Genomic DNA, 72,089 nt, shown 5'->3' with positions numbered 1-72,089 from the left:
AAAAAAATTACCTATATCTAACTAAAAACCGTACTCGACTTAAATACATTTTTCCATGTCCAAAATTAAACACTTCCTTTGCACAAAATTACTATACTTATCAAGGAAGGATCTTTTTCAATCAACTCCCTGAGGAAATCAGAATCATAAACGACCAAAGCCAGGCTTAGAGCATTTTGAAAAAATATTTTAAAGATAAATCATCAAAAAATGAATAATAAATATTCTATTTTCGAAGGAAGCAAATACTTTGGGGTGTGACATATTGAATGAAAAAAACATACACTTAGTAAGACACCACTTTATTTTTGAATTAATAACAATAGCCAACCGGGTTTCGCTTGTCCCAAGCTTCATCAGGACTAAATATCAGAGTTGATATTTAGTCCTGATGAAGCTTGGGACAAGCGAAACCCGGTTGGCTATTGTTATTAATTCAAAAATAAAGTGGTGTCTTACTAAGTGTATGTTTTTTTCATTCAATAAATATTCTATTTAAGAATCAACTTCTTCTCCAAATATAGTATACATTTTAATACAAATAATAATAATAATGGTCTTTATTCCAGAAACTAATTACATCATATAGCTACTAGTAGTACATTTTTACTTAAAATGTTTTTTTTCCTACTTCTCTTGATTCCAAAGATATTAGAAGAACGAGATGTGCTATGAGCAGTTCGTACTGAGTGGAATTGTTTTGCCGAGTGTCGCCGGTTTTGTTCACCAATACTACTGCACACCTTCGCTTACGCTAAGGTATCCGCACTAATACATAGAACAGATTTCTGTGCGTACACGTCCCGATACCGTTCAAAGTGCCCTAATTAGGTAGTACTCCGGCTACGGTCCGGCGGCCAACATAGCATATCTCGTTCTTCTAATATCTTTGCTTGATTCTATATGTATATCTACAATAATATAATGTACACTCCTCTTCCAACCACAAGCTAATGCTTCTCTGGAAGAGTAGTATTAAATATAAACCTTGTTTCTTATATGTACTTTTTAATTTAATAAATAAAAAAATATACATATATAGATACATAATGTACTGATTTACATTATTAAACAGATGTTTAAAAAAAGAAGAAAAATAACGTCGTATGTATAGAAAAAACTAATAAGTAATGGCAAAATACCAACGCTGTAATTAATATCGAATTTAAATAATAGTACTTTAAATGGAAAAATAAATCAAAGCATAATATAAATTTCAAGTATGACCGTACATGTATTGTATATTATATTATTGTAGCCCTTTACAGTAAAATGCACCCTTTACGACCGCATGCTAAGGTCAACTACTCATACTAAAAAACAGTTTTCGTACCATGTAATAACTAATTAATATCTACCTTTTAAACGCGCTGTCGTTTACATTTCGGTAATTATGATTATACTGTACTACTTTACTTAGCAAACTACTGATCAAGTTTCAACGCAAAACCCAACAGATCAGCAAACAATTCTGCAAAGTGTTGGTAACACAACATTACGTTCCGCGTTGAGGGTTTGCGTCGAAATAGATTTTCTAGAAAGGTTTTCTGGGAACCATTAGTAACAACTATATGAGTGGACTAATGGTTTGTGTCATGGCAATAAAATAAAATTAAGTATTACATTTATTAATGTGTTCGATTACTTTTTACTCTTCACGGCAAATAACAAAGTCAACGAAATGGACGTTTAAATTTGTTATTTGCGAATCATAATGGGAACATATGTTTAAATATGATGTATATATATCTGACAAGGTATATACATATGGTGCAATAAGCACTTAGCGTTTTTTGGGCGTGGCCAGTATCACGTTGCCTAGATGATATTTGAAAAGTGATCTGACCTCCAATCCTGCTTACGGAGCTGCCGTGGTTTTGGACTCCAAACTTATCTTAGAGAAACTAGACTCCAGGCTAAACTGAGAACATGCAAATTTTCCAATAACGCTATGGACGGGTTGTTTCATAGAATTTGAACAATTCATCAAATTTCAATGCTAATTTTCAAGTTCTGTTATTATTTCAATTCTATGAAGCAACTGACCCATGATGATATAGTAACAGTATTTGAATAAAACTTTCACAGAACTTGAAAATTAGTTTTGAAATTTGATAAATTGTTCGAATTCTGTGAAACAACCCATCCTAAGACTTCTCTGTAATCCACATGTTCGTCCACATCTGGAATTCTGTTCACGGGTTTGGAATCCGCGCTACATTGTTTATGTTAACAGGTTGGAAAGATTTCAGGACTGACTTATCAAATTCTTCAATTTTAAATCATTTAACGTATACAACTCTTACGATGAAATCGGGAAACATTTTCGAATCACGAAACTACTCAATAGGAGGCTTGTCCTGTACGAAATTATTAACTCAAAATTTGATTGCCCGGAGTTGGTAAACAAAATAAATTTCCATTCACCGCTTGAAGTGACGGACAGAAAACCATGTTCTACATTGACAGATGCAACACCAACTACAATCAAATTAAATTTATGAATTGGACCGGTAACTGGTACAACAACAAAATTGTACAAATATAGGCATATAGGCTGACATATTCACTGCTATACAGAAGTTCATTGTATCACATTCTAGGTGCGAATAACACAAATTAGATACGATTTAATTAATTTAACATGTTATTTTTATTTCACATCCGGGGCAACATCCTTCTCCTACCCTAACCCATCCCACTCTATCCGGTAAACACGTAGATTGTTGTATAATGCATTACATAATTTATAAAGGCTTGTTGCATTTATTGTACTTCCATTTTTACATATGCATTTTTAATGTGTATTTGTTACTTGGTTCTGCTTTTTCACATTTGTTACCTGGTTCTGCTCTTTATGTTTTAGCTTACATTCTCCAAGAACTTAGTTTAATTGGTCTGTTATCTTTTCATCCCCTTCTGCATATTATATTAATATTACAAACTGTTTATTTTGCTTAATAAATAAATATATATTTCTTTAAATATATTACGTGCTTTCTCACTCCCCCATACTACGCATTGAATACATACGAGCTTGAACAGTAAGTATGGTAAAATGTTGTAATATGTATATTTCGTAATTTGGTGAAATAGTAAAAATTGGTACAATATTGTAAAACATGGTGTGGGAAAAATACGCTGAATATGATAGATAATTTGCGGAAATTTGTGGATGGTTGTGGATCTTTGCGGAAATTTGTGGATAGTTATGGATATTTGAGGAAATTGTGGATGTTTTTGGATATGTATGTGGATATTTGTGTATATTTACTTCTATTTTTTGGCATTTGTAAACATTAGTGTATATCTCTCTGGTTTCAATCCTGGGATTGGTTTGCAGCAATTTCGTCTAATCTCCTCTTCCATTCTTCCCTGTCTTGTGCGGTTCTTTTGACTTCTACATATGATGAGCAGCGCACATCCACCAGCAGGTCCTCCAGGTACTCTCGGCGTGGGCGTCCCCTAGAGTTGGTAAAATATAAAATATTTGGGAATATGTGTGGATATTTGTTTATGTTTTTGGAATTTTTTTAATATTTGAAGACACCTGAAGATATTTAAATAAATTTTCGGATTCGTTAGGCGAATCTAGTATGGACTTACCTCAACGGAAGAATATTATTATTAGTCCAGATTAGTTCCCGCGGGAGAATGGGCGCTCAGTGGTCAGAGGAAATCTATAACTTTATAATGCAAAATACTAAACTTCCCTGATATCCATGTTCTTGTTTGCTTTGAGAATTTGATTGAATATTATTAGTACAACATCAGACCTCTCGGGAAGCGTTTGGTTTTGTACCTAACGTTTAATGCTATACAGAAGTCTGCCCTGCCCTTACCCTTACATATTTAAATTAAGTTTTAATTTCAAATGCCCATCCGCATTTCTGAAGAAATTATAAAATATCATCAAAAATACTAATTTCAGTGACGTGCGTGAAGTGAAAATATACTCCGGCGTATCGAACTCAAATTAGCTTCGAAATTTTCAAAATTATCTTTTACCAATGATTGTGTAAATTCAGACAAGCGATAAAGACGGCTATATGTAGGTAATCAGAAAATATTTTATTTTCATTTAATGAATAATTTCAAATTTGTCAATAATCTTTCAAGTATCGATGTTGATTCGGAAGGTAAATTTCTGAAGCATCTCTAATTTGTCGACAAAAAGATAATTGTATCACGAAGAAAATAATGTTTGTTTTTAAATGGTAAGGTGATCCCGAAGAAAAATATATAAATACAGCTTCACTAGTCTACAATTATAATATCCCGTGATTTTGCATGGTACCGCGCTAATTATAAATAATTAGATACGCTTTTACTCCATATAGTGATTAAACACTTGTGGGTTTTTCAATGTTGAATGTCTGAAATATAATCATGTTAAGTCACTGCAAATGCTCTATATATAAATAAATCTCCATTTTTGTGAATTCTAATTTTTGGTGGATATCCATCGGAATTAATTAATAAAATAAATATTATTGAAAAATTTATGTAAAATGAAGTGGAATAAAGTTTAAAGTTGTTTTTATCATATTCATATCATAATACAAAATAGATAAACAAAAATTATTCAAGTATTATCATTATAGTTACATACTATTTATTTAGTTTGAAAAGTAAATTGATAAGCAAACGCCGTATTGAGAGGATTACTGTTAACGTAAGATGCTTTTGAGTCATATATAAATTTAGTATAACTGGCATTATCAAGAGAAATTAATAAAATTTCAATGAATTATTAAATTAATTTACGGTACCTAATGTTTTATTAATGAAATTTACATTGTGGAGTATATATAAATGATTTTATGGAAGGTTCTTCATTTTATATTTTGTTGGGTTTTTTTGTAAGTGGGATATTATTGTTCCGCTATAAATTTAATTTGGCCAGTCTTTCCACGAGTAAGTAAATCAAGGTTATATTTTTATATACATGATAGAAAGGGCCGTCTCTATTTGCTGATACGTATTCGTAATGAGAATGAGGTTCTACTTAAAATCACTTAGGTATTTTGTAATTTTATCCCATGTTGAGAGGATCGTGTTCCTAACGTTTGGATAATTGACTCGTGTGCGGAAGTTCAAATTTTAGTACGTTTGTAATGCCTTCAATGTCACGTGTTGTTGATTAAAACGTGCTTCTAATTATTATGATGTTAGCTTTTAGCTATTGTCAAATATTATTCATATGATAAAATGATACTACACAGGTGTCTTGGTTTCGCAAAACTGCGAATCCATTGCATAGGTTTATGTTAGAAAGTGCTGCTGGGATAAGCCCTATGCAACTCACTCGAAAGTTCAATCCCAAAACTATGTCAACTTCAACTATGTTATTTGGGACAATTCCTCAATGTTTTAAATCTGGGCTTCTGGATTACAAGAAGAGCCCAGATTAGAATGTGGCGAAAAAGGGACTCACCCGTCATAGTTGGGGCCATAAAGACCAGTTTCTGGAAGCTGCACTAGTAATATGAATTTTAAAACATAAAATTCTGCCTGAGGTATGAATTTACACTGAGCTGTACTGAGCATATTGCCACTTTGAAAGGAAGGTTTAACATCTTCTTCTTCTTGCAACAATTATTCCGGTCATTATGACATTTTAGTATGAGTGCACTGGGTAGGTAGGACAATTGCAGGATTTGATATTGAGGTTTAGTATGAGTACACTAGGTAGGTAGGACAACTGCAGGATTTGATATTGAGGTTTAGTATGAGTGCACTGGGTAGGTAGGACAAATGCAGGATTTGATATTGAGGTTTAGTATGAGTACACTGGGTAGATAGGACAAATGCAGGATTTGATATTGAGGTTTAGTATGAGTGCACTGGGTAGGTAGGACAAATGCAGGATTTGATATTGAGGTTTAGTATGAGTACACTGGGTAGATAGGACAAATGCAGGATTTGATATTGAGGTTTAGTATGAGTATACTGGGTAGATATCGCAATTGAGAATTTGATATTGAGGTTTCCTATTCATCAAATCTTTTCGAATACATACCTACCTACCTACTCCCATATATACTGCGCTTACATTCTCCCGGCCTTAGAGGCATCTTCCGAAACTGTAAGTTCTTTCAATGACAAATAAAAAATTGAGGTGCAAAACCAATTGATGTGAACTGTATATTAATCTTATAAATACGCAGTTTTTAGTAGTTTAAAAAAAATACACGAAGACAAAGAAAAATTTAATTTTGTTGTGTAGACAGACGACACGATTTCACGAGCGGTCGTTTATGGTTCCCGGAATGAGCGCTTACGAGTGCCACACGAACTACTCCGTCTTTACCTGGTAACACCTGATCATATTTTATACTTGAAAAATGTTCCGAAAATTGCAATGATGAGAGACCAGAATTCCGAATCGAAACGATGGTTGAAATTGCTTTAACTGTGTTTATTTATCTGAATTGAATGCTACTTACAAATATTCCTCCTCTCCTCCCAAACTGCATTTATTGTCTCATAATTTCCCCAATGGGCTTGTCATATTAACACCTTCTTTTACGAATATATTATAATATGCAAGGAATACGTTTTCTATAAATGGAATTTTTTAGATATTTTTGTTCCATTCTTCATTATTCGTTCCATTCTGCTTTCATGTGAGTTTATGCAGGGTGTGTATGGTATGTAGGGAATGTAGGGAATGTAGGACGTGTAGACATTATCACTTCCAGTGACACCTCTCCCTTATGGAGCAGGCAAAGTGTTTTTGGTGATGAAAAAAGGATAAAATACTTTTTTATATTCATATTTTGAGTGACGCGAAGAAAATACCTTCCATCTGAAATTTCTCCTGCGAATATCTCAAGATGTAAATAAAAATGCATAAATATTTTAAGCCCATCTCTGCAAGACATACTTTTACCCTTAAAATATTTCAGAAAAAAGGGATGAACTTTGAATTTTTAGGTCAAGCGTTTATGGGGCGCAGACACGAAAAAATACAAAACATGAAAAAGAGATAAAACTTCCAACGAGGGTCTCGAACTTTAATATTTATTATTTGATTTTTGCGTTTTTGAGGGTCCTTTTTTGTTTCAGAAACAATTCTATTTCGCTAAGTGATTTTTCAGGTTCAAGGCGTTTTTCTTTCCGATTGAAATGTTTTTACAAATTTCTGGCTTTTTTACATTTATAATAGAATTTTATTCAGTTTTCATTGCGTTGGTTTGCTTGTCTTCCTTTAAACTCAAATTGGTTTAATTTACTTTAAACGAAATTGGAAGACAGGCAAATACTGAATATAAAAAAAATATGTTTACCAAATAAATATTAACACTTCTTCAACAAATTGTTTCAAAAACGTAATGCTTTTATAAGTCAAATTTTTAAGTAATTTAGACGGATATAAAATCAATTTTGAATGGATTCTGCTACATCTTAAAGGTGTGACTTTTTATTGAAACGTGAATTAAGTTAGTATTAATCATTCCAAGGTTTTAAATATAATTAATCTATTAAAATTCAAACCTTCCAAATATACAGGGTGTCCGGGGAAGTGCACTAACTTCAGGAGGTGATTCTCGATTTTAGTAGAAAAAAATTACTTTTTTTAACTATTTTTTTCACAAACTGAAATATTTTACCATATAAGAATATTTATTTTCCCATACAAACAATTTTTTTTCCCAAAAAACTACATTAAAACTTTGAAATTTATAAAAAAATTAAGTGTCTTTTCTACTTCTAAAATAACGTTGAATCACCCCTTTAAGTTTGTGCACTTTACCCCCGGACTATATTTTTAATAACATTATATTTACGTTATTTGTGCACGGGACAAAAGCTTGTCGTCAGAAATGTGTAACTTTTTACTTACAATTAAAGGTAATCTAATTAATACTTGTAAACATCATTGCATATTATTGTGTTGTAAGTAGGTAATTACACGCTGCGTATATAATCTGTTTTAGTATATCCAGATATTCTTGGATAAGAATTGTTTTACTACCTCCCTGACTGAAAAGAAATGTGTTTTATTTTTCAATGTTGTAGATACCGTTTTTTATATATTATTGAGAAACGATGCGTATTTTTAAATGAATTTAACTGTGTTTAGTAACCTGAACACCGAATTACCGCTTATCATAGACATCACTATTTACTTCCCTTCGTCATCACATTTTTTAATGGGGTTGTCAAAGTCCCATTGGCTTCTGTTTAGGGAGTTAGAACACACGTTCGGATTTTATCTTTTTTAAACATATAATTTATAAATGTGTTTACGCCCTAGGGGCCTTTACATAATACAAATTGTACATAAGAGTTTTGAATAAAAAAGAGAGGAACAGAATAAAGTAAAACAACAAATTTAAAAAAAGGAAAATAAATACTTGTATCTTCATTGCGTAGCAATAAATAACAAATTACTTGAAGAGAATCGGTAAAACACAACATAAAAAGTGAGTTGCAAGTTGTAGGTATATTGGTGAAACAAATATTTCTGAAATGTCCTGTAAGCTTAATGTTTTGTAAGTTTTATACTTATGGTTAGAAGAAAACGTAATTTATTAGTATTGTGGCATTTGTGGCGATTAAAGTCCCGCTTTTTTATTTTATTTCATACCGAATCCGTGGGCGGAGAGAGGCTTAGATAAAATGTTCACAATACATGGATAGCGGTGACAAATCAGAAAGATGCAAGTATTATTTTATTTTCTCTTTTTTTTTGTAAATTTCCATTTCCATAAAATAATTTATTTTTTTTAAGTTGGCTGAGACGGCCTAAATATTAAATCTCTTAGGAGGCAATCTCAAGGGTGAAAACGTTTTAATAAAACATCGACAAAATATGACACAATTTGTAAAAAAAAATATATATAAGAGTAAGTACAAAGGTTAACACGGACTTGTTGTCAGTGTCAACCGCTTTTCAAAAAGAATTCTATACCTGAGAATCATCTTGACTTTAAGGTGGCACAATACTCTGATTTGTCCCGGCCGCTCACATTTTAATTATTTCTGATGAACGTATTATTAAAATCTCAAAGGTTTCTAGAAGGATTCCTATGGATGCAAGTTATTTATATTTAAGATTAACAAAAACATGATTTACCATTAAAGTATCTTATGTAAAATGGTTTTTAAATGTTATAAACATTTGACCACCTTAAGATAAGCGTGAAGCACCAGATTTTATTTTTCTAGAAGATGAATTAGTAACTTTCCGAAGAATCCCTCTAGAAATAACAGAGATTTCATTAATGAATTAATAAGAATTTATTGAAATATACCACTCGAAAAGATCCAATTTCTTACCCGCTACGTTACTTCAATTAACATATTCACACATATCCGCGTGCGGGTTGCAAGGACTTAGACATACACATAGGACCGTATTGTTTAATCGCCGCACAAGTTTCGGCCGGTAAGGTTGTGTGTTTCGCGGTCCGACGCTTCAGTGAATACTTTTACGTATTTTTTTATTTACTTTTAAATATATTAGTGAAATTTTCTGCTTTTAAAAATTTTACATATTCCACAAGTAAAAAAAGTTTTTTTTTATGTTTCATCATTATAAAAGAATGCACTATTTTTAGAAATAATTTGTATTTTAAATGTGGAGAGTGGTCAAGTTTCAGTAAAATTTGGACACAAAATAAATATGAAAACAGTTTTTTTTTTAATTCATAAGATTCTTTTTTTTAATAGTTAAATATTACCGTAAATATTTTTTTCAGTAAAAACATCAGCTATTAATTTTGTTATGGGTGATTGTTATTTGGAATTGTCACGCGTGAAAATAATTATAAAGTACATGTATATACCTAATGTAATATTTTAACAAAAAAATTCTTTACTTTAAATTGCATAATTGGAACTTATTTTTCAATAATTCACACCGGTCTGCGCTAGTATTATAAAACAAAGTAAAATTACAAAAAGTGACAGGTGTAAAATTTCAGTAAATCTTTTTCCATAAAAAAAAATATTTATTTGGAGGGTTGATATTATTGAAATCTTAATGATTACTTGTTTATCAATTTTCGGGCCACAAGGGAAAATCTAAAAATTTTAGTCTTTCTCAATATATAATATATTTACGTAGTCTATTTACTATTTGGTCATCTACATATATTAAATTGAAAGGTTGGACTGGTTTCATGCAACATGTACACTGAGGGAAACCGCGCTCCGCATACGGAATTCGGGGGATTGATGAACAAGCAAACCAAATATGCGAATACCTTAAGCCCAATCCTTAGCTCTGGATACTAGCATTGTAAAAAACGCAGGGAAACGATAAACAATGTTAACAATAAGGTATGTTAAAAATTCTCTAGAAAATGAGTAAAATTTTCCTGTAACACAGCACAAGGTGATGTCGAATCAGGGTCTTCAAGAATAGAAAAAAAAATTCTCCTAAAATTGGAAAAGTAGTTCACAAAGTTCAGTAGATAACTGCCACCATACCGAGGGAAGCAACAGTCAGCATATTATATGTGTGGATATAATGAATATCATAAAGATTGCGCTCTGAATTATATTGTCGTGGAAACTGAATGATATTTTAGAAAATTATTACGAGCAATAATTATTCATTGACTTGAAATACCGATCATCAACATCATCACTTTTGGCTCTACAACCCCTGGTGGGTCTTGGCCTCCTCAAGAGTCTTCCTCCACTCATCTCGGTCCCGCGCCAGCTCTCTACAGTTTCGAAGCTCCAAGGCAGATAAATCTTTGAGGACGTTGTCGCTCCATCTTAACCTTGGCCTTCCCAGGCTCCTTCTGCCTATCGGTCTTGAGCTCAGCAGGGACTTTGGTTCTTGATGCTCGGTCATTCTCTCCACATGACCTAGCCACCGAAGTCTTCCCAGTTTTATGAATTTTGTGACGTTTAGCTCCTTAAACAGAGTATAGAGCTCATTGTTATAACGTCTTTGTAGACTTCAAGGCCGCGTATGACAGTATTAATAGGAACGCATTTTATAATGCAATGAGTGAGTTTGGAATACCGCGTAAGCTGATCAATCTGGTGAAACTGACATTGTCCCCAGTAACGTGTAGAGTCAGGGTTGGCAGTGATCTGTCCGAACCATTTGAAGTACTCTACGGGGTGAGACAAGGAGATGGATTGGCCTGCCTCTTATTTAACATAGCCTTAGAAAAAGTTATTCGTGACTCAGGCATTGAGAAAAGAGGAACGATATTTGACAACTTTGTGCAACTATTGGCTTACGCTGATGATATCGACATAATTGCGAAAAATTCCGATGATTTACAAGACGCCTTCATAAATCTTGAAAGTTCTGCCAAAAATATGGGTCTTGTAGTAAACCAGCAGAAGACCAAATACATGGCCGTAGGATGTACCCAACAAACCCCATCTCTCGTATGTGGAAGCCAAAATTTTGAAACGGCACCAAGATTCACATACCTGGGCTCCCGGATAACAAACAATAACAACACTACAGAGGAGATCCAGAAGCGCATCGTGAATGCAAACCGCTGCTATTTCTGCCTACAAAAACAAATAAAATCAAGACTGCTTTCCAGAACCACCAAGGTATTAGTGTACAAAACACTAATTAGACCAGTGCTTACGTACGCAGCCGAGACGTGGGTTCTAACTAAGAAGAATGAGCGAGCACTGGATTTTTTTGAAAGGAAAATTTTGAGGCGCATCTTCGGACCGGTTCTAGAAAATGGATTTTGGCGCCGACGTTATAACAAAGACGTTTATGAAATACCGATACAAATTGAAAATATTTCCCGTTTGAAAGTAAATGCCGCCAACTGGCCAAAAGTAATTCATTTAATTTTAGTAATAATTTAAATTTTATTAAAACAATTGATAATTTTGAAATAGCCTTGTGCTAAACACTATAATGGCATCCAATAACTTTTTATATTTTCTAAATCCTCTTACGTTTTTTAATCTTTGGTTAGGGTATATATACATACAACACAGAATTTGGTGTAAGAATGACAGGGGTAGGTATATATAGCAGTACAAAATATACATGTTCTTACGTTTACAAGGGTTAGGGCTGTATTTTTCCATCTTCTCTCATATTTCATATGTTCGTATCATAACATCTATCGTGTTTCGTATAATGTCAGAATTATTACGCTTTATGATAAATATTTGGTTTGAATGTGCGTGATAAATAACAACGGCGAGTATTACAGATGTACAACTTATCTGATATAAGCAATATAAATATTTCTCAGGTCTAGTGTTATTGTGTTATTACATGCACATATGCCATTTGCCTTTCTTTCACAAGGATCATCAAATTGTGCCGGTTGTCTTCATTTTGCACTTGAGCTACCTGAAATATAGACACATTGGTTCAAATATAATACATAAATGCCGGTAATGCATGCAATCTTATAAACCAAAGCATATACTTTATGAGTTAGGTCAATTTATCTTATATAGTAGCGATATCAAACCACCAATAATCTAGTAATAATGGACGATGAATAATTGGAAAAGGTTAACAAGATAAGCACTTGAAAATAATACTGGACTCAAAGATGTCTCTTGAAGAAAATAGCAATTTTATTGTGAAACGTGTCTCTCCTTGGAACAATTAACTAGTTTTCTTATTTATTATTTATTTAACAAAAAATCGCTGCATCGCACGTAGACTACAGAACTAGTATCTTTATCTTTGTAATATAGGCACTTTAAAAAAACTAGAGTAACGAAACAGATTTTGAAAAATAATAAATGTTAATCCATACATGCTTAGCGATTTTTATTTTATTTTTATATCATATGTATATATATTACATTTGATTTCGATAATGAAGAATTATATCACTAGGTGTGAAACGCCTGTGTTGGGGTTTCAATTTACATAGTGGTTCTTAGCTAGGTTTTTGTTCACATAAAAATTCATTTTTTAAATAATTTAATTCAAGAACGAATGTAGAAGATGAAGACGAAGCGAGAATAATTTTAGATAATTAAGTAATTAAATTTCAATTTGACAAAAAGGCACAGTGATAAATGATGAGAAAAAAGCATGTGAGACTTTATTCAAATATACATACATGTAGTACATATATATACACAGAAGCACAAATATAAATATGTATATGTTTATTGGAGGTAATCAAAGATTTTAATTTTAAAGGAAATTATGGTTTGCATGCTTCTAACGTCAGTAGGTAGAGAATTGAATAGCAGCATTGTATTTTAAACTTCTTTGATAAGAGGTTTAAACTGGGATGGTAAAAGATGTTACATGTGACTGTCTTAAGAAACTAGTGCTCATTCGTTCTTAAAAAATATGTGTATTTTTAAATTGATCAAACAGTATATTTTTTAGTTCAATTTTTTTATGTTAGGAACATTTATTTTTAATCTTAATAATCCTTGCTCCAGATATGTGTGACCCCCAAATGATAATACCATATTCAAGGGATGATTATACAAGAGCACAGTAAACTTGTTTCAGATGTTTTCTATTTAAAATATCGCTAATATTTTTAAAAAAGTATACGAGTTTTCTCAGTTTTGTCGTTAAGTTTTTAACACGTACATTCCATTTAAGAAGATCGTCTATTTGAATACCAAGATGTTTTATACGATCAACTCTACTTATAGAAGGACAAGAACATAGGCTTTAATAGGGGTTACAGCTGCTATGCAGTTTGAGGTTTTTTTGTGAGAGTAAGAGCATATTTGATATTCGAAAAAAAAAAACTTTTTTTTATTCAGGGTGAATATGTAAGCATCAGGCCAATTTTTGACAGTACGAAAGAGTTGTAAAGACTCCATCCCGAGACAAAAAATAGCAAGACCGCATCATCAGTAAAAGTTGTGGTTTATCCACAAATTTGAGGGTTGCATGGATCATTAATATAAATTAAGAATAAAAAGGGTCCTAAGATGCCATCTTGTGGAACGCCACAAACCGTTTTCTGAGGACGACTACATGTACTGTTTAATTTGCTACATTGCGATTTGTTATAAAGATCTGTTTGTGGTATGCCTTTTCTCTTAAGTTTATCTTAAAGTATTTATGGTTTACAGGGTCAAAAGCTTTTGAAATATCAAGGAAAAATGCTTATTATGAAGTGTGTACAGTGAGGTTAATAAGTTTTTGCGAAAACCAACTGGTTTGCTGATAATTTAAGGGGAGAGGCTATATGAGAATTTAGTGCTTATAATAGTTTACTTTATATGTTGTCATGTCCAGATAACGTCCTCTCTTTCAGAGATTCTATTTCTTTGATGATATTCTCAATTAATACCTCTTTTAGAGAGAATTTTGTGTAAATTTCGATGGTGGAGATAATATTTTCATTTATTTTCCTGGCCACTTTTGATACAATGTTTTAAAAAGGGTATTTGCATCATCGGCAATAGTCTTCGGGTCGGATTCAATATTAACATTCTGACTATAAATTATAAGTTCTTCAATTTGACCTATAAAATTGCTTTGCATGTGTTCTTTTTAAGAATTTTCCAATGCTTTCTGTGGTCATTATTGCATTATATAATTTTTCTAGAGAAGTATTTATTCTTTGCATGCAAACATTTCTTCTTTTAACATATATAAAGTAAGTAATAATAATAAATAATACCTGGATGACTTTTATAGCGCCGTTTTTGTGCAAAAACACCTCAAGGGCGCTATTAGGATTGTTCCTAATTTCTTTGTGTATGTCTCTTTTCCTAATACATTATAAGGTAGGCGACACATTACGCTATACGCATCATGGCTTGGCCTATTTCAGCATATCGCTCGCCATACATTACCGATGGGAATGTATGGGGAGCGATATTCTGAAATAGGCCAAGCCACGTAAATATAGCGCGCTTATAGCGTGGTCTGTCACAGGCATAATAGTCCCATGGTTTTGTGATTGTATTTTTTTCATTTGGTACCTCTTTGTGGTTCGTGTGTATATTTATTTGGTTTTTAATAAAAATAGTGAAATAATTCCATAGAGTATCATTATCAGTAATTGATTACACATTTTTCCATTTTTCGTTTCATAAGTTGTGTACGATTGTATTCCAGTCGATTTTATTTTTCATAATAGGTATATTAGCGGTAACACCTTTTTTAATTTTAATTTCCAACTTCTAATATTGCAGAGTAGTGGTCTGTTACTGTGGATTCATAAATTGTAGTATGGATAGGTTTTTTGTTCTACCTATTATATGGTCGATGCAAGAAAGAGTTTCTTCAGTGACTCCAGTAGGTTTTTTTAAGTAACTAACAAGACCGTTGTAGTTTATGGTCTTTATGTAATAATCTCTTTGAGTAATTAGATGAAATGCATGTTTAACAACTTCTTTAGAGCTAAACGACGGCCGGCATAGTCCAGTGGTAACGCATTGGACTGCCATTCCGAAGGTCGCGGGTTCGAACCCGGCGTGCGCAAATAAATTTTATTTGATTAATTTGTGTTATTTCACAATTTATTAATTAAAATAATATATAGTATATTTGCGGCACGTTCCAGAGTGGAAGATACTACCAGTATCGCCCTGGTGTAAGACCACCATTCAGAATTGAAACGTTGCTCCAAATGGCTTTAGCCGTGTTTAGTGACTAGATCTGAATAGCCAGGTACTTCCCCACCTTCCTCTTTCCCTTCCCCACTTACCTTCAGCCTCATAACATCCCCCAAGTGGGGATGCCATAGTCTCACTGGCTCCAGACGGGAGCAGTTGGGACTCTTGTGAGGTATTCACTATAAAAAAAAAAAAAAAATCACTATAAAATGAATTATGATAAAGACTTCCATACACACAATACAAGACGAAAAGAAAATATTTCTAACACTAAAAAGAATTAACTCCTCCACACAAGAGACCCTGAAGAAAATATTCTCTCAGGGCCTCTGTAATCTTTGGTGATTCTGTGTGGAGGGTCTTCATATAAAAAGGGAGGAGAAGAAGTTCTGGGAAAGAAAAAATGCGTAGGAATCTGGAGGTCAATGAGTTCAGGAATGATGGACGTATAAATCGAAAGGTTTTCTTTATTTATTGTTATTAAGTTTAATTTGTAGAACTCCATTTTAAATTTATTTTTTATATATTCAATAATATTGTTATTGGGTTTATAAAAACAGTTTATTTTTAAACAAGTTCTGCTGTGTAATTATTATTACGCGTGACAGCTGTTTCGCCCTCTGAAGGCATTTGATAATGTTTGACAGTTTGATAAACAGTTTGATAATGCCTTCAGAGGGCGAAACAGCTGTCACGCGTAATAATAATTACACAGCAGAACTTGTTTAAAAATAAACTGTTTTTATAAACCCAATAACAATATTATTGAATATATAAAAAATAAAAATTAAAAAAAAAAAAAAAAAAAAAAAAAACGAAAGGTTTTCGTCAACCAGTCTCTCCCGATCCGATCCGCCACGCAGTAGGAGGGCAAACGCATCCGCCGCCAAGACCTAGACAAACCTCACCTCATGAAGCTGGGCAGTGGGCACCCCTGCAATGCCACCAAACGGAGAAAACCACTTGGGGTGACCTATGGTAGGGCTGTTGGGGCAGCGATACCCATACCCGCCTCCCAAATTGAAAATGAATGAATTAATGTTTATTGTACAATTGTAATATATTGATTAGTTTCTAGCAAAATAAAAATTAACCTTGATTGAGCATCTTTAAAGAAAGATTTGTGATAAATATTAGAAATAAGCAGTGTGTAAATTGAAATTTAAGTATGTATTTATATTAGACCACATGATGATGTGGAACTACTTTCAGTTTTATAAATCTACTTGTGGATCTCCCGCAATGCTTCGCTATTGCTAATGTCTTTCTCGGGGGCCTCCGACTTCTTTCACCATTTACTACTGTATACCACAATATTACTGTTAAATAAAACAACATTACATCGAACTTAATTCGACTCCGTATCTCAGAGATATTGCTTTAAGTATTCCTCGGGCGTCCCTGACTTTTTCTACCATTTAAACATCTCTAAACACTCCTGGTACTAATGACCGCTTTTCGAGTTTTGCGAGCAGATATACAGGCTGAATTTTTATGTGTTTTGATTTTATGGGTTTGAAATCAGTTAGAATTTAACTCAACTATTGGGAATGCATTTTATAATATTGGACGTTGTCCTGCCACAGGCCGCCTTCTATGTAGAGAAGTTAAAATTTTGCAGTTGTATGTATTTTTGGATGAGAAATCTGAAAAAAAAAGTGGTTTAAATTTTTTTTCTTAGATCTTGAAACAGCGCCACCTATTGAGTATTTTATATTTTAAGCTGGAACGAACCATAAACATTCACAAAATTTTCTTAACTCATCAATTTCATTGACCTGCCCAGTGCAGAGGAACATTATAAGGTCTGATGTAAGATTGGTAACATTTTTTATTTTTGTGGTTTGAACCTTAATACACGAGTTAGTAAAGAATATATTTGACAATTACAGTGCTTAATTGCGTAAACGTGAACACGCCCTTTTATTCAAATCTATACAGCCTTAATGATAAATTAATTGGAACCTATGAACAACCGATCTAATCATGCTAAATAGATTTAAAATCGATGTTTTAATAAATTTTCATCGCTTTGTGCAAATGGTTTTTAAATGACAAGAAGAATCTTCTGGTAGAAAACCCGTTGCAATGGAACTTGAATGACACCACTTCCACTTTTTAAAATATCGTGTACCAAAATTTTAATGCCGGAAGTAAATTAATGATGAAAAATTTTTAGTATTCTTCTACGTAATTCATATTGTATATGAATAGAAAATTTAAATTTAACCTTCCCAGAAACCACAATAATTCTATACAAAAGTCCAATTAGTTTGTTAATTGGAATCTAAACTGTAGTAGGCAAAATATATAATTTATTGTTATTTATCTCAAGCCCTTAATCTTCGGGGATAAGGCGTACACCGAAGGTTTGGTGTCTTAAATACACCAAGTAGGAATTAAAAAACTTTTCATCCGAATTGAGCCAGACTGGTTTATTATTTCAAGGAATATATATTATCTTAAATTTATTTAATTCAAAATAAACAATATTTCATATTATAACAGTATGCAAAATAAATATATTTTTACTATTACCTGTCCGGTCTAGAAAATTTTCTAAAACCGGACAGTAGAATGACCTTTTTTTTAAATACGCGCAATATATACCTCACGAGATAATTTACAGAGCTAAATCCGTAAGCGATTCTGGAAGGTGGGTAGCAAGACTTGCTCAAATCTGTTGAAAATGGTACAATATGTGTGGAGTGTTCCCGTCTCTAGTGCCTTCGTAGAAATAGTTTTTAGTGTTAAGGGTAATGTATGGACTGAAGAAAGAAATCGACTAGGTGTGAATACCTTAAAAAGCGAATTATGCGTTTTCTTCAATTTAAATGTCAATTGCACTGAATTTAAAGATAAAATTTAAGGCAATAAACTATATTTTAAAGCAGTTGCATATAATGCCAAATATGTTAAAAAGTATTTTTTTTCTTACCAATAGTAATAATAAATAGAAGTTTTAATTTTTTCGTAGGAAGCAATCACTTTGTGGTTAGACATATTATATTAAATCAAATAAAACACTTTGTTTATTAACCACGACTTTATTATTATTACATCTACCGGTTTCGCTACGGTCGAGCTTCATCAGGATGTGAAATATAACTAGTTACTAGTTATATTTCACATCCTGATGAAGCTCGACCGTAGCGAAACCGGTAGATGTAATAATAATAAAGTCGTGGTTAATAAACAAAGTGTTTTATTTGATTTAATATAAGAAGTTTTAATGTTTACTAAGTGTTTCATTGTGTTCACCCACATAAATTTTCTGTAATTTTATGTTTGTTTTGGTCAAAATCAAAGGGGTTTATGATTATCAAAGGACCCTTTGATTTTCAACAAATTGTACCAAAAAATCAACGGGGGGACCTTTTCATAAAAATGCTTGTTTTATTTAGCTGGACCATCCGGGAACCCTAAAGGTGACCTCCAGAAGTTTGTATTTATGGGAGGAGTAAGTATATACAAAAAGAAAATAATGCTTAAAAGGCAATGCGTAAACAATATATATTGCCAACAAGATCAACTATATCTAAATATTTCAAAATGCCATCAACGTTGTCTTTTCGAGAAATAAAAATAAAATATTATTTAATTATTCTTTAAGCAACAACAACATTGCAACAGTCTCAGAGATATTCGTGATCTTGGAATAACCCTTGATAGTAAACTACAATATAACCTTCATATACATCAAATCACAAATAAAGCTGCTAAAATGTTAGGCTTTATCATAAGAAACACAAAACTTTTTAGTAGCATCGATATCATTAAGCAAGTTTACTTTACCTACTGACGAAGTCACCTGGAGTTCCTTCAGTTGTTTGGTCTCCAATTTACAAAATCCACATAAACAAAATCGTAGCAATACAAAAAAAAATCCTAAAATATCTTTTTTGAAGTCATTTATAAGATTTAATAATTATCAGAGGCAGCTTCACACTTTAAAATTGATTCAATGACTGTACAGAGGAATTATAAGGATGCACTAATCCTGTATAAAGTAGTTAACCATAATATTCAATGCCCAGAGTTGCCAAATAAGATTTAATTCAATGTACCTGCGCGTTCAACGTGCTCTTCTGTCCTGTTCAGGGTGGATCAATGCAAAACAAACTCTAAGCAGAAATCTTGGCTGAACAGACTATGCAATAATTACAAAAGCGTATTATCCAAGGTGGATAATTTCAATTACGAACTAACCAAATATAAGAGGTCCATAAAATCATATTTTTCTGATGGTTTGTGAATAATATTATGTGTATATTGTTTATATTTCTATTATGATTTGATGTATATCTACAACCTCTCTCCATGGCTATCAATGTTTTGTTTTATAATTTTCCGTTTTATATAATTTTTTTACATAAATGAAAGAATATCTTTGTTTTAAACCACTTTATTAATATTAATTAATAAAGTGGTTTAAAACAAAGATATTCTTTCATTTGTGTAATAATGTCAAGCCACAAATTGTTTGCTTCCTTCGATAATTTATAATCTTTTTTTGTACAAATTTTTGAATTCAAATTCCTTTCTTATAATTTTTATTTACTTATTCCTTATTTTGCTGTCTCAGCAGATGTAAATTCACAATGAGGAAATCCATAATTGGTTTTATTTTGGCTATATAATACTTATGTACAAACTGAAATAAATGTAGTCTATCGATTTCCCGAAAATTAATAAATAAATATTATAAGTCTTATTAAATAACTAACTACATGTAATGTACGTAATTCAACATACAAACAAACATAACTCAATATTCAAATTAAAGACAAACATAATTCAATATACACAATTTAGAGAATTAGTATTTTAACAATATCAATTAGTTTTATATTCACCTATACTGCGGTGTGCAATGAACACCGACAAGTTAAAATCTAACCTACTTTTTTTAGTTTATGTACGTCAATTTAAAGGTTCCCAACCTTTTTGAGGTTAGAAGCTACTTTTTACCTTCATTTTTATGAGGATCGACTTCTAACAAGAATCACAAGGATTAACGTTGTTCTTTTTTTAATTCTTCATAACTTTGAGCATTAAAACGTTTCAAAAATAGATAAGCACGAATCTACTAAAACCAACATTTATCCTGCGACCAGGCTATTTTTTATCCGTGGTTGTAAATTTTACTCAAACATTTTTACTCCAAATTCACAATCATAATGATTGACCGTTTGGGAAAACGTAAATGGGGCAGACCGCATTAGAGGGAGACAGCGGCATCTTTGAGGATACTATATCGTCGCATTAATTCGTAGAATGCGTAACTCCCAAATGTAAAATTTTACAGGAGGCACAAAAAACCTCGTAGTGAAAAAAAATGAATGACGGCTTATTCTTTTTATTTATGTTTCGAACGTATAATACATTTGGAAAATTTATTTTCAATCATTAAACTTTTGTAAGTTAAGGCTTTCTATTTCAAATCGGAGTTAGGAAGTTTACGTAAAAACCGAGAATGGAGATACGCATTTTACAAAAGATACATACTTTTCTGCGAACAGTTTTATGAACAACCTAGCGGAAAATTTGGGAGATAGGAATTTTACATTTACAAAATAAAACACAACAATGTATGTGTATGTCGAGGCAGTCTATTTAGATGCATTTTAATGATGCGGAAGGTTATCGTTAAAGAAGTGGTAATCCTTTTCTAATGTCTGTTTTAAGTCTTGTAAATGCTGGTACTTTTCCTTCCTTAAGGGATTAAATCTGACTCAAGTGAAATCTTCAAACTCTGGAGATCATTACAGATTCGGCGACGGTTTTGTGCTGGGTGAGATCTACACTGACCGGGAGTAGTCGTGTCAGAGATGATCGTTAAGTGACGCTTGGAGTTGATGAAGGAGATTGTAGAAGAATTTGATCTGACATTGTCGATCACCCTTGTTGTCCTGTAGAAATAAAACTGATGTACTTACTAGAGTTTGCAAGACCCGGGCAAGGAGTAGCCATGACAGGAAAAGTTGTGAAAGAGAGTCCTCAGAGTGTGAAGATAGGTGGGAGAGACTTGAAAGTGGAACTGGTGAGCAAACAAGCGTAGAAACTCTTCATGCTCAGCATCACTTTGGAGTAAAGTGAACGCTTCATCTTGCCCGGCTGGTCGATCCCGAGGCGAGAAGAAAGGACGTCGATAGATGCGTGCGTTCCTGCATACAATGCAGGACAATTGACCCTCCACCATCATCCCATGAAGCGGGTAATCTTAATGTTGTGACAACCTGGAGTCGCTTGGCAGTTGATGTTACTCATTTCGGTAGGAAATGTTTACTCACATTTATCGATTGCCGTCCAAGTAGATTTGCCGTGTGGCGGGAAATTGAGTCAGATAATGCAGTTTCGATTATCAGACATTTGGGAGAAGTGTTTCGGGAAAGAGGCCCGCCCAAAGTAGTTCTCATGGACCATGGTACTGCATTTTGTTCCTACAGTGTTACAGATAAGTGTAAGAGATGGAATGTTCGTCAAAAATTTTGCGCGGCATACCGACCAGCTGGAAACGGTATAGTTGAACGACATCATCAAACAATAAAGAGAACTGCAGCCAGAAGTGGAAGCGATCCCCTGCAGGCAGTGTTTCGGTACAATCTTTGGCTGCAAAAAGTCAGGATGATCGAGGTATTGCGCTGTCTAGTATAGTTCACACTTCACACTCGTGGAGACACCCTTCTGCGCAAGTGAATATAGAAGAGGAAGTATTGACTGAGCTCTAAGTGGGCGATCTTCTTGCGGTTAAACCAGTAGATGGGAGATGCACATCGTGCATGGAAGGGTGACAGGACTTACTTCAGTCAACAACATCGAAGTAGATGGCATACCAAGACATGTGCTTGACCCGCGGAAGATGCCTGACAGAGAACGGACTGTGTCTTAGGAGAGACGAGATGGAATTGCCGCTCGTTCCACCGTAAATATTGTGGGTTTGTTTGAAGAGGACAGTGAAGAACCGGATCCGGATATGCATCAGGAGGAGATCCACTTGCAAAGAGATGGTGACCTTGAAGAAGAGATAATCACAGAACAAGGACCTATTAGGTATTTACGAAACCGCAGAGGCACATAAAACAAGAGAGCTACGGCAGAGCGTCACACGGTGCAGAAGACGTCAGTTTAGACTACAGATACAAAACACTATTCGTGACTTCACAATTAAAATTAAGGTTATAAAATGTTCAAAATTGATTAATCAACTTATCTCAGTTAATTTCACGGTAAAACTATTACACCGTAAATAAATTTCCTCAGCCAAAAACACAACAAGCGTGCACGGCTCACTGGCCAATACTGAATTAAGGAGTTACGAAGTATTCGCGAGTAAAAGTGGCACCATAATTTTACGCAGTTTTCTAATTTGTGTTTATCTAAAAGGTTAATTTTTTTTTAAATTTTCGAGTTTTACTAGTCGATGCGGATCTAATTTTAACACCAGATGGCATTAAAAACGTATTTTCGAAAAATTTGGAGTTACGCAGTCTACGAATTAATGCGACGATATGGAGGGATGTTTAAGGAAAGGAATAAGTTAATCAGGGTGTTAAAGAGGAATTTATATTTATTTAGACGCCATTAGGCTTTTACAAAAAGTATATAAAAAATATAGAGAGTATAAGTACATAATATCCTTATTCTTAAAGCATTTGATCAGACAGAGGCTGAGTGGGGATCGCGTTTGAGTACCACCCAGGTGTCGTGTGTTCAATTCCTTGACCGGCTAAGTCCTCCATCACAGCAAAAAAACATTAGTCGGGTTAGTTGTAACCCGGGAATGTAAAAAAACAAATAAAAATAACAGTAACATAATAACAAACTGATGTAAGAAAGGATTATTGCATGTCTGCATGTGATTTTTCATCTTGAAAGAAGTAATGTTGTTTAATTCTGTACATTTATAATATCGACAGAGAAACTCTTATTCCCACACGATGCAATACCAAGAATTGTAGAAGAAATTTGTGCGAGAAGGAACTATATGAATAAAAATTAATTTAGAAATTATTGAAAAATTACTCGTATATCAGATTCCAAACAAAAAAACAGAAAAAATAAAATAGGAGAAACAATTTCTTTTTTGGGAAGATCTCGTCAAAAAATTTCCAGAAAAACTACAATCACCATACACAATTCATTATTGCTCCACATTTAAACTAGTGCTCAGTGATTTTTTTCTTACGTAATAACATAAAACAAAATCAGTTGCGAATTCTCCGAAATAGAGCTAGGAGAATAAAACTTACGCAAAATACATTTTCAAAAGTAACAAAAATGTTAAAGGAACTAAATTAGCTAAGAGTGAAACACAATGATATTTGTATATCAAATAATAAAAAAAACCTATAAACAAAATACTTTTCAAACAAAATGATATACAACAAGGTCAATCATAGACATACACAAGAACATTCAATGATATTAGGTAACCAAAAAAAGACAAAGCCAATACACAAAACAGTTTTCTATAAAAAGGAATGCAATATTATAATGCGCTACCGGAATCTATAAAGTCTGCACTGATCAAAGCTGGATTATAGGAGCCACATTTATCAAAAGAAAATGAAATCATTAGTAAAAATGTGATAATGAATGTATGTAAGTTTTTGACATTTGTAAAATAGCATGTACATTCTTTGCCAAATTAAAGCCTGTGATCCTGATACAAGATTGAAATGCCCCACATCAATGACAGAGTATAATATCACAATATATTGTTCTCACCACCAGTAGCTTTGGTTATCTTGGTGTGTTTAAATAGAGCCCGCACTCTGATAATTTGAAGATAGGTCACAAGGCATATTAAAACACTTATCATGACAATACAAACACACAGGTGATCGACACTTGCGATCATTATGTTCCTCCATAGCGTTTACGTCCGGACTAGTAGTTATTGATACAGAGCAACCAAAATGTCAATTTAACGTGTAACAGTGATACATCGTTATAAATTCAGAAGTACTAAGACTTCCGCAGGCGGCGATTCGAACAATCACAGCGCAGAGCCAGGTTTAAATCATGGCACTGCGATTTGTGGGTACAGAACAAAGCTACTGTGGATCAATATCGTTACGAAACATTATTATTATTATTTTTATAAAAAACAAGACAAGAATAAAAACGATTTACACCTCTGAATGGATATAGTTACTTACTAACAAACCACCACGCCGTTTCCCCGCAGTGGTAGGCAGATAGGGTAGACCGCCACGTCCTCGCACGTACTCTGCTTCATTCACATTTATGTGTTGTCTCTTATATTTTCTTCCGTATCCATGCACTAAAAATGTACCCCATTTTAAATTATACATATACCCTATTGTTCATTAGAGTCATATTTAAATGATAAAATTATGAATAATATAATGAAAATTGAAAATTCTTTACCTACCCGGGCTTTTAAAAATGAATTTGACATTCACCTCCGCAAGTTTAGTATTTTCTACGGTTCCCAAAAGACTAATGAGAAAAAAGTGTTGGTATCAATTCAAACTTCGCCAAAATAAAGTAAATTTGTAAATAAATCACAAAACCTCCTATCGAGCGAAAGTGTGACTGGAGAGTGTCTCTTTTGTAAATAATGTAAAAAATGTGTAGCGTCTACCAGCACTTAAAAAAACATATCTTTTAAATTAATTAATTATTTCAGTGCTAAAACCCGATTGGTGGAGTAATTACTACGATAGTGAAGTGACAAGTCTCTTTCGGAGCTCGAAGAGTATTTTGTATTTCTCAAAAGTCTGTTTTTGATAAAAACCTATACAAATCGCGTCGGAGGCTCCCACTAACGACGTTTTTAAAGGTAGAGGTGGTAAGTTCATCACTTTCTACAAAGTGCCTACCACTTTCACTCCAATTTAACGGTTTCTTCTTCCGAGACAGGTATTGATATGCTTTTAACCACGTTTCCAAATACACCGCACGATTAAAAGAAAAACCAGTAAAATAAACCAATTTAAAAAAATAGTAAAATCAAATGCTCCACGACTTTTGTGGATTGCGTTTTAGATCTGAACCTTTTTCGGCATTTTGCTTTCTCGGTGTATTTTTTACGGATTAGGTAGAAATTTAAGGAGTGAAGCATTGAAATGAACAGATAAGGGGTCGAATCATCTCGATTTGAAATACGTTTTTGTTTAGTTGTATGGCACTCAACCAAAAAGAGAAGCGTCATCCTAGTTAATTTAATTCCCGCCTTGTGTGATGCTATACTTTTTAGGGTGGGAAAAAGTAACTGTATTTTTTTTTAAAGAAGAAGACCAGAAAAGGTTGAAGGGATAAGTAGGATTGGCACTTCACGGTCGATGATAAACGAGATCGGTATAGGTACATTATTTCGATTGAGGTTAGGCAAAAAGTTAATACACCGACGAGAAAAAGATCGGATTGAACTGAAATAATTATTTAAAACGTTTGTAAAGAAACCATTTTGCAATTATCTCGTTATCAATGATCACGTCATTATTTTACAAAAATAGTCGCCACCGGACGCCTGGCAGATGTGGAACACCAAAATTGATATACATTGAAGGAAGTGAAAATGAAGGCTTTATACTCTCAATAATAATTTTATTTTTATCATTAAAAATATATGCATTGAGAAGGGTTTTCACGAAGAGAAATATCCCCAATTGGACTAAAACAAATCTTCTTCGCTATGTACTACGTCTATGCATATGTACTACGTATGTGTGGGTGTCTACAAATTCGCTAATTCGGATTTTCAAAAAACAATTCATTTCCTTGCGTCATGTTTCACAGATGATACATTTTCAATAAAACAACTAGGTGGTAAATTATTTCAAAGATCCATTATTATCTTATTTCCATGTATGTGAATAGAAAAAAAACTTTATTCCTGATTCTCTATCAAAAATACTGCCACGGTAATATTTATAATTTTTTTGATGGGATTTTGGTGGGTGTTATGTTGAATTTTTTTTATATAATGACACTTTTTTACATATGAATTGAGTTTTTCAATTATTTATTTAGTCTAGCAGTTAGTTGAAATTGCATTTAAAGATTATCGTATAACATTAAACCCAAGTAATTTTTCTGTTAAAATTGTCTCACGAAAAATAATGTGAAAACGCTCCCCATTTATACAATGTGGTTAATTTGTATAATCAGTTATATCGTAAACGAATCACTTTTCAATAATAAAATATCATAGGATAACACGAAAAAATATTTATGATTTTAGTAAAAATACTGATATTGAAGAAAGCTTTACTGAAAAAACAACAAATTTAACTTTGGAATGAAGAAAATATTTGGGATAAGATCCAGGACGGCAAATATCCCAACAAGTATATCTTCTTTGATGTGCCTTCCTGGCATAGAGTTTTGGCGGCCAGGCTGAAAGAGCCGACGAGTCACAAGGCTGGCCAAATGGAAATGTTGAAATCGCGTTTGGGTCCCACCCAGGCGTCGTTTGTTTAATTCCTCAACTCTCCTAAACCACAACACAGACAACATTTTCCGCTTTCTATGGTGGTAGCAGAAGATTTTCAAATATTGTCGAGTCGGAATGATTTTTTTCGTATAAAAAAAAAATTAAATGTCCAAGTAACCGCATTGGAAAACTTTTTCACGATAATTGATAATATTTTTGAAACTAGTCTTATAATTACATCGTTACGAAAGAAAAAGTTTGTTGAAACAGAAAAATGTCGAGAAAGAGATATCCTCATACAAAGGATTCTTGGGATTGATTATCTTTGCAAAAATTCTTTACATTCTACATGTAACACTCTTTGTATATCCTCCCGCACTTCGCATGCCATTTTCACATCTTACTTTGGAAGTAATTCCTTGGAACGTAAATTAGGAATGTTCTTGCGAACGCTCCTATAAATATTATCTTGCTAATGTGCATCGAAGCAGGGTAGAAGGATTTACGTAAGATCTTAAATGTAGGGAATGTTGAACATTTGCGTTATCCGATGGACATTTTACCGTCAAATAACGAACAAGTGGATGTTCTTATAAAAAAATGCGGTTTTCTTCGTTAGGTATAACCTGCAGCAATAACAATTCCGTATTATAAAAAATGTCTTGGATTGGTCACTTACCTCTAGCGGGAAACAAATAAATGTTCATGTGTCATGTGTAATATGTATGTTAGTTCGTATTTAGTAGTTTTAGTGCAAATTTCTTACTTTGAGAATAGGAGTGTTGTTTTTTATGTTCGGGTTTAACTTTTGAGTTATGGTTAGTTTGTTCGTTAAATTCGAGTCTATGTTTTCAAATAAATTATTTGTATAGTTTGCTAGTATATGTATTTTGTAGAGCAAGAGTATACGGTTAGCGGTGTTGATTTCTTTCAATATGTTTGTTTTATTTTGGTTAGTGTAGGTGATTTCTTTAATTATTTGCCAAATACGTTTTAGGTTATTATTGGATTCATCTATTTAAACTCTAATATAACTATATTAGAGCAGATGTTTCAATTGCTTTGTAGATTAGTTTGAGGAAAATAAGGATAAAAAATATGAATTAAAATCCTCGTCATAAATTTTATTACGAGGAATTTATTCAACAATATTTAAGGATTAATAAATCAGGTTCTTTATTTAATTCATTTATCAGCACAATAAAATCTCAAAAATGTTTGTTAATACTTCGAATGTTTTGATGAATTATATTTAGGGTTGATAATTCGTCCTAGAATGTATGGTTTAACATATTGGTATTTGTGGTGATTATTGGTTCAGATTTCAGTTTGTCAAGGGTTTTTGTTGTGAAAGAGGCCATAATAAGAAAAATATAGAGTAAAATATATGTTTATAGGTTTTTTCAAATTATCTTAATAGGTATATCGTTCAAATGTAGGGAAAGTGGTCACCATTCGTACGCGGGGCACATTCGTACAGTTAGTATAACAGAAAAACTAAACGGCACACAAACACTTGCTTTGCTTGTGTGCATAGACATACCGGCCGCCATGTTGCTAGCGGAGTGTCGCGTCGCGTCAGTCGCACTACGGTGTATCAGCTGACAAGACGTAATGTGTTTTTGCGCGCGGTGAGTACATTTTTTACCTAAGCTTAGTTCGTAATTGTAAGTAGAATTGTTATGTTTTTGACAAAATGGTGATGATTGGAATGGTGATGTTAACATTGTTTATTTTGAGCTTCAATTGTTATATTTCTCAAACTAAATTAGAATTTGTATAAAGTTGTATTTTAATTTTGTGCAAAGGCATGGGGTGCATTCGGACACCCAGAAAGCGGGCACATTCGTACGCGTACGAATGCTCCCCTTTACATTTTATTAACCACCAGTATATCGAAATTCAATCTTTATGAAATAAAATATAGTACCTATTACCTTTTAAAATTATTGTGCAGACAGCACCATAACATATTTTTCCTTTTATGACGTATTCTACTTCTAACAAAATGAAATATTTTTATTAAGTCAACCTTATAATTAATATTTTATTGCAGAATCATGGTGCGAAAATATAAAAAAAGGTACGCATACTCAAGAAGTGGATGAAGAGTCCATGAATTTAGCAATTAATGATGTAATACAAGGACGGTTGTCGTATAGGAAAGCTGCGTTAAACAAAACTTCCATATTTCGAACCTTTTACTGCAAAAAATATTACAAGTGTATTTGAAAAGCCAGGTATATGGCCGTCCAATGAAATGGCCTTCAGCAATGAAGATTTCGCTCCCATTGACGTGTACGCTTCAAATAATTCGGTAAATGTGTCACATAATCCTTAAACAATTACTGTCGCTCTAGAACTACAACCTTCCACCAGCGCGTCATCGACTGATATGAATGAGTCAAATATTTGTGAGCAGTTGCCTTCTTTGCTCCAAAATCCTCAAGACATTGTTACCGGAACTGGCGAACCTTCCACCTCTCCGGCTGAGGCACAATCTGAACCGAGTTCTTATCTTCCCATAACACCAGAAGTCATAAGACCTTATCCTACAGCTGTTAGAAATAGAAAACCAATAAAGGAAAAAAACCGGGTAAATCCCATATATATACAGACACACCTTAAACAACTGAACTAAAAGACAGACATAGACGGAAAGAATTGAAAAATAGAACAGGAAAGGAAAGCCAGAGCCAAAGCAGTGAAATGTAGTTTGAAGGAACTTAATTCAATACAAAATAAAATAGAAAGTGATGAAGATTCAGAGAAATCTGAAGGATCACAATTTAGCTTGCGGGAGAGTTCAACATCTCATTTATTTATTTATTTATTTATTTGGAAAAGTTGACAGCAAATCTTTAATTATATAATGATACAATAATAATATTATTAATTATGCCAATTATGAACTTTCCACTGATGAATAGTTAATGGTGTTACAATGGTGTACAATGGCATAGAGATGTTCTCTTAAATTAATTTCTTGTTTAGTTAGGAAATATTAAAAATATTAAAATAAAGGAGGGTGGGGGGGAGGAGGGGGAAATATAGGATAAGGATTAAGAGGCAAAGGACGGGAATATATAGGAATTGAACTTCTAGTTTGAGTTTTGTTGATTATTGAGTTTTTGTTTTATGTCGCGTAAAGTCGAGTTAAATATGTCAATATGGTTATAATTTAAGTTAAAAAAAGTGTGTGGATCTGTAGATTAATGAGTTTTGTTTGGAATTTGTCTTACAATGGGGGAGATTAAAAGTAAGCGACTGTCTGCTGTTGCGATTGGGAACATGGAATAATAGGCGTTGAAGAAGATCAGGACTATCGATTAAATTGTGTGTAATTTTGAATAACATTACCGAATCTGCTGCATTTCTTCGGAAAGTTAACGTCTGTATATTGAAGAACTTTGCAGAGTCTTCATTACTGATATGAGATCGAAAAGAGCGGAAATTAAGGTACCTTAAAAATCTATTTTGAACACTTTCAATTCTATTTTTATGTATTGCATATCATCTCAACAGTTGATTTAGAAATGGACGAAGAGACTGATCGTGGTATCAATAATAATTTAAATGTAACATCAGCGAAAATCAAAGATAATTGTAATGTTTTGGTAAAGTTTAAAAAAAGACCTCTGTTGTTTATTACGTCGAAAAAGTTCTGTCATTATTCGGGTACAGAGATGAAAATATCTTATCTTCGGAAGCAACCGGGATCATCATGGTCATTTTTTTTCCCTGATATAGAAGACATACACACTCTGTATATCAGCGATGTCGCCATGATCCTCCCTGATCCTCAACCACGAACGGGCTATAAAATTAGAATGGCTAGACTTTTTACTTTTGCAGTTAATTTAAATAATTATAATGTGCAATAAGTTACAAAGTAACAACCAAATGTATAATTACCTACTTTAAGTTTAAATTGTCAAAGACTCTACAACGATGTCATACAAAATGATTGTAAACATCTCATTTAGACTGATTGTAAAGCTTAGAATTATCAATAAGTAAACTAAGAATGAACGAATTTATTTTTTGTTATTTTTCTAAAGAAAGATTTATCGTCTATGAGTCAATTCACATATTATTAAATTAGTTTTTTGATAAATAAATATTTCTATAATAATTAATAAAAATTTAACGACTTTAATTGGCTTTTTAATTACCCTGTATGAATCTACCCCATGGCGTACGATAGTACCCCACCTACTGTACGAATGTACCCCGTACGTGGGGTACGTTCGTACGAATATCTTATCGTAGAAAAATGGCTATAACCCTTTAACCTTTTGACATAATAGTTTCAGACTTTTTTGTAACAAACTACAATATGTTTGTTACACTTGGGTACATAAATTAGATAAATTCGACAATTAATCACAAAGTAAAAAAATAAAATCTAAAAAGTGTACGGAGGGTGACCACTTTCCCCTAGTATTTCAATAATCTTTGAATCTTTTGACCCAAACATATTTATATTCTTTTTCTTGGGATCTTTTTGGGTATTCCAGTGCAGATTTTTGTATTGCGTTAATGCCACATTAACCTTGATTTTTTTATCAGATCAATATGTTTAGCAGCTAATATGGTGTGTATTTTTTTATGTGTACAAAATAATAGTGTTTTTTAATTGTTTGGTTTTGAAGTTGTAATTTTGAATGTGTCCTCTGGTGACATGATAACGCCTGCAAACTTAGCAATCCGCGTTACAGTACGGACTGGGGGTATGTTGTCGTGCAATTTTAGACCGCTTATTTCAATAATGTTTAATAGACCTGATTGTTCAATTTCTTCCAAGAGAACTTCTACCGTAGCCAGTCTTTTTTCTTTTACATCCAGTTTCTCCTTGAGTTTCTTTTTATTTTTCCATGATTTGTGAAAGTTTATGAATGATGTCGTCGTATTTATCGTTCAAGAAGTTTTTGAAGGTTTTTATTTCTTAATTCTCAGATAAAATTTTGTTAAACATAACTGTTTTGATTTCCTTGAATTTTGAAATTATTAATTCGAAGATGGGGTCAAATTTGAGATTTTTATTAGACCTTGTTTCCATTATCTTAGTAGGCTTGGACTTTGGATTTGTTTAAGTATAAATAAATTATTATTGTCTCGATTTTAAGTTGGCACTCATGTATTGCTAATTCACAGTGTAGTTAAATGAATAATTTTTTTGTTTATTATAAATTTCACAGAGATTGATTTAATGCACTAAATTATGTATTTTATAAGGTTGTTTTGAAATGTTCTGTTTGGCAATAGCACCAGGTAAATTTTAAAAGTTTCAGAATATTTTCATGAGAAAACCATAGAATTTGCTTGATTGTTTATTATTAATTTCACTGAGACTCCTGATTTAATGCAGTAAATAATGTTAATTTGTTAGAGATATTTAAGTTATTTTGAAAAGTGATTGTTCCAGATTCAGGTTAACTTCTTTTAGGTTTTTAAAACTTCATAATAACTTCAATTATCTCAATAATAACACAGAGACACAACAATGGTTTTATTATTAATTTAATAACAGTTTTGTCTGGAAATACGTAGATTTCACAGTATTTTATTCCCAACTGAAGATTTCATTGTGCAGTATTAGATGTATGCGTAGGTTGATGATAATAATGTTAAGAAATTTATGTTTTTATTAAAATTATGACAAGCCACAAAGTTTATTTGTGGCTTGTCATAATTTTTATAAAATGCTAAAATTTGCTTGTAATTATTTTTTAGAACACGCAAATTTATTTTTCCTATCATAAATAAAATGCTTACAGTTTTTATTTAATTATTGAACACAATATAAGCGGTTCTTTAATGAAAATTTGAAACAGAAAAATCAGAGAAACATATGATCGCATCTAGGACTTGAACCCAGAACCCTCGCTTTGCATATATAGCTGCCAATAAATATAAAAAATTAAATAAGTAAAGATAGAAAGAGCACAATAAGATAGCAGCCAATAAAAATGTGCGGTGAGAAAATGAAGATAATGTTGGTAGTTCTTATTCGAAGTATGGATACAGTTAAATATTACCTAAGTAGATAGGATTCCAATAGCTCAGTTGGTAGAGTGGCGCCCCAAGGCGAGGGGTCTGGGTTCAAGCAAAACCTCCTAGATCACAAAGCCGGGACACTCATTCAAAGCAGCCTCCTAACTTATTTGGGATTTGAAAAAACAATTCGTTTTATTTATTTTTAAATTTATTTCTTTATTAAAACATCTTAAAATGTTTTAGTACATTTAAAAAATTTAATAAAAATACATTTTTTAGGGTACCCATACAAGTAAGGAGGCTGATTTGATTCAGTGTCCCGGCCTTGTGATCTAGGAGATTTCAAGTCTTAGAAACGACCGTATCTTTTTAAATTTTTGTTTTAAGAATTGCTAATATTGTCTTCAATAATTAAATATTACAATTTGAGATTTTACTCACTAAGTTATTCCAAAAATAAATGTTTTTTATTTCATTGTGATCTTCATGTTCGAAAAATAAATATTTACTTTCACTTAGCACCCTCTCATCAAATATTTCCGTGTTTTTTTTATTTGCTATCAACTATAGTGTTTCCATATAACTAAATAAATTTCGTTTCAGAATGATAAACCACATTATAAATAGTTTTCGGCACAAACCCCGGTAAACCTATTCCCACGTGAAACTTATTGACTACATAACCTTATAACGGTTTTCGTTGATCAGAAATAGAAACATATTCAAGAATTTTTATCTCACGTTAATGCCAACTAATTCCAGCCAATCCCACGTTTTAGAAGGATCTCCATCTGAATTTCGTTACTGAAGGTATTTTAATTATTCACAAAGGGAACTTCATCCTAGCAGTTTGTAAAACAAAGTTATATTGGTTAACGTAATTGTAAAAGTTCCACAAGCACTATAATATGCTGAAAGCGAGCGTGCTTTGGGTGCAAATAGGACCTATATGGGTCCGGCTGAGCTCTGTGTTTTTTTCAGGAAAAGTGAAAAAACGAAAGTCTGTAGGCTAGCCAACGTATTCCTTATATTAAATAGACTAGATGGATCACTTAATTGGATTGAAAGAACATCTCTAAAGAGGTAACATCCATAGATTTCTTTAGATTTTTATGAACACGTACAGAATGCATTCACAGTAGTTTGAATATAGAAAGACTAGTTAACAGAAAGGTTAACATCGTGAAAAAAGTAATATTTTTTTGTTAGCACTGTTTTATATCACCTTGTGTTTTTTTGTATTTTCATTAGATATAACTTTGTATTTTTTAACTGTTCCAATGTATTATAAACTTTCAGTAAGTAATGGTTCAAGTACTAGCTTCAATAAATAAATCGAACATACCGATTATTATAAAGGATTTTCCAATAAGAGGTGTTATTTTGATATTCAATCGTAAAAGATCAATGTTTTCGTTGTTTGTGTGGCACGTAACGCCGTTTTGTTAAAAGTAAACGTTGTCCAGATCAATATCATCGAATTCCGGCCATAAAAAATCATAAATCATCTCATTTAATTGTACAATCTAATTTAATTGTACAATCTATATTACAATATGGTATTATTGGCTGGGGAGGAACTTATCACAATATATTAAATCCACTTAAAATAGTTCAAAGATTGATAATTAAAGTAATATTGAAAAAACCATCCAAATTTTCTACTGAGATTCTCTTTTCAATATTCAATGTACCCACAATAGACAATATATATAAAAAATATTCAACTCTACAAATTTATAAAGAAGTACAGTTAAATAACTTACAATTCAATTCATCAGCAAGATATCAAAAAACTATCAAAATCACAAAACTTAATACAAAGCACACACAAAATACCTATCTCTTTCTAGGTATAACATATTTTAACATCCTTCCATTATATCTAAAAAATATTGAAGATATTCAGGAATTTAAAATAAAATTAAAAAATTACCTTAAACTACTATAAAAGTCCATATCTTACTCTTAGTATTATTTCCTTCAAATCTTGAAATCTTGTTTGTGTGGCACGTAACGCCGTTTTGTTAAAAGTAAACGTTGTCCAGATCAATATCATCGAATTCCGGCCATAAAAAATCATAAATCATCTCATTTAATTGTACAATCTAATTTAATTGTACAATCTATATTACAATATGGTATTATTGGCTGGGGAGGAACTTATCACAATATATTAAATCCACTTAAAATAGTTCAAAGATTGATAATTAAAGTAATATTGAAAAAACCATCCAAATTTTCTACTGAGATTCTCTTTTCAATATTCAATGTACCCACAATAGACAATATATATAAAAAATATTCAACTCTACAAATTTATAAAGAAGTACAGTTAAATAACTTACAATTCATAATAATATAATAATAATATAATATACAATTCATCAGCAAGATATCAAAAAACTATCAAAATCACAAAACTTAATACAAAGCACACACAAAATACCTATCTCTTTCTAGGTATAACATATTTTAACATCCTTCCATTATATCTAAAAAATATTGAAGATATTCAGGAATTTAAAATAAAATTAAAAAATTACCTTAAACTACTATAAAAGTCCATATCTTACTCTTAGTATTATTTCCTTCAAATCTTGAAACTGTATTATTGATAAATCTTGCCTATTTCTTACTTATCCCTTTGGTTTTGAAAATATATTATTTACTTACTTACATAATTCCATATAATTGAGCTAGGATTCACTCACCAAACACAAGAGCCTCGTCTCTTTATGGTGAGGAAAAGTTATTATTATTTACCTTTATAACACTGTATAATATGTATAAATTGTATATTTATTGTAAAAAAAAATATATACATATAAAAAAAAAAATTTTTAAAAAATCTCTCAATAGCTATCCATTCACCGTAACTGTTGCTCCAGCCTCATTTTCGAAAAAGTAAGGACCGATGACTCCGCCGGACCATAAACCGCACCAAAAAAGTCACACGTGGAGAATAAAAAGGCTTTTCAATAATAATTCTTGGGTTTTCCGATCCCCAGATGCGACAATTTTGCTTTTTGACGAAGCCACCGAGGTGGAAATGGGCCTCATCACTCAAAATGATTTGCATTTGATTCACTCAAGTGAATTTTAATAATTTCAACGCGTTGTTTAAGCGTGTATTGTTCAATTTTTATAAATGGCGTAGTTTTTACTTGTCAAATGTCAAATAATGACAGCTTCAAAAGTAACATCTACCGAAATAGCGGGCTTTTCAAAATAACATGTCTTATTGGAAAACTGTATTTTATTTATTTTTGGGATAATTAACGGAAAACTTTAAAATTAACACACTCGTACATAATACTTATTCATTACAAATATTGAATTAAGAAAATTACAAACTTTCAACTGCCAAAGGTAAATAAATTAATACCCGTGTCAAAAATTCGTCACTTGGGTGTAATATTCGTTGAAAACTTGATTCGTTGAAGACATTCCTTGCACACATCAACTATATAACTAATAAAGTTTTAAAGATGCTTGAATTATTTTGCAGAACTTGATCTGATTTTATGACTTTAGATTGTATAAGAACCCTAGTTATTTCATTACGAATATAATTCACCTCTTTGGTCCCCTTTATATAAAGATTACTCTAACAATACAGAAAGAGTTCAGCACAAATTTCTTAGGTATGTAAATTTTAAGCTCGGAATTCCAATTGAGTACATTAATTATTTCAATTTGATTAATCAATTACTTCTAATAACACTTTCTGATAGGAGAATTTTATTTTTTTCTATTATTTTATAGATTTTTAAATATTACAATTATCAATTACTATACTAGGCTAATGCCCGGGTAAACTAGGGTAATGACCTGGTTGTTTTAAATGGAGTCATTTACAACTTAATTGACAGTCCTGCCATCGTTGCCACTGTAAAATTCCAATAGCCGACTAAGAAAACAAGACATTTGCAATACATACACAACCAACTATCAGACACACTTACCGACCAATAGGATGATTGATCTGGGTAAAGGGTATGGGGGTATAATTGATATATTTATTGACTCAATTTATAGAATCAAGCGTAATCTATACCAGGACTTTGTTGAATCCTATAAATCAGAGTTGCGTTCGTAATGTAGTTTAAGTGATTTATCTTATTGTTGTAGTCTCTATAATATTTTAGGTTACTGTTACACGTTTTACTATTATTATTTTATATTCATTAGCTTTATTTTTTTTAATAATTTTCGATACCTTGCTGATATATTCACTGAGTCAGAACAAGGATAAACCTTCAAGAATTTTGTGCCTATGGCCATTATTTGAAAATAAATAAATAATTTGCAGAATAATGTCACTGAATAACATTTTCTTTCCCTCCAGTCCAATGGCATTTTATTCCACTGACAGGAAGATAAAATGATCCTTACTGACCCCGTCTCAAATAGCCATCTGGAACGTAAAGACTCGCTCTCCACAATAGCTCGATTGGCGAGACAGCCCACAGCACCGTGAGGAATTGGGTGAAGGCATAACCCCTCCCGTCCATGTTGCAAGGGGTGAAATAAGAGCACGTTAAAAGGAAATCGGAAGGGTTCATAGATATGAGATATGAAATCAAAATATGTGAAAAAGAACATCTGTGAAAGGCAAATCGACGGTTAGTGCATCTTCTTCCCCTATTCGTCAAATGGAAGATATAAATATTTCATCCACTACATTCTAAAATTTTAGAGAATAATTTTACATACAATATTGAAGTAAATATATTTATGGATACCTTGTATAGTAATTGGAATCCAAGGTATAGGTAATAATAATTTTTGTAATGAAGACATCCATGTTGATACCTATAAAGCCAATGTTTCTGAAAATTGTTAATCTATTGATCCAGTAGGTATGTGAGATTGATAAAACACAAAATCAATAAATTTAATAACATTCGTTCTCAATTCATAAAAGGGGCTTAAATAAAGTAAAAATGATAATCGCTGAACCATATTAAAGATGAAACAGACAAATCATTTTAAGGAGTGGGCGTTTGAATGTGTACACCGGAGAAAGAATCGATAGTTAATTAATTAATTTTCTGATTAAAGTAATGATTCTTTATTATGAATATTTAATTAATATAATAAAATAATACATAACAATCCTAATTAACTAATTACAATTCCCGGTTAGTGGAGAATTATTCTCGAGTCTAACTGGGTAGTTAGTCAATTTAATAATTTATTTATTTTTTTATTATTATAATTTTGTTTATGTTCTCCCATAATAGGCTTGTGTCTTTGGGATGATGTATTATTTGTTTAATTTTTTAGATTTATTATTTTTTTATTTAATTATTGTTATTATTTTTTTCTTTTTAGTTAAGGTTTTCAGTGTATTTTTTATTTGTTGTTTTATTTCCTTATAATTATTGGTGGGAAGGGCGGGTTATTTTACATAAATCTAAAGCACATTAAAGCAAATTAATTTATTTATTCATTTAAAGCCATGAAATGGTTTTTACAATAGAATACGTCGGACATATAGTGTTACACAGGAGAATACTAGTAATAAATTACAAAACAAGTAATGTGTACACAAAAATATTATTTCAAGTGATACAGTTGTTAATAGATGTGCAGTGAGACAATATATAATTAAAAGAAATATCTACTAGTTTAATAATAGTCGAATAAATACTAGGTTTGTACAAGACCTGACATAAATCAAGGTTTGAGGTGTTTATGATAAAAGATATTAATTAGAATAAAATAAATTCTATTAAGGTAAAGAATTTTATAATAACAGAGAATATTTTATTTGAACAGAATATTAATTTATATAAAAAAAGTGACTTTTTAACATGTATAATCTAGCAAAATATTATAATAGATTAATTAGTGAGTTTATTGCTACCTTCAAAATTAATTCTACTTGGAATAGATGGGCAGATTTCAATTCGGCTTTAATAATTCAGGGCTGTCAGCGATTTAATGATACTTTTGGATAAAAAATAATCATTTTTAACAAAATAATACAAATTAATGCTAACACTATAAGATATCTGGAGTAAATAGTTAAGTTGTATTAATACACTTTTCGGAAACAGAAACCCTTAAAAGTACTTATTTTACAATGCTAACCAAAAATAATTACATTATATTAGTTGGCTTCGATTAGATTTTAATACACAATCATAGAACAAATATTACGTGGTATATACAATATACACAATACACTAAAAAACAACACACAAATAATTTGTTTTTCCTTTACCTTTCTACATTTTTTTTTATTCAGAAATGCTGAGACCAAAAGCCACAACTCAAAAATGAAATGCTTTCAGAGAGAAGATCAAGTTTAAAAAAGATGGGTCTTTTAAAGAAGAAATATGTGAACACTGGGAACAAAGACATCAAAAAGAGGGACCTAAATAAAGCAGTTACACGTACACAGTTACAAATACACAGTTACACGTACACAGTTACACGTATACAGTTACACCTACACAGTTATAGTTACACCGTCACAGTTACACCTTCACACATTTGCAGCATTTCTTCTGAATTTTTAACATTTCAAATTTTTAAAGGAAATTGTCATTTTTCACTTCGAAAACACGTGTGTACAAAATGGCATGAATAAACCAAAAAAAATCTACTCTGATACTGTCTGTTTTGCATATAAGCAAGGAAAATGTTTTCTAGGAACGTGATTTGGCAACAGGCAACGGCGAAACGAGAACCAAAAGCCTTTAATTTTAGTATTTTCAGTCTTCTGAAAAAGAATTCTTGGTATCAGTGGTTTCATTGCCAAATTTGTTTTTTTATAAAATGCAAAGAAAATACTGACATCCAAGAGGTATTTTTATTTTGAAAAAGAGCAAATTTTTTGCCTAGGAGGAATGGTTTTACAATAAATTTGATTTTATAAGGGTAATATTATTTACTACAAATCAGAAAAATCAATTTGAATTTGATTTCTGGTTATCTAGGTAAATTCAACAAATTTAGAGTAGCAACTTTCTGTCATTCTGAACCAAAATTAATACTAAATTTATATCATTTAAATCAATTCCTCTCATTGATGTTGAAAAATAATTACAAAACTCAACTTTTGGTTTCAGAAACTCAAGTTTTAAATTTTACTTTGAATTGTTCAGTACCCAGGTCTATTAAAAAAATATTTATGATAATAGGTATATCAGTAAAATATATTTATATATCTAAAAATAGCATTGACAATCACTTAAGAAATGACTAAGCAAACGCAAATTAGAGCTATGAGTATGGGAGCGGATATTGTACTTAATAGTACAAATGTTTTGTTATGATTTTCTTTTTAGTTGTAAGCGACATAGGTTCAAAAAACTGTCAACTTCTTTCATCCAATTTTGACAAAGCACTCCACAAAAATAATCAGTCCCATTTATCAAATGTTCCCCAATTATTGGAGCAAATTTCCTGATTTTCGGAACACGCGCCCCTCGTACTGTGTTATCGGAGGGCAGAAACGCCCGGAGCGTATGTTTAAAGATTTTATCAATAAATTGCTTTGGTGAATTTAGAAATTTCTATAGCTTTTTTAGACGAATACACAATACAACTCAAAATAAACTGAGGTCGAATACAATATACAAATATAATATTCTTATGTGGAATTGATGTTTGCATATTTTGTTTTTCGGTCTCTCACAACCTATAGCTATTTTGTATTAATACTACAGTAGTATGCTTTTCATTCGTAATTTAACTTTTAACTTTACTGCAAAATATGTCAAAAAACTAATCAAAAAGGATTAATATTAAGAGTATTTAGATAGATGTTTTTTTTTAATTTAAGAGAATATTAGCGACTCAGCGAAAGTGAAAATTTGAAACAGAAAAATTATAAAATCTAGGAAATCCAGGTCTCGTCTAGGAAATGAATTTACGATTTTGACTGCGGTTTTATAGATGCGACTGAATTTTTTTATGACTGTTATTTTTAAATCTTTAATGATGTTCTCAATAAAAACTCAAATACTCCAATATTTATTTATTTTACGCCTATTAAGGCTTTAACATATTTATATATATAAAAATATTTATAAAATTAAACTTGTAAATAATGCAATCATTTATATAAATAAAAATATTGTTGAATTTGATCCACCCAGTATGTAGGTACAAAGTATAAAAATAAAAAAAATCCAAAATATTTTTTTTCTTTCAGCCGACAAAATAATGTTAATGTAAACTACTTGATGAAAAAAACTTCAAAAGGGTACGCCTATATATTAAAGTTGATGTACTTAATATATCAACAACATCGGAGTATTTGTTTCCTAGCTGTTGAATGCGTCACATAGGAGTGTAATATGAGTTTTTACTCGTAATTTATTCCAAAAATAAAAAATAAATATACGAGACGTATTCATTTCCATCAAGGATATCATATTTAAAAAAAACGGATGTAGTTGTTCATAAGATTATAAAATGGAAACACGACGAAGAACGCCATTTACAGAAATTGATTTGCGACGATTGAGTTGATTTATTTACTGTGTCTAGAATGAAATATCAATGTCCAACTCAACTCACACGCCCCTCTTCTTGTACTGTTTTCTTCGATGTTGACTAGATCAATACTTTACAAACTTAAGAAGAAAGAAAACCAAAAGCTTTAAAAAAATCACAGCAACCCAAAAACTATATCCTTAAGACCATGGTTCCTAAACGTAGCATTGATGCACCGGGCACCACTTTTTGAACAGTGATAATCACATTGTATTATGAATTAAAATATGTTTGTGAACTTTGTTGCTATCAGGTGTCAATCTATTTGAGTAATTTAACTGATTGGAATATACACAAACCAACCCAACCAACTCAACGTGAAGTAAAAAAATATATCTGAAATACATTTGACTTTTTTATAAAAAAATGTGAAATGCCGCACAAGTTTCTTTACGTGGGTCATTATTTAATGACAACATAAATTTTCCACATATCACAGAATTGAAATGAACCCTGAACACAATCTAAGAGAAAATGGATTATTTGCAAGTCATGCATTCAGCAGTAGGTTGGCCATGGGAAAATAAACCCATCTGACGGAATTTCAAAAATCATGACCGAATAAGGCAGCCCGAAGAAGTGGTAAAAAGACTCTGAAAGAAGATTGGATCAGAATGAGAATACCTGAAGAATGACGACATACGAAATAGGAGCCAATCGAGAATATAGTTTGTAGATGAGTCCAAATCCCAACCCGATATTTCTTTTAAAAAAGCTTATTTTTTATATACCTTTTCAATGTTTTAGACCCTCACTTACAAGAACGTGAGGGTCCTGCAGACTGTTTTTCGTAGTTTTAGAACAACCGCATGGCTAGCATTTTTGTAAAATGTGAAAAACCTCTAATAACATCTGGTAGTGAGACGATGAAAGATAGTGAGAGTTGTGTAAGAGCGTTTATTTTGAGTGTCAGTAGAGTTGCGCAGTTGGGAGACGACTCCGGACCGATGACGATGAGACCATGTGTAGGTGGCGATGACGGCGGTGGAATGGTTGAGTTGACACCGCGTTGGTAGAGACCGGACTCGTGGATGTGTTCAGCACTTGTAAAGACTTGGAGCCTTCCGAGTACTCCAATGTGAACAAGGTAGCCATCGGTAGCCGAGGCGCAAATTGGCGAAGGTTTCGCTGGGTCAAAACACGTGAGGAGCGCTGGCCAGGGATGATAGTTGGGGCCAGGGCGCTGATGTGATCCTGAGGAGTCCATTATAATTCATAGTCCGTGCAGAGTCGGGTGTAGGTAGATAAGATCCTGTAGCGGCGCGGTGAAGTAACAGCGGGGCGCGACGCGGGGGACCGGCCATGGCGGCTGGCTCCTCAATAGGCAGCAAGCGGTTGCAGAGCTCGCAGGTTGGTCACTCGTAAAACTGCTAATTAATGACTGAGTACATCTCGATGCGCCTCATTTTATAGTTTCCCGGTGAATCTAGAACATTCCGACTTGTGGGTAGAAACTCCGAATGCTCGCATTGCATCTAGAGTGTTCTCGCTACAATGCGTTTTGCATTGGCGATCATTCCAGAATATTCCAGCAGCATCGCTACAATATATTTTTCCTCGAAGGGCATAACAGTAATAATGAGAATATTTTACTTACTTCATTTTTTACATATTACAAATTTAGATTCAATGCATATAATATTAAAATAAAAATTTCAAGTGGTGAAGATCGCGTTGATCCTATTGATTCAAGAATCATTTGGATTTTCCTTTTTAATCTCTCCTGGCTGAAGCAAAATATATAAATTTATTTCAAGAATAATATTCTCCTCCCGACCCAGAAAACCATTGGCAGGTTGCTTCTACAGACAGGAAAAATAATCCACGATGACTTTTTTGCCTAAGATAGTTATCAGGAACATAGAGACTCATGCGCTTTAGGTTTTCGATATAGCTTCTCTGTATTTTGAATAATTGAATAACGGCATATCCATCTAGAGCATGCCTCGAAAAAGGTTAGTCGGATAAAACCAGGGATATTGGATCCTAGTAGTAGCTTAAGCGATTTAAAAAATTAATTTATTAGAACGCTTCAGCTTAATTATAAGAAATAAAGCAGCAAAATTAAAGAGAATATTCAGTTTTTTCCATTCTAGATGAAATACAAAAAGTTAATTTCTCTATTTAAAAAGCATGTAATCTTGATAAATTCTTTACAAAACAAGTAATTTTTTTTAATTTTAAACTGCACTTAGAACATGTGTGCGCTAGGCTATCACTATATTTATAAAAAAAACACAATCATCTAAAATAACCACTGGACTTTATTTAACCAATTTGTAAATGCCCGCGAGCTCACGCTAGCTAAATGTGAGCAATTTGAAGAGATATTTAAAAACATTTATTGTAATTATTTCATTAGCTCCAGCACGCTGACATCTTTGACTAAGCATAAAGTTAACTTAGTAATTTCACAGTGTAATGAAAGATGTCTCGCACCACTTGTTACTATTGACATTCCATGAACCGAAATAAAAGAAAAATTATTTCTTATAAATCATCAATCACGTGTTTACATATTAAAAAATGCACACAATAAAAGTTTAATCTTTAGCAGTTCTTAACAACTAAACCATAGATAACACACATAAGTCATAATACTTAATATTGCGCGAAATAGATGCTACAAACGCCAATTTTAAAGTAAATAATAAGTAGAATTCATGCTTTATAAATTTTAAGATTGGTCAATATTTTTTTCAAGAATCCTAAAAATATACAACTAACAAAAAAAAATTAGGTGCATTCAATGGTTTTCTATCATTATAAGCGGTCTATATGTCTACATATTAAAATTCGGAGATAAAATTTTTTGAAGAAGAGCGGGAAATTTCCAAACCAAACACTTCCGAGTTTTTGGTTTGGAAATTGATTTAATGGCAGAATGCTTCAGTGGGTGGGATATCATCTGACGAGTTATCTACTCATTACATTTTTACCACCTAACAAGATTTTGGGTTCGATTTCCGCACAATATAAACATAAACAGTCATTTTTTATTAAAAAATACAACTTAAATAATGTTATATTTTCAGACGCAGATAGTAAAACGAATAATCTAGTGTTCGTTTAGTAAATATCTCTTAACTATTTTCGTTATAGTTGTATAGTATATTAATGTTACCGACACAATAACAACGATAATTAGATGTGACACCATCACGATACCGCACTGCGAGCCGCAATTAGTTTGGTGAATAATCGTTATTACATTACCAATGATCAGTTTAAAGTCCAATTAATTCGACGGTTAAATTGGTAAAGGGTTAATTATTGGTAATGTGCAATTATTTATGAGCTCGAAATCGAAACTAAATTTTGATACATTATAATGTTTTCTATCATTCACACGCTATACATATGTAATATATTAGTGAGGAAAATCCATTGTTTATCACAATCGAGTCATAAAAATAAACACTTTAATAAATCAGAATTAAACTTCGAAATTTTTTTCACAATATCAATCGAATTGTCAAATATTCAAGCACCTTAAAAATATACCTACGATATTTGATAATTTTAAATCTTGCTAAAATTAAAATATTGATAAATACTCGTAAACCAAACCTTCACTTTTAACTCCGTAATTGTAATTATAACACCTTCAAGTAGTTAGATAATCAAAATATCATGGTAATATTTGATACCAAGATAAATAAAGAAAAAATAAGTATTGGGAAAACAACTTGTAATTTCGATATCAGAGTTAGGAATCATCGAAAGGTATCTTAATAATATTTGTTTTAGATTTCGCTAACCACATCATTGCAAATAATCATTGTTTTTAAAAATGCAGGGAATTTATCCTTATATTTCTTCAAAACTTCTTCATATTGATAATATCTAAAGGAAAAAGGTTGTATAATTTAAAAGCCTTAGAAATAAAGAAATCCCTTAATACCTTAATTAGTCCATTGTCAATAAACAATAAAATATTATCTTATAGTTACATCTTATACATGTTTCACCATCTGTTCTATATCCACCCCTACTCTTCAATAATCTTTTGTAAGGCCTCCACCTCACTTCAACACATAATACTATACATTTTTTTTTATTATTTAATAAATGTTTACATGTTACATTTTTAGACATTTTTTTAACTACCATACTAGGCTAATGCCCGTGTTGTGGTAGTTATACATAAATAATAATAACAATGACATAAAATAACTATAAAATACTATTTTATAGAAACATAAGTATGTAAGTATGAATCATACATAAAGTAATAAAAAAAATAACTTAGAAGAACTAAAAAATACTATTTTATAGAAACATAAGAAAGAAGTAAAGAAAAAAAAACAAATTCAATTATAAATAAAACTAAAAACAAATGTATTAAAATTAATAGTAAACTGAAAAATAAATAAAAAATATATGTATATTTAAAAAGATACAAATAAAAATTAAAAATATTAAACATTAAGATTAAAATATAAACATAATTAATATATATTATATTGTTTAATGCATATAATTGTTTGTGTGCAAGTTTATTTATCGTGGGTATTATCTATAGGACAATATGTTTTTGTTCAACACTTAATTTTAATTTTCGTGATATGAGACAAGTTGGAAAGAAGTTTTTTTTTTTTTTTGTGTTAGGAACTCATATAATCTTTAAAGAAAGGTCGTCACCTTTCAAATGTCCATTGATGTACACGGGCAGTAAATATGGATATAGAATTACTTGACTTTAAGTCGGTACTCAATGCATTGTATATTTTAGGCGCGATGAACCAGAATTGCCGTTGAGCGAATGAGGTTTTAGTTTGAGGAACCACGCAACCCAGGTTTGATGAAAAGCGGGTGTGAGCTTGGTGTTGTGGAGCTACCAGTAGGTTATTTTTTCGTATGTAACAAATGCTTACCTCCGGTCAGCAACGTAAGCAGATATACACGATAAAATAACGATAGCAGTCAAGTACAATAAGCGTGTTTACACGTCAACGCGTGTGTTTCCACAAAAATCGTCATAACTCCGTTATTCTTCTAGTGACATCCCTAAAACAAAAAGTAGAATATTTGTATTGAATGAAGCTTCACATCTCTATTCAAAGTTATCCATAGAAACCCGTAAAAAGACCTACTCAGTGGAAGCAAATTTTACCCGCCAAATCGTAAAACGACGCCAAGAAAGCCGTTTGACGTGCCGACCCGCCTCCCACATATCCCAGTTTTAACGTGAAATTTTATCGAAAATGGCCCGGTAAGTATTTGTTTATTATAGTAATATATATTTGCTATGCTTTTGTGATATTGTTTCTTTGTTTAAAGTGTTTTTTCTTGTATAATTAGATGCATTTATATTGCGAGTCATGTCCACCGAATTCTTTGTCATTTCAAAGAGATGTTTGGTACTAAAATGTCGGTTATTGGGGCACATTATGGTGAAAATTCATGAAAGCGTATATTCTTACGCAATATTTAGCAAAAACATCTAGCAATTTCATGACAAAATCGTGATTTTTCAACATTTTTACAACTTCCTCTCATTTAGAAGCATTTTTCAAGTTTCTGACAGCTCAGAAATGGTAGGGATGGGGTCGACCATCTTCCAAAATTCGAAACAAAAATTCATAATCGACTTTCGCTATTGAAATGATCATGTACTGTTTCATAGTGATTTCACACAAACGAAGTATTGAATTCCGTATGTTTAAAATTTTTAGGGCGCACAGTTCACACCCGCACTGTGCAAGCTGTTACAATTCAGTTATTTCGAGAATTCTTATAGTTGAAAATCGAAAATATTTTGTTGTGAAGTGATGTATATTTGAGTAAACCTTGATTATTGTTCTACTTTTTAGAAAAGAGGATTTAAACACCGACCAAATTTGGGGGGTCCTCCAAGAACACCATATTTTGGATTCCGAGCCGAGCTCGGACACTGATTCCGACGGTAGCTGCTTTAACAGCAGTCCCGCAGACACCACCAACGAGTCCGACTCCGAAGACACACCGGAGACGTTTCATGAGGTAAAGCCCATTTTTTGTAATTTAAATCAATATTTTGGTTAACATTTATTTCGTATGCCATCAATAAAATAAAATGGCTATCAATTTATTTTCAGGCTTCTTCGTTTGTTACGAGCGGAGAAGTCCTCATGAACTCTGCGGAGTCGGATCCGGTGGTTGCTGTTGCTACCGAAGGAGTCAGCGGAGAGACGTCATCAGGAGGATCCCCCAAAACAAGCGGCAGAGCCGTAGAAGGTATAGATAAACCTACATTATAATATATACGTATGTAAGTTTATTTATATTTTGCAGCCTTTTTCATAATATTATGTTGTTATTTTCGTCATATTGTAAAAGTAGGTAAGCGTTATGAAATATTTATTTTTTTCCATTATAATTATTTCAAATCTTATATTTTCAGAATCGATGGACTACAGTGCCGGTGAAATGGAGAGTGCCAGTGCTGAAGAAGTTGGCCTAGCAAGCTTCAGTCACATAGAAGGTATATACATTATAATATATGTATGTGCACATCTTTATGTATATATAAATTTTTAACTATATTTTGCAGCCTTTTCATCACATTATGTAGTTATTTTCATCATTTTATATATAACACAGTATTTGCCTTCAATTACAAAGTTTTTACCTACATGATGTAGATATAACATATAATGTACTGTAGATTCAATTTTTTTCACAGTCCTCCTCACTAGGGTTTCCTATTCTTAAATTTTAATATGTTTTTATTTGTAACATTTTCAGATTTCCAGTTTCTGCAGCCGCTACCCATTTCACCGGCCGTACGCGGGAGCAGACGCCGCGGAGGGCGACGTGGAGGGCGCATCGGGGAGAGGGGACGCCGTGCTGTCGGAGTGGGAGAGGCCTGGACTTCGGGACAGGACTTGGTAGTGGCGTTCGGCTCCGATGACCAGCTCCCTCCCCAGTTTCTGGCTTCTCGGTCACAAGCCGCCCGTGTGGCTCGCGGTGGACATTCGTGCCGAGCGCGGGCTACAGCGCGAGCCACACGGCCGTTGGGGCGCTCTGATCATCAGTTGGCAAATGAGACTGCTGATGACGAAATGGACGGATCCTTTTCTTCTGATGAAGAAATGGAGACCGTCCATTCTTCACCTAATGTGGCCTATTTGTTCCCTAGTGATCCGAGCGCAGCCAATTTCTCTTGGACTGACATTTCTTCATTTGCCGGTCAAAGAGAACAGTTTGTGCCCGAGAAGGCGGGACCAACTGCAGAGTTTCTGACACCGTATGATGCTTTTCGTGCCATATGGACAGATGAGATTTTAGATATTATTGTTGAACAGACAAATAAGTTTTCGAGGGACTCTCGTCGTGATATTCACCAAAGCAGTTCATGGAGGGAGACAAATCGCCATGAGATTTTAATGTTATTTGCATTTTACATGATGCTAGGTATTATCCGCATTCCGAGCATAAGCTCATGTTTTTCAACCACTTGGATTATGAAGACTTCTGTGTTTAGGAAACTACTTTCCCTCACTCGTTTTCGTGAGTTGACGAAATATTTGCATTTCGACAACAATGATCTGAACCACACTGACCCTGAAAACAAGAAACTTGCAAAGATATTGCCAATAGTTAATCAATTGAATGCTAAATTTAAAGAAATTTATATTCCTAGCCAGAACATTGCAATTGATGAGTCACTGACATTGTGGAAAGGTAATTTGGGTTTCAAGCAATACATAAGAACAAAGGCTGCTAGATTCGGAATTAAAACTTTTGAGTTGTGCGAATCTGCGACTGGAGATTTGTGGTCATTTTATATTTATACAGGGAAAGATACATCACTTATTGGTTCGTTAACGCAAAAAGTGTTGAAATCGACACTTACGGTGGTGAATCTAATTAGACCACTTTTGAATAAGGGTTATTCTCTGTGGATGGACAATTGGTTCAACTCTCCACTACTGGCTCGGTTCCTCAAGCGGAACAAGACTGATTGCGTCGGGACATTGCGCACTAACAGAGCCGATGTTCCGACAGCATTCAGTCGTGTCAACTTAAAGGAAGGACAAATTTTTGGTCGCCACGCTGGTGATGTTGCCATACTGACGTGGCAAGACAAGAAAAAGGTGACGACAATATCGACATTTCATGGCGCGGAAACTGAAATTGGACGTTCTAGGGGAAGAGAGAATGTGTATAAACCGAAAGTTGTCAGAGACTACAACAAGAACATGGGAGGTGTAGACAAAAAGGATCAGATGCTGGAACCTTACTTGATTGAACGTAAGAGATGCCGTAAATGGTATCTCAAAATGTTCAAGCGACAGTCATTTGTAGGACCATACACCGCACCTTTCCCCTTTTCCCCCGACGCCCACTACCTCGACTACAATGACTCGCCGCAGACTAGGGATGCAAATGATCCTGCTCCTCTTACAAAGGCACGTACTCAAAATTGTGTTATTTGTAAGAAGAGCAAGGTTAGAAAATCAACAGTTTATTGCTGCAAAACTTGTAGGGTTCCGTTGTGCGTAGTTCCGTGCTTTGAAAAATATCATACTGCACTCCACTCAGTGTGAGTCAAGTATGATAATTTTAAAAGTGGCAACCGCGGTATGCACAACGAAATCTTACAAGTTTTTCACATAAACTGTTTTTGACATGCCAAATGAATATTCGCTTTGAGTGGGATAGAGTTCCAGCTTTTTCCCTTGTCACTGTTCTCACGTATTTTTGTTGTTTCGATGATCACTTTAGATCTCTCTCTCTATCTTTTGAAAGATCAATTCTTATTGTGCACTTTGAAATGCGGTGTAGTCATCACAGTTCCTTCTTCATGTTTCCCTTGAGATTTGAGCCAGCGGAGGTTAAATCAAATTGCCCGTCTACGGCGTTTTCCTTTTCAACGTCGTCGAATTAACTTCACTACTTTATTTGCGATTAATGTGCCAAAAAAGGTTGTTGAATATCTTGTATAAATAAGATTGATTGCAATTTATCTATCGCAAAGACGCTACCCCTTATTTGTATTTTTCTGACTCTAGCTGTCTAGCTTTTGTGTTTTTGTGGAAACCGATTTATCATTTCACCTTATTATGAGGTCTTCAATTTTTTTGTTTTGGCTAAGTAAAAGTTTTTGACTTTTTATCATTCGGTAGGTTCTGTTGGCAAGTATTGAAAAGTTTCTTCTTTTCATGGAAAGATGGGGCACGTTTGATGGTCTAGTATTTTCTGTAATGCAACAAGACTTTTATATCCATTGGTTTTTTAACATGCCTTTGGTCGGCTGCATAATGTCATATGTATCAAAAAATGCAAATAAAATGAAATATCATCAATTTGGGGACCATCCAGAAGGCTTAGGTGATCATCCGAATTAGACCCCTCGCATCTATTTTGATCTCCAACAATAATAACTGTTTTTTATCTTTTCGTATGGCACGACAACATTATACATGTCATACTCTGTGGACCTCCGCACAGGACGGCACAGTTTTTTAAAAAAAAAATTTTTTTTAATTTTTGTACATGTGTAAATGAAAATAAATTTTATTACATTTAAAATATTTCTACTAGAAAATAAATGTAAAATGATTTCGATAAATTTAACTTTTAATGCGGCGTGACCATAATACAATTTTAATATGCTCCCCACAGGATTTCATTCTTGTATTTTTTTATATATGTGTAAATGGATATAAATATTGTTATATTTAAAATATTGTTGTATATAAATATTGTTACATTCAAAATATATTTACTTCCAAATAAATGTAAAATGAATTACATATTCAGATTGCCACAATATGATGATACTAGCTATATAAATTGTTATTTTATTTTTGTGTACTTTTGTTGTTCTTAGTAAGAAAAAAAAAAAAAAATCATTGTGTTTTTATTTTTGTGTATAACAATAACTTATAAAAGTGAAAAGAAAAAAATAGCTTTACACTACTATTGAAGAAGGTACAAATACTATTGAAGTTCAGGTTGAACCGAAACTAGTATTTATATTTTCAATAGTGGTGACAAAATATATATTTTTTATTTCAATTTTAATTATGTCTAACCACAAAGTAATTGTTTCCTGTGAAAGTCAGTTACTTATTATGAAGGAAATGAAGTAATATGCTGTACACACATGTTTATTTTGATGAAAAATATCAATTGTTATTGATGATTTATTATATTTATATTTATATTATTAAAAAAATATATTTTATACATTATTTAAACTAAACGTAATATATTACATACTTATTTCAACAAAATTTCGATATCAACAAAATATTTCGAGCAATATTCGAAATATTTAGAAATAAGTAGCTACTTATTCGAAATATGTTCATGCGCTGGTGATGCACATCACTAATAATAGATAAATATCAGTTGTCATCCGTGAATTGACAAAATTTCGCGCTTAAAAATAGCTCTCTACATTTATTGTTTTTAGATGTAATTATGCAGATAATGTCCGGATTTCATCAAATACATATAATTTGAAGTGTGCATTATAGTTAGCCGTGAATGAGGCATATGTATATATTACTTTTGTGGTGTAATGTTATAAAAATAAGTGTGGTGAATTTTGAGGTTATATTCCGTTTTTTACAAAAATAATGCTTTTCTGTTCTTAGAAATTACAGAAATGAAGTGCTTTTAGTATATAAAACCATAATACATCTATTTTTAGCAATTGGCACAGTAATTGCCTGATATTTCAATAAAAAACAAAGATTTTCTAATTCGATATGATTCGTCATGTATTGAAATGCGCCAAGATTTTAGCAAGTTTAATTTTTTTTTTTTAAATATATTTTGTATGAAATGGTCAAAAAGTGAAGTGACAGAATTGTTTATTGTACATTTGTACGATGAAATAAGTGTTTTTTTTTTTTTACATTATCCGTGATTTTAGTATCGTTTTTACATAAAACATTACAGGTGAGTCATTTTTACAATTTTTTCATGTTTCCATTCTAAATTTAAATATTTACAAATGTTAATATTTATTTATGATACAACAATTTGAAAGCCTATTTTGTAACCTTTCTAAAACAGTTTTTACTATTCGGCTCCGTTCAGTAATGTTTCATTTATAGAGCTTTGATTGTGAGGCGGTAATAACACAACGTTTTCGTGAAATTGACATTTCGGTAAAGACATCTTAGCTTCAAGTTCGCGAAAAGTCGGAGGGGTTAATAAATAACTGTCGTATATCTAAGACCCTGATTTTAGCAAAAAGTTCATTAGAGGGATGCGTAGGTTGGCATTTAAATATAATTCTCAAAATTAGTTTTTGAACTGTAATAATAGGATTAATAATAGATTCAGCACAACCACCCCATCCCACTATACCATAAATATGTTGCAATAGATTGGAAAAGGGCAAAATATACGCTTCTTAAAGTCTGTAAATCAAGGATGGACCTAAGGAAGCAGAATACATGGCAGAGTTTACGAAGTTTGTTTACCGTGTCACTGATATGGGCTTCCCACCGTAGTTGGTTGTCTATGATTATTCCCAAATATTTAACTGCATTTGATGATTTAAGGGTAGAACCCGTGCAATTTATATTAGGTGTGATTTCGTGAGTGTGTACATTGAGTGAACACGAGTTAATGATAGGTTTAGGGCAGTTGTTGGGTACATTATGTTTGCAGATGGAAAATGTCATATATTGGGTTTTGTCGATGTTAAGTGTGAGGAGGTTTGTGTCCAGCCAATGTTTTACTTTTAATAGATTTGTTAGTGACTGATTCCCATGTTATATCTTCGAATATTATAACAGCGTCATCGGCAAATGATAATATTTTACCTCAAATATTCATGGCACAAAGTGAGTTTATGTATACAAGAAATAAAATTGGTCCTATTATACTACCTCGAGGTACACCAAAGGACACAGGTAATTTTTCACTTATATGGGTTTTGTCACTGATTATTTTGTATAGTCAAGCGAGTATATTTTTCTTTGTGGAATGGTTATTCCGAAACCGGTCGGTGTATACAAAAAAGTGGTGGTTAAAACAATGTAATATTGATTATTTTGTTTAAACAAAACTACATCTTCACAAATATCATCCATCTACAAAAATGTTGTGCTTCCGTTTGGCGTATTTATCGACTATTCACCGGTGCCAAGGGGATCAATGAAGATAAAGGTATTTCAATGGAGCATCTTCCATTGAAATACCGCTTGAACAAGAACAGCGTTCCCTCCTGACGCGTGTGATCTAAAAATGTATGTCCGTTTTTACAGATGGAATCTATCAAACGAACCGTCAGTTTCTGTTTATCGTGAAACCCAGATTTTTTTATTGCAGTAGGAATTAATATATATCATATAATGTAGCCAAAAAGTATTTGCCTTCAAGGGGAAGCTATGCCTTTGTCCGAATATGTTTGAGTGTATTGATAGCACACAACTTAAGACTTTGTTAATGCAGCTACATACCCCGGTTTTTTAAGACGTATTTTACATCAAGGGAACAAAATTTGAATATCAAATGATCGTCGGCGTAGCCACGTGATTCAATGCCAGATCAGTATACATGGTATCCAAGACCGTTTGTATACCAAACCCAACTTACATGCTTCCATCCCGATAATCAGGTCTGAAACGATCCACAAAGTTTAATACACAGTTTTAGTTTAATTAAACTTTAGATAGGCGGATCGGAACCAAGAGCTTACACAAAATTCAAGAATTAAAAATTATCCCTAAATCACCCTTAAGAATATATCTCTTTATAACATAAAACAAGATAAAGTTATAAAAATTTTTCTTTTGTTTTCATAATGTTTTCATAAAAACACAAATTGCATTAAATTAAAATAATGTTCTATCTGCAACTACGCAAAAGTCATAAAAGTTCATCTATTGAATCTATGAATAAATGATAATTTTTATTTTTAAATTACCGTCCAAAATTCTAAGTGTTTGTCTACATGTGTAACCTTGTAAATAACGACGAGGTAACGAGAATTTATTGACGTAAAATGACAAACCATTAAATTCGTCTTATGTTTAAGTGCTTCGAGTTGTTTCAACAAGGAGAGAGCGGTGGAAACAGAGTTACTTCAAAAAATTTTAAAATCACAATAATTTATAAAATTTTATGGATAACCACGCTTAATTTATTTTTTGCGAAAAAACATTAAGAATGGGCTGTTTCACAGAATTAGAAAAAATCATCACATTTCAAGCTTAGTTTTCAAGTTCTGTGAAAGTTCTATTTCAGACTTTATTAACGTAAAATGACCATTAAATTCATCAGATGTTAGACTGTTTCTAGTTATTTCAGCGTAGAAAGCAGCGGAAACGAAGTTACTTCAGAAAACGATCAATACTTCAAAGATTAAAAAAATTACAAGTAAATACTCGTAGTTATTGTGACTCTTGGAATGGCCCGACTCCAGGATCGGATTCACTTGATTGTGCTATCTCTTCCTCGGGCATTCCCGAATATACCATTCACATTTGGGTCATAGAGTATCCTTTCACTCCTTTCTTCGTTCATTCGCATTACATGCCCCAACCATCTGAGCGTCCTTTTCTCAATCTTACTCATTGCACTTAATTGATAAAAAATGTATATTTTACAAATGAACAATAATTAATACTAGCTATTTTATATTTGACCTCCTGAAATTTGAGTATTTCTTTCGTTGAAAATATCAAACGGTTTTAGGTTTTTTTATTTTACCAACATATTTTTTTTATTTTTTTATTCTTTCCTTTATTCGTAAAATATATTTGTATAAAGTTTTTTTACATGCTTTTCGACTACCACTCTAGACACATGTCCGTATTATGGTAGTCGAAAAATGGTTATGGTGAATTATTTATCACTTCAAACACAAATTCCAAAAATAAAAAATAATAAAAAAAACACTAGCGATGTGTTATTTATATCGTTTTTGCTGTTGTCGAAATGTTTTAAAAAAAATTCATCTTACAATTAGGTTTTTTTATATCTAAATAAGACTATAAGATGTTACCAGTTAAAACCAGAAATAGTTATCAATAATCTTATTTATACTTCGTGCGATAAAAGACAATCAGTCAATGTGACAGGCTTGTTTTTTCGTGGTCAATTCAATATCGTAATTTCACAATCAGTAAAAAACGCCACGTTTTTTATAAATTTTTAGTATTTTGTAAGCATTCCACTGATGTCCATAAAGTAAATTGGTTCACTATAAACATATTATGTTGCCCTCAACGATTTCCAAATCTAAAATGAATTGCGTGTTCTTCTGAAACGTAGATCTACTGATCAACTGATCTACGTTAATAATCCAACACCATCATGATGCATTATTGTGTTTTCCCGCGTTAGGATGTCATATTGTACAATTGTTAATCACATGCGATGATCGCTATACATTTAGAGATAATGCATGGATTACATATATATAATAACACAATGCAATCAGGGTGACGTTGAGAGTTATACATATTTGTTCAGAATATTAATGCAGCGGATGGACGTTTGTCAGAGCGGCTGATTGAATAATCATCGAGTTATTTAACACCAGGTGATTAAAGGTAACTATAATTAACACAGTGAGGATATCATAATTACTTAAGTATAAAATTTCTTGTTATGAATCTGTTAATTCTTCGTACAATCCACCTTAACGTATTATGATTTCAAATATTTAATAATTTAATTCAACTAATTTATAATTAAACGATTTACGCTATCGGGCTAAACACAAACTTACATTTTTTTAAATATTAATGTCTCGTCCAATACTTTCCTCTTGCGGGCGTGACTAAACTAATTATATTGAGTTGCCTATAAATGCAGAGGTTAGAAAGAAAAGGGCTGGGACCACAGACTCACCTTGGTCCACTGCTTGCTTCGCAATGCCTATTCTGGTGGTCACAGCCCGCACATGAAGGCTTGTTTTTTGCAATTGTCTTTCAAACACATATGATATTATAATGATACACCGGTTGACTGCAGCGGGGGCTCACGTACGCACGATCTTTTTGCTGGTTTTCCAAGTCGGCGTTCAACAGTGGAGGTTAACATTCAAATACTTGCGTTGCGTTCAACAACAAGAATACTGAGGTTTTGTCTGTGGTGGTAGGATTTTTGGGAATTGGATTTGGAAATAGGAACCAATGTTTTTAGGCAACCTAATTACGTATCAAACCAGACCGGAGCAACAATATAGACGTAGATAGTTTAAACAACGAATTTTACCTCTACTCTTGACAAAAAATCGAAATAATATAAGAACTTCAACAAAACTCTCACAACTTTGACAGCAAATACCTCCATATTGATAATACCTACAGAAAATTCTATTACGATGGAGGTCAATTTTTTGCATGTAATACGTGTAGTATTATGCATTTTCGCATCTTTGATAAAACGAACTAATTTAACACAAAATTAATATTTGATGAAAACAAACGTACATTTTTTTTATTTGACACCTTACAAGAGAGCCCCTGTCTGTAAATTGTAAAGGCAGGAGAGCTATGGCGACACCCGGTTGGGCAGCGTTGTGAGGCGGGTTAATAATACGATATTATTGAGTTGATGTATAAATTCCAGCTGTGCTCCGTGCTCACCGTTCCCCAGTGTTTAGTGAGGAATGTAAACAGATTATATTCAGGTGCTATGATAATATAGCCAAACAATTGAAAAAAAGAAAATACTGGCAAAAAATGATGATACAGTTCAATTAAACTTATCAGATCATAAAATCGTTTGGCAAAAAAAATTGAAAAATCAAAATACAATTACAATGAACATCATGTGTTAGTTCAATCCACCGAATTCATTCCATCATTTTTTTCTTACGTTCAAATCATATGTTAAATAAAACAATGAAGAAAAAGATAATATTAATTAATCTTAACAAAACATGCGACAGAACAAGACACACAAAAAAGAACCCAGGATCTGTTGTCTTACCGGGACAGGCGTCTTAAACCACTCGACCATTGGGACCTATTTATTTGTCCATCTCATATTTCAAATTGAGAATTAACAATATCATCTTGTATTTATTTTTTCCGATATTTTTGGCATCTAATTTTTTTTAAATGTAAACAAGTTTCTAATGAAATTTGTTTGTAAATATAGGTCCTGGGTTTGATTCCTAGTTCTCACCGTAATCTTTTATTCTTTCTGTGTCTTGTTTTATTTCATGTTTCGTTTGCATTTAATAGTATTATCTTATTATTCAATGACATATAACATTGATGTGTATACCCTTCAAAATAAGTTAAAAATAAAAAAGTTGCTTATGTGTATGTTAAATGTTTATTATACTTGTTATTTTGTAATGTGACCCATATATTATTCTAATTATATATCATGCACCGATGAAATAAAACTATGCAAGTTACAATTACAATTTGTTTTACATTAAAAAGAAGTTTTATAAATTGACCTCTTGCCATATTTTTACTTTTTAGAAATAAAAACACAATATGACGATGGGACTGTAAGGTAATATTTTACAAGAAAGTATAAAAAATTGCCGATTTATCATTTTTATTATTTTGGAAAAGTTTAAATATTTTTTATAGTTTTTTTATGAAATTAAATTGCAGGATCATCCCTAAGATGATATAATGTGCAAATATATTTAACCCTTTTGAGTTTAACGATGGCTTTGCTAACAAGCTACAGAGTCGAGTTGTCCCTTCTCGCACAGGAAGATAAGTTAACGTAAAGCGTATTATGTCCTCGAACCCTTATTCAAGCACTGTTGAGGATACGTTACACGTTAGAATATTATCCAATTGCTTGGTAGTAAAACGGTTTCATACTTTCCGGTGGGTTTCTTACATAATAACATTCCAGATGTTTAAGAAATCATAGAGCAATGAATAAAAATTGCATGTGGAGAGAATTTTACAAAACGATGTTAAAAGAGGTAGCATCTCCATGGACTTGAGTATAGAGGTAATGGAGAGAGCCCGAAGCGATGAATCCACAACACGAGGAGGAAAACGATCCAGAATGTAAAAATAATAATGAAAGATGTAGATGTGTGTGTGTATACAACTGTGTATGAATTTATACCTACATCGAACATACTTCTCTTGAAAAGAAAGTTAAGCTCTAAAGAAAATATATACGTTATTTGTTAATGAAAATCTCTACTCAGATGCCGAGTTAAAAAAGTAGTTATATGAAATTCTCGCGATACAAAAAAATTACATATTTAACATGTTAAGGGTATGAACAAATTCAGAGAGTTTCTTTAAATGGTACTTAACTCAGATGTCTACAGATAAATGAATAAATCCGCTATATTTTAAAAAGGTCATGTTTCATTAAATATTTTCGCTTACGCATATTACGTATTCGTAACCATCTTCAGTAATCTTCTTTTTCTTTTTAATGCTTCTAACGGAGTCTTAAATACTTTAGTTCTGCAATATTTTCGTATTTCGATAACCATTAAAAAAAGTAAAAATTATTATTTATTTCATACTGATGTCTGCTAAATATTGTTTAGTTTGCACTGCCGGTATAAAGATAACTGTTTTTACCGTGCTTGATCATCGGCTTAATCGTAGTGAATTTTTATATGTATTATTCATATTCTTTTATGTAGTGTATGTACATTCAATATCACATCGGTGGGAGGCTTATATCCTACAATATTGGGTTGCATCAAATATCATTCACCATGTCTGGTTTTCAGGCTTAAATTAAATCTCCTTTCTCCCACAGACAAAGGAACATGGATAATGTTATTAATGGATAACGTTGGCACAGCTTTTCACACAGCCAACTTTGACACAGTCAGAATTATAAATTCTCAGCTTAAGACTATTCATACCCATACATTTACATTTCTTATCCCACTACAAACATATAAATTATGTAAATGCTTCATGCTGCATCCTTCCACGAACACATAGCTTCGCTTGAACCTTGCCTTCAGGGAGAATAAGATTATAACCGCAAATAATTTGTCGTTACGGTACGATTCCATTTACGCGATATGGTTTTCTTGCGAGCGGTTTACGTTGACGGTTCTCGTTTATCTTGGATTACCCTAAGGAGGAAGAAGGTACTATGAAAAACAACATTAATTCTCATGAAACAAGGTTATTGTATTGTATTTTTATTTTTTTAATAATGTTTTAGTAACGCTGTTTCAATCTACTGGGAAAGGAAGGTGAAAAGAGATGGATTGGCATGTTACTTTTAATAGAAAAAGTTATTAAATTCGAACCCCCTAAATAATAAAAGCAAAATTATGCTTTAAGCAAATATTTTCACTGCAAGAATCTGTGATTTTCCTTCCGTCACTTAGTTACCATTTCTCAGGTTTTCCGTCTAATTGCTTACTGCTTCACATTGTTTTTGTTATATACATGCATAATCCATAATCGTGTCAATCTCTCTGCTTATTTTTAGTTAAATAGTTACTTAACTTCCCCGAGAAAATTTGGATAAAAGTAAACCGCGGTTACCATTCATATAGAATTTAAAAACATGTTAATTATTGTTTAACTCTTAAACCCTACCACTACTGAAGTACCCCGCACAAAAAAAAAATTAACAAAAGTATTCTATATATTTTTTAATATTATTTTAACTATGGAAAAGTAATAAGAAAAGACAATAAATTTTTTAAATAAAAACTCATAGACATTTTTGTCGTTACATGAAGGACAGATTTTATATTGATGGTCATCTCAAATATGGCGGCGACAAGACTTGTCACAACACTTAAGTGTTACAGACAGATTGAGATTTTCTGTCCTCTGCGCGGACAAAAGCAGCAGCTACCAGGTTTGGGATTATCAGGGACCGGCCTATGATTTTCACTATGAATATTCAAGACTTCACGTATAGTTTCTCTGATATCCCGGAGAAAACTTGGCCGTTGTAATTTTGCTCTCATATGAGGCTTTATGAGTGCCATTGATAAACTCTTAAGAAATTCACGCCGCTTGGTTATTTTCTATTTATCAATGTTAGTTGACAGCTTGAATAAGAACCAAGAGTTGACACCAGCGGCATTTAGCAACCCGTAGAAGAGACACACGGGCCACCTTTTGGTCTTCCTGGACGTCGAGTACTTCTTACAAAAGTTGGTCGAACACATCCACCCCACATTTGGTTTTATTATAGAAATGTATTATTTCTGGAAGGTACACTTCATTATCCTTGTCAGGGCTGTCATGCATGGTGGACAGCATGATAACAACTTTCTTCTTAGCTGACTTCAGATGACAATACGACAAAAGTGTGAGAGGTCCGTCGTAGGCAAACATTAATGTGCATATCTCTCGATTTTTAGTGTCCAAGAAAACAGGAGGAATTTTTCGTTTATTCTTCTTTATAGTTCCAACTAATGTTATCTTTTTTTCCAGTGACTTCTTGGCTGTGGGTATAAACGTGAACAAATTGTCACATGTGTGATGGACTCGCCCTGGGATAAATTTTTTTTATTGTTGATTTAGTATGGTGGGAAAGAAATTTTCAGTTGGTCTCACGACATAGGAGATTACCAGATGTTGGACAACTGATTTTAAAACAAGTGTTTAGATTTATTAGGGTAGAGAAAAAAAAAATAGGAACATGCACTGTATCGGCAGAGACCTCCGTGATGGTGGTTGATAATAGTAAGCCGAGCTAAAATGCTGGTGGGCCAACACGCCACTGGACTGGGGGTAGTCAAGTTTCATCCTTTGAACGAAGAATTAGACATTTTACTGGAGAAGTAACAATTTATTGGTTTTGAAACGATTTAAAATTAATGTGACAGGTTCTAGGGCCATAATTGATGTGTTCCTTTAGTGCATTTCTGTCTTTTGAAAACAAAAAGCATTCAGAATTCAAAAGAACATAAATTAGAAATCGCATATGGTGATTTGGGGGGTTTGTTTGAGAAGGGGGAGTCTGGATTTGAAAGCGCGGGGAGACGGTCAAGACAGTCTGCGTTGAAGGTCGGAAGAAGCAAGTCGATAGTCGTGGTTAATGAGCCCGGGCGGATAGACAGTTAGCGTTGAAGAACGGAAGAAGAAAGTCGATAGTCGGTGGTTAGAAAAAGCGGGTCGAGACAGTTAGCGTTGAAGATCGGAAGGAGGAAGTCGATAGTCGTGGTTAGAAAAAGCGGTTCAAGACGGTCAGCGTTGAAGAACGGAAGAAGAAAGTCGATAGTCGAGGGTGAAAAAAGCGGTTCAAGAGAGTCAGGTTTTGAAAACGTTGGGAGGCAGGAAATAAAGTCAAGGGGGTCAGAGTTTCAAGGTCTGGGAGACGGTCAGGAATAATCAGGATCGGTCAGCGTTTTAAGATAAGTCGAGTTAGTAAAAACTAGGAAGCGCGTCAACAAGAATTAATCGTCGGGACGCGAACACGGCTAAAATCATTTAGTGTACAAGGTGCGGTTTTCTAACAGCATGAGTTTTTCTGCATGTGACTGTGTTTGTTTTTTTATAATTATTTGGATTGTTGACACTAAGATGTATCGGTAAGTCTATTATAATCTAATTATTAACACTTATTTCCTTAATGTAAACCAAATAATCCAATTGTATTTTGAAGTAAGGGTATTTAACTTGAGCACTATAGGGACCCGTTAGCGAAGGAGGTCATAAATTACGAGACCTGGCCATTAAAAAAGGGACGAAGAACGGTTACCCTGAAACCGCTTTAGATCATCCAACAATAGACATTGTTTATGAGTTAGACTATTTTATGCAATTTAAAAATGATTTAATAATTCTCCAGTAGTTATATTTAGCGCCAAAATTTATAGAACACAAACCATTGTATTTATGCAGTGTTTTTATAGTAACGGATAGAACGGTAAATTAAATGCTTCAATGCCTGTTATTTGAAAATGAGTTGTCGTATCCTCCTTGGGAATTCAACTTATTCTATACGGAATTCATAAAATATATTTAATTAAATATAACTTATTCAAACATCACTCTTTTCATTCATTTTGAATCGGGATAACGCAGCGGGTTACAGCTAGCCGCCGGGAGAATTCATCTGTCTGGCATTCCTATTCTATGAAGTGAGATTTTCATTTTTCATAAGTTTGGCGGGGACGGAGTGTACGAATTTTCCGTAGGCTGTCCTATCTTACCAAAGCGACAAAAGCGAAGGGAACGAAATTTGTGATTGGCTTGCCTAATAGGGACTCTTGTGTTAGCAAAGTCGATAACCCTGGATACCGATATAACGTCTATTTTAGTATAGCAGCGCCGGCTTTTTCCCCTGCTATTGGTGTGGTTGAGTTATTCCCGTAAAAGCACCGGTTTCTGTCGAAGGTGTTGGCGGACCAGCCTTAGATAGTCACCCGGAATAGACCCCTGTTTCGAGTATTTTCAGCTGGTGAGAGGACGCTTTCACTGAGTTCAGATCGAAGGGAACGAAAATTGCTAATGGGCTTTCCTACTTGAGTTAGCTGGTAGACGAAGGAACAAAGCGGATAAGGGCTATGCTATTCTTGGCTGGCGTGTGAGGAGGATTTTCTCGCTGACAGAACGAAGGGATCGTGGCGAATATGAAGTTGTTTCGGCGATTTCTGACGTCCTTCCTGTTAAATTCAATAAGTACTTACCCCACTATAGGAGGAGAAGTCATCCAGAATTAGGTTGGAAATTGACTCCGACTGAAACCGTTTGAGCTGACGGAGATCGGATGATTTCAGATTCACGACCTGATGATTCCAGTATCCCTGATCCTTAGCGCCAGAAGTCGAGGATATCAATTTCTACCATTCTTTGATATTTGAAGCGAACGGAGGGTAACAAACGATAGAGCGAATGACCATGACTTTGAAGTGGGGTAAAATCTCCCGTCTAGGAAACATTCGTTATGTCGGATGGACGCCCTCATCCAAATTAAATATTGACATGACTATTTTGAGTGTGGACGAAAGACTTGAAGTATGTTCTGTATTGTACATATGATAAATATGTGTCATTACCTCTACTGGAACGAGAAGCTGTATAGACTGGAGCCAGGAGCTATTTGGAGTAGCGTGACTGCAGAGGCGAAGTCGAACAAACTGAAGCTGAATTCATCATTATCCTTACGAGCGTAAACCAGAGGGGTGTTCACGGGACTCCCGAACTCCTGACGTTGCTGATGCAAACCACTTCAGTATATGTTTATGTTTGAGGTTAGTAGAGTGGACTCCTAATTTTCGGCATACTGGCGAAGCTCAACTCATCATCGATTTGGGGGAGGTTGACGCGACCTAAACCTCGCGCTACCCACGTGGCCCAAATGGTTCCTGACACCAGGCTATCATGCCACCGGACCAGAGCAGCTCCTTGTACCTAACGGTATAAGATGAATCTTCATCATTCATCATCAACATCAACATCAACAGCTACCACCAAGGACCCACATTCCACCTTCATCACCCTCCGGCAGGAGGCAAAACATGTCATTATCTCATCTGTCGCTGAGCGATATTCAATTCATTTCTGGAGGTGTTGGGATTGGACCATCAACTTGGCTGCTCTCGAGCTGGTCACGTTGATGGATGGGATTTGGACGGAGACCAATCGAAAGCAACACATGTTTTGTCTCTAGCTATTCCCGAAAATACCTACTCATAGAAATAACTCACAAAACTAACAATCCATAGTCAAATCATTAACTTAGAATCTTGTGCATCTTGAATTGAATTGTCTATAGTGAATTTCATGTACTTAATTTGTAATTAATTGTCTCATTGCATTAGCACATTATCAACTGCAGCAACCGGAAACGTTTGGGCGAGCAAACAAGGTAGGAAAAGGTAGTTAAAATCAGGGTAGTCGGTCATTGTCTTATTTTCAAACCATACAGAATGTAACACGCCTCATCTAAAAAGAACCAAAGTTACCACAACCAATTAAAAGGATCCTTCAATGAATTAATCCCTGTCGAAACAAAAAATTGACACAACGTGACATATTAATTCGTTAAGATTGAAGGGTTGATAAACCGCGAGAAGAGCCAAATCAAACGAGCAAAAGATTAATCCGTTAATAAGAACTTAGGGGAGACGGGGAAAACATTACACATGTCAGGTTTCTGTTAAGACCTTGTACGGGAGCAGTCAGTTTCATGACAAAGTGCTCCGCCACTGGAACTTCACGTAGTGCATTCTCTTTTCCCAAGTACATAAGACCGTTTATCATGTAACCTGTTTTAGCATCGCAAAGCAAGATATTTTTAAGCCATATTTGTCTGGTTTGATTATGACAACATTTTGAAAACACAACGACCGTAAAAACCGATTAGCTGTTCATTAATTGTGATACAATCTGATGGAGTGTATAGTTCTAGGCTAAATTTCATAATGTGATCATATAAATCTCTTAAAGTATTTCTGTGTTAGTGTTTATCACAATATATGGTATGGTAGCTTCAGTGAAAAATAAGTTAAACACTTCTTCTGGGTTGGAAACATTTCTAGCTGTACCATTACTACCAGGTGGGTGCAACAAAATATTGCAGCGAAGCATTCTTGAGCGAAAAAGCTTAACACCAGTCCACGTATGTCGATTATTATGACCTTTTCTGTACAGAACTAATGGAGAATCTAGTACACGAACCAAGCGCCTACCTTCTTCATTTATACCAACCCCTTCATTTTCAGTCACTAAATACTCTTCATCTCCTAACACACTATCTTGATCACCGACTTCAAAATGGTCCCGGAAATCCTCGATAACACCGTCATCTTCTGAATCTTCTTCTAGGTTTAGTTCTTCGTCGTCATAAACCAACAAAGCAGCTGCAATTTCACCCCCACCAAGACTTCGAGCTGGGATGCCATATCTCAAAACAATACAGATACCTCATAACACTGCATACACTGTCATTACATTCATGACACATCATTAGTCCATGAATGTCTCGTTATTGGGCGCAGGCCCTCCCTATCAACACTGTAATCTAATAATTATCACAAAGTAAAGTAAATCATAAATAATGTGTAAACTAACCAGAGAGATGTCGAAAAACAACTTCAGTAATTCAAACTTAACTGGAAGGAAGAACTAACACTTTTCCTACCACGGGGTACTGGGGTACCCTGGAACACCTGTGGACGCGACTACACTTGCTGGGCGGTCACGTCTTACTGACTTACTTACGCGCCAATTATCGAGAGTAGATTAGCTAGAGCGATTTTTGCAACAGTGCAATATTGTTAAAAAATTTGATATTTTAAACACCAGGGGGGTACTGCAGTACCCCAGGTAGGGTTTAAAAGTTAATGTATTATGTAATACCACGAAAGAAGATGCAACATTAAATGTTTTGGTTCTTTTAAAAATGACCTTAAATTCTTTTTCATAGTGTTATTGTTCCCGTCAAATTCAATTCAACAATTTCTCTTATTTAACGTAAAAGAAGTAAACGAAATAATCATCACTTAGATCCCCAACATCATTAGCTATCGACAGGTTTATTGAGCCAGAAAATATTTAAGTGCAAAGTTTCCAATTCGCACTATTAAAACAACGGCATAAACTTTCTGTTTAACTAAATCCAATGAAAACTCAGCTAATTTCAAAATGAAAGTAATGGTTGGTTTGTCTTGTAGTTAAATATTTTTTCATCTCTTTCGGCTAGTTACAGTATATGGTTCGATTAATTACATTTTGATAGAAAATGAAATAATAGTTTAATTTATGTATTTAGTTTAAGTGCAGAAATAACTTATATGTTCATTGAAAATTTAAATATTAGAAGACCGTACCGTTGTCAAAAATAATTACAAAAATTCATCGAATTTGTGCCAAAAAAACCTTAATTTCTATAACAGATAATTCAACAATGGGTTCCTATCTAATGATTTACATACTTATATAAAGGATCAGTAAGTATTATATAAAAGGTGTCCGGTGGAAAAGTGTACTTACTTCGAGAGGTGATTTAACGATATTTTTTTTGATATTTCAAGGTTTTTTTTATTGTTCTCAAAGTACAGGGTTTTCCAATAAAAGGTGTTATTTTGATATTCAATCGTAAAAAATCAATGGTTTCGTTGCTTGTGGCACGGAGCACCGTCTTGTTTACAGTAAACGTTGTCCAGATTAATACCATCCAATTCCGGCCATAAAAAAATCATTAATCATCTCTCGATAGCGCAATCCATTCACCGTAACTGTTGCTCCAGCCTCATTTTCGAAAAAGTAAGGTCCAATGACTCCACCGGACCATAAACCGCACCACGTTGAGGATATATAGGCTTTTCAACAATAACTCTTGGGTTTTCCGAGCCCCAGATGCGACAATTTTGCTTGTTGACGAAGCCACCGAGATGGAAATGGGCCAGTGAATTTGATTCACTCAAGTGAATTTTAATAATTTCAATGCGTTTTCGAAGCGTGCATCGTTCCATTTTTATTAATGGCGTAGTCTCACTTGTCAAATGTCAAAAAATGAGCTTTAAAAGTAACATCAACCGAAATAGCGGGCTATTCAAAATAACACATCTTATTAGAAAACCCTGTACAATCCCATTAAACCGCAACTAAGCAGTTTGTCAACAGGATGTTCATGTTCAATTACAATATAACATATGTACATAATAACGACCGGTCCGTGGCCGAGTTGACATCGCGTTTGAGTCCCACACAGGCGTAGTGTGTTCAATTCCTCGGCTGGCTATGTTCTTGCAACATTTTCATCTTACTGTGGTGGTAGTAGGAGATTTGCAAATATTGTCAGGTTATTCGTATCCTGGGAATGTTTGACTTTCTTTTTTAAAAAAAAATTAAATCATTACTAATTACAACACAACTTAAACATAATATTTATCACTAATGACTGCCATAATCAAAAGTATTATTAATACAGAGTATTTCTGCTTAGTGGCCATGTTTTCAGCATATATCGTCGGCCCACTGGCAAAGTCCACTAAAACACAAACCTGAGATAATCGCATTTTAATATTTAGCGATTTTGGAAAGGCTATAAGTGGATGAATATCTCTAAAATACATATTTTTTAATATTTTATAATTTAGATTGAACCCTTTAGTACCTTATCAATACACAATATTAGTTAAAAGCAATAACAGCAACCTTTAATTAAAGATGTACAACAAAATGAGCCGGACTTAGTGGTTTTTACCGGTCGATAATGACTTAGTGTGCTTTGCTTGTTAAGATTATTGTCAAATTGTTGACAAATTATGCTGCAAAATAGCTTTAAGATTATTTTAATTATAATATTTAATTATTAAATACCAATTATTATTTCTTATAATAATTTCTAAATAAGACAAAAGTTTTTTTTATTTAGTTTTTTTATTAAAATAATAATAATTACAAATTATTGTTGGTACCTACTGAAATTCAGATATTCAAAGCTACAAAAAAAATATTTATGATAATAATAATCACATAAAAGATATTATGACGAATATCAGAAATAAACAATGTGTGTGCTTAGATGAAATAAAAAAGATTATAAAAACATTAATCAACGTAAAAATAAGCAATGTTTGTAATATTTAGTAGAAATAAATATGAAAACTAAGAATGCAATACAAATTTTAACCTTTATAACAAATAAAAATAATAATAATTACCAATCATTATTGGTGTTTACTGAAAGACACATTCATAATATTTTATAATAATAAAAAAGGCTTTTAAGGGATGCGTAAACCTACGTGTAGACATGTAGGTAAGGTACACTCTACTCATCTTCAGGATCGGAATCAGAAAAGCTGGGCTCGGGAGCTACATTTTTGATGCTACTTAAACATGGTATATTTTCATACCAGTTATGTAAGGCTGGTGGAATAATATTGGTCTTACTTAGTTTTAACAGGTCATTCTTTTTTTGCGACTGATATTGGAATGGGCTTTGTATAAAGCTTTGGTATAATAACATTGCTTTGCTCTTCGATCTGTGCACGTGTTATTTTATTTCTGATTGGTCGTGAAAGGGAGGCAACGGAAATCCTCTTGTAGTCACTGGAATAGTCATACCGATATTCTATAATGTTTGGTATTTTTTCTGATATCGGAAGCATTTAACTTTTAGCCATTTGACAATGTTGGAATCCTCATCAACCTTCTTATTTTTTATTGTCATTTCAACCAACTTTTTCAGATCTAAAAAATCTGTAAACAAAACTTCTTTAGTTTCATATGGAAGCTTTTTATTTTTTTGTTTGTAGCCATTTTAAAACCGTTGATTCATTCGTGCACACTTAAGATATCCAAATGTTTTGATTTGTTTTCAATTTCACTATGCATTGAGTCTTTTTCCATAAATTAATGACCGCTTTCAAGAAATTTGTGTTTAATAACACACATGGAAGTGTTTTGGACGAAACGCAGGAACAGCGCGGAAATTTGTATATTTCTATTTTGTCCACCACAAGCATCTGAAAATATGGATACTTCAGTGATTTGCTGTGGGAGTTGTTTTAAATCAAGGGTCATGCACGTTCCAATTTCACAACTACCCTTTTTCCCGCTATTTTCTGTCCAAAGGTAACAGAGACCCTTATTTGGAGGTGCCGCTTCATAGATTGTAAAATTATACAAATTTTACTTCCGCAAATAATAAAGTAAGCTCACTTGGGAGCAAGGTAATTGCAAAACACTTTGCAAGTCACATGTTATAGACATGAAAGTAGAATCCTCAATAGTTCTTTTCTTATCTTCGTCTTTGGCTTTCATGGATGCAGATTTTCGGTTTTGGTGTTGTTGATAGTTATCTTCAAGGGTTTCCTTTTTTGGGGCACCGGCCTTGTTGTATACTGTACAGGTGACGCATTGATCTTTCTTTGGTTTGAAGAAGGACATGTTATAGTTCTGGCAGAATATTCTTCGGTAAGTTATAAGACTAACAGGATTGTTATCACCGTCTTCTGTACACTTCCCTTCATACAGCGCATGGATTTTTTCAATGGTTAGTTTGGAATCTAAATATTGCCTCTTTGTGAATTTCCGTGTATAGTGGCTCTCTACTGAAGGAAAGCTTTCAATATGTTGCTTCACTTTTAAAAATCTAACGTCGTCGGTTTTGTTAGATGTAGCCCTTCGCCTAGTGTATAATGTCTGACTTAATGTATTTTGCTTGCCAATAATATCGGATTTATGACTTAGTGTGAATTTAAAAACATGATTAAATCGAAAACGATTAAATATACGACTAAATGGAGTATGCCAATCGAAAGAGGACGATTTTTTACATAAGACCTCATACTTAAGTCATTTCATGAAAAAACGGGACTTAGTGGACTTTGCCGCCAAGCCGACGATATCTGAATCTCTGAGGTAATTAGCAATTTTTTATATTGCTTGGTAAAATGTTGAATATTTTGGGCACGTTGTATTCCAGGGTTCGCTGTCCGTATTTATTGTTATATTTTGGTGCAAGCATTCCATAATTTTTTTGTGAACCTAGTATTGTGTTCATGTTCCACTTTCATCTTATATTCGGAGTCAGATATGTGCTGAATCAATATTTGGTGCCATAATAAGGCCTGTACCGGCAAGACATTCAAGTTCCGATACAATAATGATATGTTTCGCCTCTGTAAAAATATCGGTTTTGGAACTAGTAATTTAATCATATAATTTTGTTCTAATTGTAGGTAATTAAAAATAGTTTTGCAAGAGTGTCCCCATGTGGTTATTCCATATAGTTTAGTAGATTCTGCGAGTGATAAGTAAATTATCTTAAAAATATTCACAGGAACGAAACATTTCAGTTTGTACAGTTTACCCACTATGGCCCTCAGTCTTTTACAAATTTTGTTTATTTGCAAGTCCCATTTAAAGTTGCAATCAACAGTCACTCCCAAATAAACATATTCATTAACTTGTTCAATACTATGGCATATATGCAGTGTTGCAAAATGTTTTGATGAATACATGCAAAGTTGTGAGATATTATTTCAGGCTTATTCGGAACTGAAGCATGTGTTATTTTAAACGTTAAAAAATCGAATTATTTGTATGGAATTTTTTTTTAAACGTTGTCTTAGTATATAACAATGGATTAGTTTAACTTTACCCAGCAGAACGTATCGTCAATATTTTAATGACCTAAATAAAATATCCTTTTGACGGTAACAATGTTTCCACTCGTGACTTACGTTAACCCGTTTTTAACACGATTAGTTGCACCCAGTGGCGGATCTTCCCTTAGGTCAATTGGTGTTTTCCCATCGAAATTAGAAGACAACAATGCTAATAAATTATGTGCATCAAAACAACTGGTCTTATTCTTAATTTATTTGAAATGTACCGCGAAACAGCTGCGAACGGCGGCGAGTGACGAGCAGTGATGAGCAGTGACATTTGTTGTCTCTAATAGAAGCTTTCATTCACAAGTCCACACGATTCGCTGGGTGAATTTAAAGAATGTCCCATTTGGCATCTTCTGTCATTATGCGCGCCATAGAACAAATAAGGTGGAACTATGTTTTTTGTCGAAGTTAAAATTAGGTACCGAAGAAAGCTTACAAATTTATATAGATAATAATGTATGTGCATTTTTTACTATATCAAATAAAGATTAGTCACACTTTTTTTCAAATGACCCACCACGTCTGGATCACTAGAGCTGCCTCTGTTTGCACCTCTCTTAAAACAATGACAAATGTGTATTGAACAAAAAACTTGCACTCATTACACACTTCGTTAAGAGGGGTTGACTTTGCTCCATGCCCGACTTATCCCGGTTCCCCGGTAAGTAGAATGCAGAGCTATTTCCCGCTCTGAAAACATTCCGGTCTGAAAGCGGGGGTAACGAGTACGTTGGGGCATGATGAGGCAGGGTGGGGCACGCGACGGCGCTTTGTTATCAAACAATTGGACGAAACGGGACACGGTTTGTAATTTTCTGAGTAATTCTGTGTGCGCGCAACACTGAATTTGATACTCGTGAATGGATCATGAAAATGAAGAAGATGACGGTAGTAACACATTGTAGTTATCAATGAAGAAATAAACAGATAGAGTTGTGTTCTGGCATTTCCGTTGTGCTCTAAGTATAGTCAGTATTTTCGATAACTTCCAACTTCGGGTAAAATTTATTTGAATTTTTTCTTGAACATTGATCAAAAGTAAAATTGTCTAAATAAAATAAAGAATTAATACAATTCAATTCAAAAATAACATTTCTGTATTTTTGTTGTTTTATTTAGTGGTTGTAAGGATAACTTATTACGAAGAATTTGGATTTGGATTTGTAAATTAGCACAAACATGTGGCTTACCTGGGTAGGAATTGTTTATTAGTTGTGTTGTAAAGATTTATTTGATCAAACTTTTTTTTTAGTTTCCCTTTGTTGTTCGAGAGCTATCATGCTATCGAGTTTTCTGAAAAATTAATTAATGTGCAGAAATTCGTGACACCTAAAAATATATTATTGTTAAAATATGTCATTGGTGGAATAATGGTCAAGTTGCCTCCCTAGAAAATAATAATTGCCTTTTAAATGTTTTTCATTAATTGCGGTATTTGCGCCATATAACAGAGATAGCATGTCGATTATACCCGCCGATTCAACCTATGATCAACTGATGCAAGCCAATTCCTAGATATGGAGTTCACTTCCAGTTGCGTCCCACGTTAGAATAACTCAGTCTTTGATAGAATGGACGTATGTCCTGCAAGACATTCCTTGATGAAGGCCTCAGCACAGGTAAGCCACCCAGTGAGGCCAACATTACTGGATAACTCGAAATGTTAAAAAA

At 33.0% G+C, this 72,089-nt stretch overlaps 1 protein-coding gene across 1 annotated transcript; it reads left to right on the top strand.

The window, feature by feature from the left end:
• Nucleotides 1–46,650: 46,650 nt before the first annotated feature.
• Nucleotides 46,651–48,911, top strand: LOC149425777 (uncharacterized). The gene is made up of 6 exons (XM_089646210.1): nt 46,651–46,658; nt 47,260–47,428; nt 47,524–47,662; nt 47,829–47,909; nt 48,173–48,674; nt 48,842–48,911. Exons 1-6 carry the CDS (start codon nt 46,651–46,653, stop codon nt 48,909–48,911), a joined length of 969 nt encoding a protein of 322 aa, XP_089502336.1.
• Nucleotides 48,912–72,089: the final 23,178 nt, after the last annotated feature.

Source organism: Hesperophylax consimilis, chromosome 2, assembly GCF_061612785.1.
Source record: "Hesperophylax consimilis isolate HC1 chromosome 2, BYU_Hcon_1.0, whole genome shotgun sequence".
Classification (NCBI taxonomy): Eukaryota; Metazoa; Arthropoda; class Insecta; order Trichoptera; family Limnephilidae; genus Hesperophylax; species Hesperophylax consimilis.
This window is presented reverse-complemented; position numbering and strand designations above follow the sequence as displayed.

Coding starts and splice junctions, on each gene's coding strand:
- LOC149425777 (XM_089646210.1), top strand. Junction 47,663..47,828: donor AAGCGGCAGAGCCGTAGAAG/GTATAGATAAAC, acceptor TTATATTTTCAG/AATCGATGGACTACAGTGCC. Junction 47,910..48,172: donor AAGCTTCAGTCACATAGAAG/GTATATACATTA, acceptor TAACATTTTCAG/ATTTCCAGTTTCTGCAGCCG.